At 38.9% G+C, this 60,948-nt stretch overlaps 2 protein-coding genes across 3 annotated transcripts; both read left to right on the top strand.

The window, feature by feature from the left end:
- The first annotated feature begins 1,532 nt into the window (after nt 1-1,532).
- LOC139733952 (mesenchyme-specific cell surface glycoprotein-like) lies at nt 1,533-38,140 on the top strand. 2 transcript variants are annotated; one of them, XM_071644763.1, is made up of 12 exons: nt 1,533-1,696; nt 24,307-24,559; nt 25,675-25,893; nt 27,727-27,931; nt 29,225-29,366; nt 29,817-29,931; nt 32,395-32,568; nt 34,266-34,328; nt 35,130-35,383; nt 36,019-36,236; nt 37,077-37,186; nt 38,008-38,140. In XM_071644763.1, the coding sequence occupies exons 2-12, from the start codon at nt 24,355-24,357 to the stop codon at nt 38,109-38,111; spliced, it is 1,809 nt and encodes a 602-aa protein (XP_071500864.1). In that variant the 5' UTR covers nt 1,533-1,696; nt 24,307-24,354; the 3' UTR covers nt 38,112-38,140. The 2 variants fall into 2 exon arrangements, with proteins under 2 accessions (XP_071500864.1, XP_071500865.1); XM_071644764.1 differs by lacking the exon at nt 1,533-1,696 and adding an exon at nt 16,452-16,663.
- An 8,786-nt stretch (nt 38,141-46,926) lies between these two features.
- LOC139734033 (phospholipid scramblase 1-like) lies at nt 46,927-58,356 on the top strand. Its single transcript, XM_071644840.1, has 9 exons — nt 46,927-47,092; nt 50,337-50,613; nt 51,114-51,191; nt 52,278-52,354; nt 53,051-53,181; nt 53,698-53,818; nt 55,326-55,428; nt 56,580-56,638; nt 57,257-58,356. Exons 1-9 carry the CDS (start codon nt 47,036-47,038, stop codon nt 57,302-57,304), a joined length of 951 nt encoding a protein of 316 aa, XP_071500941.1. The 5' UTR covers nt 46,927-47,035; the 3' UTR covers nt 57,305-58,356.
- Nucleotides 58,357-60,948: the final 2,592 nt, after the last annotated feature.

Genomic DNA, 60,948 nt, shown 5'->3' with positions numbered 1-60,948 from the left:
CTTCGAATTCCTTTTCTGAGTTGTCAGCCCCCACGCACCTGGCACGCAGGTCACACAGAATACCCGCAAATAAAACTTACGTAGAACGTGTCCAGCAAGTAAGACACATGCAAAACTCGCCCAAATCCTTGTCCGCCCTCTGAAATTGTCCGGGGTGCTGGAAAATCCCCACAGGCAACAAGCCCGCGTAGCTTGCCCGGAAAGGTGTGACAGGGCCTAAACATGGTTGCGGGTAAAAATGATTTGCGTGTGCACCTCCGGGTGACTACGGATGAGATACGTGCTAGGTACTGTCATGTACGTGTGCGTGTGTGTGTGTGTGTGTGTGTGTGTGTGTGTGTGTGTATGTGTGTGTGTGAGCGCGCGTTAACATATTTTCTCTTTCGCGGGGGAAGAAATTGACCGTATAAACTCGAAGTTCATATCAAAAGAGTCAAAAGAGTGAGTGTAGGCCTACTGATTTCTAAAGATAAAAGTGAAATCGAGGGAATTGGACAATTTAATGCAGATTACAAAAGACTTACTCCTCTAGAAAAGATGCTTAGAGGATCAGAATTGTACCAGAAAGATTGCCAGGGTGGGATATCATGCCTATATACGTATAACGATCAGTCTGTATGACAAGCACTTGAACTTTTTTTTTTCACGTGGTAAAATGAAGGGCTCAGTTTGAAAAAAAAAAAGAATATCATGTGTATTCCGAAAATTAATGGAGACATACCAGCATGTAAAAGATCAAAATAACAAACAGTCAAACAAACAAACAAACAAAAGAAGTATTGGCACTCCAATAGCTGCCAAGGTAAACAATTGTTTCCCTGAAAACACGTTTGATCGTTAATGACTTGAAGAGTTTGTTTGCAAAAACCGATAAGTCCATTTTTGAAGATTTTGAAGTACGGTCTTTGTCATAAAGTACAAAATAATACCTTTTAAATGATAAATTGGTCACTACATATAAAGGTACATTTTTGAAGTTATGGTCAAAAGAAGCACAAATTTTCTTATTATTCTCTTTATTTTTCTTGACCTTTAATCGCAAATATCTCCATTTGGCAAATATGGACTTATCGGTTTTTGCAAACAAACTCTTCACTTACACCTCTACTTTGAAACACAATGTATGTTCTTATGTACACGTAATTTCAATTATTCAAGTAAGTCCTATCTATATACTCTCCTTTGTATTATGATAAGAATATTGTAGTCGATTAACCATAATGATTTTATTTCTTCAAATCAAGATCAAAACAAGGTGATGAAACCGAAACTGAAACGAAAGAATTCGGATATTCTTAAGTGGTGTTTTTCTCTACTTGAATACTTCAAGGCGTTAGTGTGATTCATCAATAAATTACTGTTATGATAAGTAGATTAAAATGGTCGGATTTATCTTATTTTTAACCAAACGACTTGATACGAGACAAACCTGGTGGAGGCAGGTGGAAAAAAACAATCATTGCCTTAGGATACAGAGATGTGATGTAAAAGTAGACGTTCGTTTTCATGGGAACGGCTCGAGTGTTGGCATTGGACTTGTTTGCATTTCGTCAGAGTTAAAAGTGGATATCGAGCAGGGTGAAGGGTAAACGTATATAACGCGCATTTTTTTGCACTTTTTCGAAGTATTACTGTTTCTACCATTCGTGTTGAAGATCAGGACTTGATAACGTTCATCTACTGTGGCTCTCAGAAGGTAAGTCTTGCTAATTGCTAACAGAGAGGGTTGGGAGAGACGACAAAAAGTATCTGGTTCTGTCTTGAAATGATTATGTTACTGTACTGAAATGATTACCGAACTGCTGCTTTATTCTTTTATAAAAATGATAATTTTGATGATATTGTTATAATACTATACTGCCACCGATAGTGATACTTACACTTAAGTAATGGTAATACAGGGGCGAATCCAGGAATTCTGTAAAGGGGGGGGGGGGGCGCAAATAATATCTCTGGTGCCGCTTCCGGGTTTCATTTCATTTTTTTCTTTTTATTTCTTTTGTTTTTGGCGAAAAATAAAGGGGTGGGGCGTGCGCCGGATGCGTCCCCCTCTGGATCCGCCACTGTAATAGAAACATTATTGTTACATCTCATTTTCTATTGCAGTTCCAGTAGTGCTATAGCATCAATCATTCATTATCATGATTACCCATGACTACAATATTATGAGGTTCCACTCTCAGCACTGAAGTCAAATGAGGACGTAGGTGGGGTATAGCATCCTTTAACCCCCTCCCAAAAATGAGCAAAAGGATGCACCGATATAGGCCTATATTTGACTTCGAGAATTTCTCGTTCAAGTGTACATAGACATTAATGATACTGGATTGCAGTGTGTGATGAAAAAATGACATAGGCTTCATCCATTTAATCATATCCTTATAACCATGTGAACGTATTTTATGATATCTTTGTTCGTACATGTTGACGTAATGTCGTCATCATGCTGACTGTCCTTGTTACTCTTCTAAGTCCAAACAGAGATAAAGTAGTGTACCATTAAGATATTTTTCTATACCCGCAAAGTATTTTGATGTAAGATTGACGCACAGAGAGTATGCTGTGGGTTAAAATATGATTTCGTTTATTATTTGCTTAAAAGGAAAATTGAGGAAAATCTTTTATCATTCCTGCAAATATAAAAAGAATTGCACGAGTAAATATCATTTGAATTTTTCCACACGTGTAACTCAATTATATAATAATTTTATGAATGTTCAATAGCATATAAATATCAAACAACACCGCCAACAATTCGTCATATTACATTGCTCGACGCAACATACACACACACATACATAATAATAATAATAATAATAATATATATATATATATATATATATATATATATATATATATATAATTTACTCTAAACACGAAAAGAAGCTAATTTACTATTGTGTTTAAATTTTCAATGGTTTTTTTTTTCTCTAAGGATATCATATAAGCAATTCGGCCACGAGTACATACTCGATGCCTTTCGATACTGTTAGTGCACTTTGCATGCAATAGTCATTACCAAATAAATATCTATTTTGTTAGGCATATTGCCCTGCCTTAAATACGAGTTGCCAATTTGATGATTCGTTCTGACGCGCCACCTGTCATATCAAAAGTCGTCTCGGCTCATCCACTGTGGGCTGTCACTTCCTTCCTCTGTATCATCGTGAAATTACCTTAGCTCGGTTTCTATTGACTTGTCTTTATTACGTCACGGTCATCAGTGAAATCTCTCACTTAATAGGGTCTATCATAATATATAAGCGGTGCATGATCTCTATGATGCACTATACTGGATTGCATTGCACTCCCACTAAAGCCCACGTGCAGGTTTTTTTTTTTTTTTTTTTTTTTTTTTTTTTTCACCGAGGTCTTAGGGTGAGTCAGGACTATAACGAAGGGAGTTTTAGCTCTAGAATGGCCAATGGCGGCGCTCTTACGTAGTAGCGAATAAAGTTCATTTACGCCATTGACTACCCATGAAAGTAGGCCTATTCGTGGCTATAATGCACGGACGTGTGATAAAACAAAAATAACAGAATAAAACAAAACAAAAAAGTAAATATCACTTGATGATAATCCATCCAATCATGAGATACGAAGTATATTATGTACATCGTCATCAATGCATGCACTACTCACTCTACAAAAATATTGGGCTTTTCACTTTCATTTGATGTAACAGTTCTCCTCAGTGAATGACACTTGTGCTTCCCACCCCCACCCCCCCCCCAAAAAAAAAAAGATAAAGAAAAAAAAAAGAAATCCTGACGATTCGGATATGACACCTTATGTGCTCACTTTTTATGGATGTGAGTGTAAAAAGGTAAGACTGAATGAACTTAAATCAAATCAAAGATATCATGTCACATAATACGAAAAAGGAGATCCGGTTACCCTGAGAGTAGAGACACGTCAGAATGACGTCTATTTCACGTCAGCGCTGTCGTCAGAAAGACGTCGTAAACTGTCGACAGAAATACGTTACTTTGCTCAAATGGAAGACGTATAAAAGTCATATTTAGACGTCAGAAAGGTGTCGTAATATGTCGTCTTAACGACGTAAATGAATACAGATAATGGACGTCATTTAAAAGTCTTAGACTGACATCAAAATGTCTTGTCTTTGCTCAAATGGAAGACGTAAAAAAGACGTCTAGGTGGTCGTACAAAGACGCCTTAATCATGTTAATGATGTTTAGGTTACTACTTGAAAGACAAAATATCATGTTAGAATAATGTCATAAACATGTCGTTTACTTGTCAATTTACGACCTTTTTTCCTGTATTGAGAAAAAAGACGTCATAAAGACGTGATTTTGACTGAAACAAACAAAGAAAAAAGACGTCAGTTTCACGTCGTTTTTTAGAGCCCAGATACATTAATCACTATGTTAAGTACAAGATTTAACAAAGGTGTGGGCATCTTCAGATACAATCCTACGAATCTAACCGTCTACTCCTAAAATCCTAAATCCTATTCCTATGCCTATTTGCCTACCACCTATTCTTATAGTTTGAACTGAACATGGTTCTCGGGATTACGTAATGGTATCAAGGTACACGGCGTGAAGTTAGCATCGCTCTTCCCACCTCCCCGCCTGTCTAGACTTACAGATCTATGGTATTTGGTTAATGGCTTTTTCCTCGGTGACACAATCAAAGGTTTACAGCATTTATCTTCGTGTTCAATCCCACAAATAGTGCGCTAACTGATTAACGTTGTGGGGCAGGATAAATATACATAATTAACATAAATTGTTATGCGCAGTTTTCTACACATAACATCCGTGCGTGATTTTTTTGCGTTACATTAAAAGCATAACGATCATGTTTGATGATTATAACTATACACCATGCATGTGAAATCACCTCTTCTAATGTAACAGTGAAAAACAACATGCTTACTTCTGCAAATATCATGTCATATATAAGTTTGTTCGTAGAAACAATAAAATAGCCAAACCGATTAATATTGATATGCAATGATTTATTATCTACACTTTATTAGTATTTTCTCCAAATATTGACCATGTTCTTTTAAACAGTCTTTTGCAATGTTTGCTTTCCCCAGAAAGCAATTAACGCGTTGCAGAATAATGAGAACGAGGACCTCAAGCAAATGATAGCACACCTGACGAATTATTTTTGAATGCTAATTTAAACGAGTGTGCCACATTGTAGGTCCCTATGTGTGTGTGTGTGTGTGTGTGTGTGTGTGTGTGTGTGTGTGTTTAACCCACGCCGATGAAAATCGGCAGGGGGTTATGTAAAGAGTTCCGTATGTTTGTTTGTTTGTGTTTGTTTGTTTGTTTGTGTACAAGATGACAAGAGAACGGGTGAACGGATTTGCATCAAATGTTCACGGAATTTTTGGATAGTGAAGGAAAGAGTCGAATAGATTTTGGTGGTAATCGGTTGACCTCTCCAATTCTGTGTGACCGTGTAGTTTTGACCCCATAGTATAGTATGATGGGGTGACCACTCCGAACATTTTCCAGTTTCTAACTTTGCACATTTACCGCTACCATACGAAAACAGAACTCCCAGACAACGGACTTCGCTGCTCAATCCCTTACAAAAAGTCCTGTGTACTTCTGTGGTAATTACCACAGGACAGTACCAAAGGACAAAAGAACCACAGGACAGTACCACAAGAGAGTACCACAGGACAGTACCACAGGAATTGTCCTGTGGTATTTTGGGACGTACCACAGGGCAGTACCACAGGGCAGTACTACAGGAGAGTACCACAGGACAGTACCACAGGACAGTGCCACAGGAGAGTACCACAGGAGAGTACCACAGGACCAGTACCACAGAACAGTACCACAGGAACTGTCCTGTGGTATTTTGGGACATTAATGTATTAAGGCATGGTTACTATCAAACTTGATAATACTTTATTATCAAGATATGAGATTACACTTTCATAACAATATTTATGATGTTGGGAATAACGTAACATTATTAGACAATCTTTAATAAAGTTCAAAGTAAGTCCCATCATTAATACTTTAAAATCTAGATTGCTTTTTATGAATATTCATGAGCTATGTAAAAATTTGTACCACAGGAGTACCACAGAAGTACCACAGAAGTACCACATGAAGTATCATATGCTTTACATAAGCACTTTCACTTAATAGGTAATACTGTAGGAGTATAGGACAGGTTAAGTAATGATGGAAAATCAATTGCTATAATTCACAGCATAACTCATCTATCAATCAATTGAGGAATATGTGGTGCTTTTGTTTTTTGTTTTTGTTTTTTGTTATTTCCGTTGGTTCTGCCTTAAGATTTTTCTGTCTGGTACTCCTGTGTGGTACTGCTGTGTGATATCTCCTGATGTGATAGTCTTGTGGTATAAAATGTCAAGAAAAAAAAAAACCTACCAAGAATATCCTGTGGTATTTTTCTGTGGTACTTTCTATTGTAGGCCTATAACATCGAGTGTGCTTTAGCCTCGTGGTATTGTTGTGTGGTATTGCTATGTGGTGCTACTGTGTGATACTATGCTGTGTGGTACTTCTGTGTGGAACAGTACCATAGGATCTTCCTGTGGTATTTTGGGACATATACCATCGGACTACCACAGGAAATATCACACAGCAGTTACTGCTGTGGTAATAACTGCTGTGGTAATGTCCTGTGGTTCTGTCCTGTGGTAATGCTGTGTGGTACGTGTTATACTTTCCTATGATAACGTGTGGTACTACCCTGTGGTAGTAGTGTGTGGTAATGATCTGTGGTACTGTCCCAAATTACCACAGGACAGTTCCTGTGGTACTGTCCTGTGGTACTGGTCCTGTGGTACTGTCCTGTGGTAATGCTGTGTGGTACTGCCCTTTGGTAATGGTATGTGCATGGTACTGTCCTGTGATAATGTCCTGTGGTACTGGTCCTGTCGTAGTGTCCCAAAATACCACAGGACAGTTCCTGTGGTACTGTCCTGTGTTAATGCTGTGTGGTACTGCCCTGTGGTATCGGTATGTGGTACTGTCCTGTGGTACTGGTCCTGTGGTAATGTTCCGGAATACCACAGGACAGTTCCTATGGTACTGTCCTGTGGTACTGGACCTGTGGTACTGTCCTGTGGTAAAGTCTTGTGGTACTGTCCTGTGGTACTGTCCTGTGGTAATGTCCTTTGGTACTGTCATGTGGAAATGTCCCAAAATACCATAGGACAGTTCCTGTGATACTGTCCTATGGTACTGTCCTGTGGTACGTCCTAAAATACCACAGGACAATACCTGTTGTACTGTCCTGTGGTACTGTCCTGTACCACACATCAACGCCTGTGCTGACATATGTTTGTGTTGTTCATGTGTGGTACTGACATTTACGTCTGCTGAGAATGAGAAGGGCTTTAAGTCTTCTCGAACACTATATGTTTTGTGGTCACTTAACGCCCTTATCATTCTCAACCGACGCAGTAACACATGCAGGGAGTACCACACGAGCCTGTGACACAGTACTTGGATATTCACAGTTCCTGTGGTAACATATATTTGTGTGGTACATTGTGTGATACCGACAAGTACCACAGGGAGTACCACACGAGCCTGTAATACAGTGCCACACAGTTCCTGTGGTAACATTGATTTTGTGTGGTGCATTGTGTGGTACTGACAAGTACCACAGGGAGTACCACAGGACATTTTTGTTAGGGAATTACGAACATTGAATGTTCGTAAGAATTCCGAAATTTACGTTTATTTGAGGGACTAGTCCTTCTGAATCTCAGTTTTCACTGTGTTAAATACTTCAAAGAATTCCACAAAATCCCAAAATATATCACCTTGAAAATTCCCCAGAATACGGTCACCGCGATCTGAATTCGGTCAGGGGGGCGTTTCATCAACGAGTTCGTCGGAGGTTTTCACCGACAAATTTGCTATCAGCCAATCAGATGCAAGGATTTACACTGACAACTGTTAAAAGCTAATGAAATCCTTGCGTCTGATTGGCTGATAGCAAATTTGTCGGTGAAAACTCCGACGAACTCGTTGATGAAATGCCCCCCAGGTGACATGCGCGTTCAAAGTCAGTGCGTGTTCATCAAGGCCGCTGAAAAATGCGTCACGCACTACCTTGTTGGCGCAAAATTGCACCGGGAACGTTGCGGCGCTCGTTGGTGACCGAATACTGGTGCAGTCGACACTTGCATTCAACCCTTGTACATTGAATCACTGCATTGGCACGTACGGAAATTTTGTTTTTCTTCAGCGTTTTTGCGGATACCATCACACTCTGACCTAGCGATAAGCAAAAAAAAAAAAAAAAAAAAAAAAACGCAAGAAAACGCCATATTTCTCAATTTTTAGCGCTTTTTCGGCGACCCGTACTCTTAAAATAATGGGCTTAATTCTCGCGCGCTTTGGAAAAGTCGCGCCGATTCGGCACTTTTGACGGTGGAATTTGGGTTTTTCGATGGATTTTGGGAGGGGATTAAAGGACTTTCCTGTTGCGAATGAGTATGCCAGTATGTGAAATGGTGTAATTTGTGTGTGTTGTTACAGCAGAACTAACTGGCTGGTGATAAGTGATTAAGTTACCGAATTCCGGTAGGTGACCGAATACTGGTAGGCTTATACCCTATGTCAAGATCACCGCTTCGCACTCTTTTTCATTACCCACGCAAATTCTATGTGACCTTGTAGTTTTGACCCCATAGTAAAGTATTGCAATTACATTCTGTAGAGCCACTAAAGGGCTTTTTACACTTGTGTTTCTTAACCCCGGACTTTCTCTGACCCAGGACTATCGTTAGTCCCGTACCAATTTTTTTCAGCTTTTTACACTCGCCAATTAGTCCCGTACTATCTCTTGTCCGGGGCTAAGGAGAAAACTGACCTTTTTACACTCGTATTTCTTAGCCCCGGACTTTCCAAACCACATGAATATTCATAATTACGCTGTGTACTGTACACGTACACGCACGCACCGGCAGCACTTGATTACCTCGTTTCTGATTGGTCAGTGAGGGTCGGACTTCGTCTCCGTCGCTTAGCCCAGGATCATTTTTTCGTTCTGTTTACACTCACTTGCTTGGCACCGCAATTGCGGTGCTAACCCCTGCTATTTTGCAGGGCCAGATAGTACCGTACTATCGGTGGGGCTAGCCCACTTTGGCAAAAACGAGTGTAAACAGAAAGTGGGCTAAGGATAGTCCCGTACCAACGGTGGGGCTAAGGCCCCCCCCCCCCCCTTAGCCCCACCGTTGGTCCGGGGCTAAGCAAAATTTTACAAGTGTAAAAAGCCCTTAAGGCGTGGGTCTGCCACCTTTGACGGCCCCTCTAGTTTCTTTTTTTTTTATGGGGGAGGGGGAGGTAATATTTTAATGGAGCTATGGCAAAATTCAATGATGTCAAAGATGTAACGTTAAGAGTGAATATTTTTGAGAATGATCCCACACCTCACTGCACACAATATTCTTCAAATGCACTGAAAGGGAAAAAACAAGAACTAATGAAAATGAAAGGAGCTCTATTCAGTTTGCGGGCATCTCCTGAAGTCTACTCTTTTTCGCTTTGTCTGTTTTAAAGAATAGAATAAAAAAGACATTCCCATTCAAAAATGCTAAATTCAGAGAGGCATGACCTGGGCTGCATTCAAGGGACGAAAAACTGGTGCTCGTGCAGCTTACGTGATATACAGGTGTTTGTGCCGTGAAAATCACACCGCCACGAATCAAATTAGGTAGACTGCGTACTATGTAATGTCAATGTTTGATCAAGGGATTGTGAAAAGGAGGGTGGTAAAAAGAGGGGGGGGGGGCAATTTTATGCCCCTAAACTCCCGTTGATGGTGTCTTTTTGGTTGCGGTGGTCATTATTACTATCCCATTTTTGTTTCACTCAGTAGATTGTGCGCTGTGGGTTTTCAAATTATAGGCATTTTACCGAAGTATAACCGTGTTTGCATGCCTGATAAGGTAACTAAACTTCGAAGGAAACCCGACGTTTATGAATGTGCATGAACTATAACGTCGTAATCCGTTCATGTTAGTTCATTATCGGCACGAATTTTGTAAAGTGTCCACACTACCATTCACATCATTTTGGGGACATTACCACAGGACAGTACCACAGGTCATTACCACACAGCATTACCACAGGGCAGTACCACACAGCAGTACCATGGTACCACAGGAGAGTACCACACAGGATGGATCGAAAAAAAAATCTGGGAGAATCAATAGCCACATATCCAGGAATACTTGTGATAGGCGAGTGATGGATTTCAGGACAAACATGGCCCTACTTAATAACCTGTCCTACTCCTAACCAGGGAGGTGGAAGAAAGTTCTTCCACCTCCCTGTCCTAACATAACCTCAAACAACAGTCTCATGATATATGGCCTAGTGTCATTCTAGTCCTATGTAGATCTATATAGTCATCCTATTCCTAGTAAGTCATCGGTCGTATCAGTACATATGCCCATCTATCCGTAATGCATTAAGGCATGGTTACTAACTCGGTAATATTTCATTATCAAGATATGAAATTACACTTTCATAACAATATCTATGATGTGGGGAATAACGTAACATTATCAAACAATCTTTAATAAAGTTCAAAGTAAGTCCCATCATTAATACTTTGACTTTTTAAGTCTTTTACGTATTTACTAAAATCTAGATTGCTTTTTATGAATATTCATGAGCTATGTAAAAATTTGTACCACAGGAGTACCACAGGAGTACCACAGAAGTACCACATGTAGTATCACATGCTTTACATCAGCACTTTCACTTAATAGGTGATACTGTAGGAGTATAGGACAGGTTAAGTAATGATGGAAAGTCAATTGCTATAATTCACAGCATAATTCATCTATCAATTAATTGAGGAATATGTGGGTTTTTTTTTGTTATTTCAGTTGGTTCTGCCTTAAGATTTTGCTCTGTGGTACTCCTGTGTGGTACTGCTGTGTGATATTCTCCTGATGTGATAGTCCTGTGGTATAAAATGTCAAGAAAAAAAAACAACCCAAGAATATCCTGTGGTATTTTTCTGTGGTACTTTCTATTGTATATGTGTGCTTTTGCCTCGTAGTATTGTTGCGTGGTATTGCTATGTGGTACTAATGTGTGATAGTAGCACTGTATGGTACTTCTTTGTGTAACGGTACCATAATATGATCTTCCTGTGGTATTTTGGGACATATACCACCGGACTACCACAGGACAATATCACACAGCAGTTACTGCTGTGTGATATTGTCCTATGGTAGTCCGGTGGTATATGTCCCAAAATACCACAGGAAGATCCTATGGTATTTTCCTGTGGTATACTTTCTGTTGTATTTTCATAAGTTTTGCTGTGTGGTACTTCTGTGTGGTACTTCTGTGTGGTACTGGTGTGCGATACTGTGTGGTACTCCTGTGTGGTACTGCTGTGTGGTACTGTCCTGTGGTAAATGTCCCAAAATACCACAGGAATTATATCCTGTGGTATTTTCCTGTGGTACTTTCTGTTGTATTTTCTTATGTTTTGCTGTGTGGTACTTCTGTGTGGTACTTCCGAGTGGTACTGGTGTGCGATACTGTGTGGTACTAGTGTGTGGTACTGCTGTGTGGTACTGTCCTGTGGTAAATGCCCCAAAATACCACAGGAATTATATCCTGTGGTATTTTCCTGTGGTACTTTCTGTTGTATTTTCTTAGGTTTTGTTGTGTGGTACTTCTGTGTGGTACTGCTGTGTGGTACTGGTGTGCGATACTGCAGGGTTTTGCTGTGTGGTACTCCTGTGTGGTACTGCTGTGTGGTACTGTCCTGTGGTAAATGTCCCAAAATACCACAGGAATTATATCTTGTGGCATTTTCCTGTGGTAGTTTCTGTTGTATTTTCTCAGCGTTTGCTGTGTGGTACTTCTGTGTGGTACTGCTGTGTGGTATTGTCCTGTGGTAAATGTCGTAAAATACCACAGGACAGTTCCTGCGGTATTGTCCTGTGGTAATGTCCTGTGGTACTGTCCTGTGGTAATGTCCTGTGGTTCTGTCCTGTGGTAATGTCCCAAAATATCACAGGACAGTTCCTGTGGTACTGTCCTGTGGTAATGCTGTGTGGTACTTTCCTATGATAACGTGTGGTACTACCCTGTGGTAGTAGTGATGTGGTAATGACCTGTGGTACTGTCCCAAGTTGCCACAGGACAGTTCCTGTGGTACTGTCCTGTGGTACTGGTCCTGTCGTAGTGTCCCAAAATACCACAGGACAGTTCCTGTGGTACTGTCCTGTGTTAATGCTGTTTGGTACTGCCCTGTGGTATCGGTATGTGGTACTGTCCTGTGGTACTGGTCCTGTGGTAATGTTCCAAAATACCACAGGACAGTTCCTATGGTACTGTCCTGTGGTACTGGACCTGTGGTACTGTCCTGTGGTAAAGTCTTGTGGTACTGTCCTGTGGTACTTTCCTGTGGTAATGTCCTCTGGTACTGTCATGTGGTAATGTCCCAAAATACCACAGGACAGTTCCTGTGGTACTGTCCTATGGTACTGTCCTGTGGTACGTCCTAAAATACCACAGGACAATACCTGTTGTACTGTCCTGTGGTACTGTCCTGTACCACACATCAATGCCTGTGCTGACATATGTTTGTGTTGTACATGGTGTGTGGTACTGACAAATACCACAGGGAGTACCACACGAGCCTGTGACACAGTACTTCACAGTTCCTGTGGTAACATATATTTGTGTGGTACATTGTGTGATACCGACAAGTACCACAGGGAGTACCACACGAGCCTGTAATATAGTGCCACACAGTAACATGTGGTAACATTGGTTTTTATGTGGTACATTGTGTGGTACCGACAAGTACCACAGGGAGTTCCACAGGACATTTTTGTTAGGGAATTACGAACATTGAATGTTCGTAAGAATTCCGAAATCTACGTTTATTTGAGGGACTAGTCCTTCTGAATTTCTATAATCTCAGTTTCATTTTGTTGAATATTTCACAGAATTTCACAAAATCCCAAAAATATATCACCTTGAAAATTCCCCAGAATACGGTCACAACGATCAGAATTCGGTCAGGTGATATGCGCGTTCAAAGACAGTCAGTGCGCGTTCATCAAGGCCGCTGAAAAAATGCGCCGTGCACTGGTACTGTCATGTGGTAATGTCCCAAAATACCACAGGACAGTTCCTATGGTAATGTCCTGTGGTACTGTCCTATGGTACTGTCCTATGGTACTGTCCTGTGGTATGTACTGAAATACCACAGGACAATACCTGTTGTACTATCCTGTGGTACTGTCCTGTACCACACATCAATGCCTGTGCTGACATATGTTTGTGTTGTACATGTGTGGTACTGACAAGTACCACAGGGAGTACCACACGAGCCTGTAATACAGTACCACACAGTTCCTGTGGTAACATATATTTGTGTGGTACATTGTGTGATACCGACAAGTACCACAGGGAGTACCACATGAGCCTGTAATACAGTGCCACACAGTTCCTGTGGTAACATTGATTTTGTGTGGTACATTGTGTGGTACTGACAAGTACTACAGGGAGTACCCTACAAGCCTGTGGTACAGTACCACACAGTTCCTGTGGTAACATTACAAGTGTGTGGTACATTGTGTGGTACCGACAAGTACCACAGGGAGTACCACAGGAAATTTTTGTTAGGGAATTACGAACATTAAATGTTCGTAAGAATTCCGAAATTTACGTTTATTTGAGGGACTAGTCCTTCTGAATTTCTTTAATCTAATTTTTTGTTTTGTTAAATATTTTAGAGAATTTCACAAAATCCCAAAATATATCACTTTGAAAATTCCCCAGAATACGGTCACCGCGATCAGAATTCGGTCAGGTGACATGCGCGTTCAAAGTCAGTGCGTGTTCATCAAGGCCGCTGAAAAATGCGCCGCGCACTACCTTGTTGGCGCAAAATTGCACCGGGGACGTTACGGCGCTCGTTGGTGACCGAATACTGGTGCAGTCGACACTTGCATTCAACCCTTGTACATTGAATCACTGCATCGGCACGTACGGAAATTTTGTTTTTCTTTAGCGTTTTTGCGGATACCACCACACGATAAGCAAAAAAAGAAAAAAAAAAACGGAAGAAAACGCCATATTTCTCAATTTTTAGCGCTTTTTCGGCGACCCGTACTCTTAAAATAATGGGCTTAATTCTCGCGCGCTTTGGAAAAGTCGCGCCGATTCTACACTTTTGACGGTGGAATTCGGGTATTTCGATGGATTTTTGGAGGGGAACAAGGGACTTTCCTGTTGTGAATGAGTGTGCCAGTGTGTGAAATGGTGTAATTTGCGTGTGTTATACAGTAGAACTCACTGGCTGGTGATTAGTGATTAAGTTACCGAATTCCGGTAGGTGACCGAATACTGGTAGGCTTACCCTATGTCAACATCACCGCTTCGCACTCTTTTTCATTACCCACGCAATTTCTATGTGATCTTGTAATTTTAACCCCATAGTAAAGTATTGCGATACATTCTGTAGAGCCACTAAGGCGTGGATCTGCCACCTTTGACGGCCTCTCTAGTTTTTTGTTTTGTTTGTGGGGGGGGGGGGTGGGTAATATTTTGATAGAGCTATGGCAAAATTCAATGATGTCAAAGATGTAATGTTAAGAGTGAATATTTTTGAGAATGATCCCTCACCTCACTGCACACAATATTCTTCAAATGCACTGAAAGGGAAAAAACAAGAACTACTGAAAATGAAAGGAGCTCTATCAGTTTGCGGGCATCTCCTGAAGTGTACTCTTTTTCACTTTGTCTGTTTTAAAGAATAAAATATAAAGACATTCCCATTCAAAAATGCTAAATTCAGAGAGGCATGACCTGGGCTGCATTCAAGGGACGAAAAACTGGTGCTCGTGCAGCTCACGTGACATACAGGTGTTTGTGCCGTGAAAATCACCCCGCCACGAATCAAAATAGGTAGACTGCGTACTATGTAATGTCAATGTTTGATCAAGGGATTGTGAGAAGGAGGGTGGTAAAAAGGGGGAAATTTTATGCCCCTAAACTCCCGTTGATGGTATCTTTTTGGTTGCGGTGGTCATTATTACTACCCCATTTTTGTTTCACTCAGTAGATTGTGCGCTGTGGGTTTTCAAATTATAGACATTTTACCGAAGTATATCCGTGTTTGCACGCCTGATAAGGTAACTAAACTTCGAAGGAAACCCGACGTTTATGAATGTGCATGAACTAGAACGTCGTAATCCGTTCATGTTAGTTCATTATCGGCACGAATTTTGTAAAGTGTCCACACTACCATTCACATCATAATGGTAATTTTGTAATATTGGTGGTCCTACGCGTTTGAAATTCAAAGTTTAACATATATACTCTTGTCTTTCAATAAAAAAGAAACGAAACTCGTAATTTCTAAAACACGATATTGACGAAGATAATTTTATCTATAATTTGGCCTAAAACAACAACCAAAATCCTCGGCATTCTACGGCTGATAACAACAACAACAACAACAACAACAACAACAGTAAACTGTTGCTTGGTAGAAATGATATACCACTTATAGGTTGCACAAAGCTCCCCTCCCCTCCACTGACAGTACAAACATTAAGACAAACAGACAGACAAGAAGAAATCTCACACAATTTCAGTGACCAATATTAGCCACGATTTGATGAAGCCCAATGGGCATAGAGGAATATAATTGGAAGACAAACAAGCAAACAAACAAACAAATAGCAAATGACATTCTATACGTGTACCATGTCCATGTTGTAAAACGCTTCTAATGTAGATATAATGGTAGCGTGTCATTCGCCAGAGGGACTTCTTTCGAATACTAAGAAGCAGGTTTACATTAATTGACTACTCAATCGATTTTGATTTGGCAATTTTTTTTTTCATGCAACAAATGTCATATACAGTCAACTGAACAAAGTTATGTCTCTCAATGTTTGAATCTATATTACAGCCGTTTGAATCTAACGGACATCTAATTCTTGGTCAATTGATTATATGTCACAAAATGACCCTGCAAATTTCATGACACAAAATTGTAATGTGGTTTCTCAAGAGTTTACTTGTGATTTAGCATGGATTGTTCAACGTATAAGTTATTTGATCTCCCCTAAATCAACTCCCCCGGCCCCCCCCCCATCCCCACCCTATCCCCCTGCGTATATATAAAAAAACAAACAAACAAACAAACAAAAAAAAGCTTGGCCCAGTTGCATAAAAGTTACTATTGTGGTAACTTTGCCATCCAATGGTAACTGCCATGGAAACAATACTCAACAGCCAATCAAAATCAAGAATTCCATGGAAGTTAACATTGGATGGCAAAGTTACCACAATTGTAATTTTTATGCAACGGGGCCTTTGTCTCGCCACGTCCTTCGCGTCAGTGTATGTGCTCCCGTGTGTAAATCGCATGCGAGCATTTCAAAGTAGCAAAGAGCCCAGCGCAGTCTGGAGTACAACTGCAAGCTTTCCCAATCTGTCCGTGGCTGGATGTCGACTGCGCAACAGGCGTCTCCGTTGTTCTCAATCACATAAACCACTCTACACAATTAGGTAACTGGGCAAACGGCCCTTTCCTGGCCTGAATCACCATTTCTGTCTTTAGTTGGATTTTGCAACGGCTTTGCTTTGTCCAAGTTCTCGTGCGATAGTTATTGCAGGTAAGACCGACAGTGCTCGTACGTGTTTGTTTTCATTTATATGCCACAAATTAATGATCACACACAGAGAGTAAAATGTTACAGACCAAAGTAGATAAACAGATAATGTTAAAAAAAAATACACGAAGACCTCTGTTTGCTGTCAATAACATGAGTAAACGCGCTTTCACGGATCTAGCAATCCATTCGTTTTGAGGAGTATCCATATCATGATTAGTCCACCTCAAAATTGAAGATTATAATACCCGGCGCTCAAGAACCCGAGTTGAGAGACACTTTCCATAAAATGCGTAGATCATTTGGCTAAGTGTTACCGCTGGGTGCAAAGGCCGGGGTAACTGTAATGCAGTAGTTTGAACAGCGATGGGCCATATAAGTATACCTAATGTACTCAGTGTATGACTTTAAATGAAAAACAACAGGCTGTCTGTCTGCCTTCATTGTATCATTGAATCACCTGGTCTGAACTTCTATCCGTTCTCCGTTTCTCTTTCACAATCATTTACTGGGGGTCTTACAGCAAAACGTGCTTGCTTTCATGTAGGTCCCGTCATACTTCTTTTAGTACAGTCCGATTTCGAGTTCATTATTACCCACGCCGATGAAAATCGGCAGGGGGTTATGTAAAGGGTTCCGTATGTTTGTTTGTTTGTTTGTTTGTTTGTTTGTTTGTTTTTTTGTTTTTTGTTTGTTTGTTTGTTTGTTTGTTTGTTTGTTTGTATGTTTGTTTGTTTGTTTGTTTGTTTGTTTGTTTGTTTGTGTACAAGATAACAAGAGAACGGGTAAACGGATTTGCACGAAATGTTCAGGGAATGTTTGGATATTGACAGGAAAGAATCGATTAGATTTTGGTGATAATCGGTTGACCCTTGCAAATTCTGTGTGACCTTGAAGTTTTGACCCCATGGTATAGTGACCATTCCGAAAATTTCCCGTTTCTCACTTTGCGATTTTCCGCTACCATACGAAGACATAAACTCCCCAACGATCCGACTTCGCTGCTCAAATGTTCGTAAGAATTCCGAAATTTACGTTTAGGCCTATTTGAGGGACTATGTCCTTCTAGATTTATGAAAGTTCGTTCTCCGTCATCACAAACTGGCCCGTATTTTGATGATTTTTCAAATTAACATTGATTGTTTTTTTCGTTGGAGGAGCATTTTGCTCGGTCGCAGTCACACTGCACGATATGCGCGCTCAATGTCAATGCGTGTGCAAGGCCGCTGAAAATGCATCGCGCTCTACACTGTTGGTGCAAAATTGCACCGGGGACGTTGCGGCGCTCGTTGGTGGCCGAATACTGGTGCAGTAGACATTTGCATTCAACCCTTGCATTGAATAATTCCCGTAGACACTAATCATAGGGGTAATTGCCTAGGGGGTACGTAAATTTTGTTTTTCTTTTTTGCTTTTGTGGATACCATCAAAGATCGTACACTCATACGACCTTTGATATTTGATGATTTTTCAAATTAACATTGATTGTTTTTTTCGTTGGAGGAGCATTTTGCTCGGTCGCAGTCACACTGCACGATATGCGTGCTCAATGTCAATGCGTGTGCAAGGCCGCTGAAAATGCATCGCGCTCTACACTGTTGGTGCAAAATTGCACCGGGGACGTTGCGGCGCTCGTTGGTGGCCGAATACTGGTGCAGTAGACATTTGCATTCAACCCTTGCATTGAATAATTCCCGTAGACACTAATCATAGGGGTAATTGCCTAGGGGGTACGTAAATTTTGTTTTTCTTTTTTGCTTTTGTGGATACCATCAAAGATCGTACACTCATACGACCTTTGATATTTGATGATTTTTCAAATTAACATTGATTGTTTTTTTCGTTGGAGGAGCATTTTGCTCGGTCGCAGTCACACTGCACGATATGCGTGCTCAATGTCAATGCGTGTGCAAGGCCGCTGAAAATGCATCGCGCTCTACACTGTTGGTGCAAAATTGCACCGGGGACGTTGCGGCGCTCGTTGGTGGCCGAATACTGGTGCAGTAGACATTTGCATTCAACCCTTGCATTGAATAATTCCCGTAGACACTAATCATAGGGGTAATTGCCTAGGGGGTACGTAAATTTTGTTTTTCTTTTTTGCTTTTGTGGATACCATCAAAGATCGTACACTCATACGACCTTTGATATCATCACACTCTCGGCTTGCTATAATCAAAATATCCCGCAAGAAAACGGCGTATTTCTCGATTTTTAGCGCTTTTTCCGCGACCCGTCGCGTAGACAATACTCTTAAAACTGGACTTAATTCGCGCGCGCTTGGAAAAGTTCCGATTCTGCACTTTTGACGGTGGAATTTGGGATTTTCGATGGATTTTTGGAGGAGACTTAAGGACTTTCCTGTACGTGAATGAGTGTTAATACCGTATGTGTAATGATGTGATTTGCGTGTGATGTGACTGTAGAACCAAAGATCGTACACTTCAGTGTACGATCTTTGGTAGAACTCACTGGCTGGTGATAAAGCACACTGGCAATTAAGTGGCCGAATTCTGGTAGATGACCGAATGCACATTATGTTTACCCCGACTTTGTACTTAGGCGTGGGTCTGCCGCCTTTGACGGCCCCTCTCTAGTTTTCTGTTTGTTTGTATGACCAGGCACAAGAACGTGTGCTGTTACTTTGATGTAGTATTGATGGGGTCATCCCATGAAACTGACACCCACGATTCATACAGCCCGGGAGTTCGACATTGAAAAAAGGTCCATGATCGAGTCATACTAACAGTCCACGAGACATTAAATACAACCCATGAGTTCGACACTAGGCAAATATTAAAGTCCAATGAGTTTGACACAAGACAAAAACAGGTCACGACTTCGACAGATGCAACACGGGGCCCTATGTGTCGGCTCCGTGGGCCTTATTTTCTTAATGTCGGACTCATGGGCTTTATGACAGTGGGATGTATGGCTTGTGGGTGTCGTCATATTTACATGATTTATATATATTGAGAACTCATGTTTCTGATGTGAATATGTTTGAAATTGTCATACTTATTTTTGTTTTACAAGTGGAGAAATAAAATTAACTTACTCAAACTGGAACTGCATAAAACTGTGAGAGTCTCTTTGCTTATTGACGTGGACTTGAGCACCCAGAGCTAGTTTATACACTATCCTACATCCATGATTAGCAGTTCGTCATGAAATCATAACTAGGTTGAAAACGCTTGCAAAAATACTCGCATCATGTTCAAAATTCGCAAAAGCGAACCTGGATTGACGTAACGCGATTTTCCTGGTGATTTATGCCTGCTGATTCCAAACTCTTGTGCTATAAAAATGATAAAAAGACGACAGTAAAACGGTTGCTGTAGTCAGTTCGAAAATGTTGCTGGTAATATGAACGGCAAATATATAAAAAAACATTTGATGGGACCATATGGTAAAGAGTGCAAATAATCATATTGCTATCATTGCTTGTATGTTTGTATTTTTGTATTATTTTGGATTGAATCTTAATTTTCCCGTAAACCGTGCGCCTTCAAATATCCGTATGAAGCACCAAATGAATGTATGATAATGATGATGATAATAATAATAATGATAATAATAATAATGATAATGATAACAATAATAATAATAATAATAATAATAATAATACGAATAATAATGATAATAATTGTTATCATTATTATCATTATTATCATCATCATCATAATTATATATATTAATACAAGTGTCTTCTTTATTCAGGGTAGCTTTGCAGTATTGCCACAGCTCTAACACAAAGCCCTGTTATTATCTTTACCTTTAATACTGCGTTACCAGGTACCCATTCACACGCCTTGGTTGAGAGGGATGATGGTTAAAAGCGTCTTGTCAAAGTAGGCTACTTATAGGCACTTGACTGCCTTCGAACCGGGGACCTCTGACTGAAAATTGAGAGTGTTTATATCTACTATGTCATTGAGTGTCTCCTAGAATCTCCAGTTTCAGCATACATGTGTGATAGACCTAGCAGACGAGCTACCTGTTGTTCTTCTTATTACCCACGCCGATGAAAATCGGCAGGGGGTTATGTAAAGGGTTCCGTATGTTTGTTTGTTTGTTTGTTTGTTTGTGTGTTTGTTTGTTTGTTTGTTTGTTTGTTTGTGTGTTTGTTTGTTTGTTTGTTTGTTTGTTTGTTTGTTTGTTTGTTTGTTTGTGTACAAGATAACAAGAGAACGGGTAAACGGATTTGCACGAAATGTTCAGGGGATGTCTGGATAATGACAGGAAAGAATCGATTAGATTTTGGTGATAATCGGTTGACCCTTGCAAATTCTGTGCGACCTTTAAGTTTTGACCCCATGGTATAGTGACCACTCCGAAAATTTCCCGTTTCTCACTTTGCGATTTTCCGCTACCATACGAAAACATAAACTCCAAACGATCGGACTTCGCTGCTCAAATGTTCGTAAGAATTCCGAAATTTACGTTTAGGCCTATTTGAAGGACTATGTCCTTCTGGATTTATGAAAGTTCGTTCTCCGTCGTCACAAACTGGCCCGTATTTTGATGATTTTTCAAATTAAAATTGATTGTTTTTTTCGTTGGAGGAGCATTTGCTCGGTCGCAGTCACACTGCACGATATGCGCGCTCAATGTCAATGCGTGTGCAAGGCCGCTGAAAATGCATCGCGCTCTACCCTGTTGGTGCAAAATAGCATCGGGGACGTTGCGGCGCTCGTTGGTGACCGAATACTGGTGAAGTAGACATTTGCATTTAACCCTTGCATTGAATAATTCCCGTAGACACTAATCATAGGGGTAATTGCCTAGGGGGTACGTAAATTTTGTTTTTCTTTTGCGCTTTTGTGGATACCATCAAAGATCGTACACTCATACGACCTTTGATATCAACACACTCTCGGCTTGCTATAAGCAAAATATCCCGCAAGAAAACGGCGTATTTCTCGATTTTTAGCGCTTTTTCGGCGACCCGTCGCGTAGACAATACTCTTAAAACTGGACTTAATTCGCGCGCGCTTGGAAAAGTTCCGAATCTGCACTTTTGACGGTGGAATTTGGGATTTTCGATGGATTTTTGGAGGAGACTAAAGGACTTTCCAGTGGTGAATGAGTGTTACCGTATGTGAAATGATGTGATTTGCGTGTGATGTGACTGTAGAACCAAAGATCGTACACTTCAGTGTACGATCTTTGGTAGAACGCACTGGCTGGTGATAAAGGACACTGGCAATTAAGTGACCGAATTCTGGTAGATGACCGAATGCACAGTATGTTTACCCCGACTTTGTACAAGGCGTGGGTCTGCCGCCTTTGACGGCCCCTCTCTAGTTACCCACGCCGATGAAAATCGGCAGGGGGTTATGTAAAGGGTTCCGTATGTTTGTTTGTTTGTTTGTTTGTTTGTTTGTTTGTTTGTTTTTTTGTTTTTGTTTGTTTGTTTGTTTGTATGTTTGTTTGTTTGTTTGTTTGTTTGTTTGTGTACAAGATAACAAGAGAACGGGTAAACGGATTTGCACGAAATGTTCAGGGAATGTTTGGATAATGACAGGAAAGAATCGATTAGATTTTGGTGATAATCGGTTGACCCTTGCAAATTCTGTGTGACCTTGAAGTTTTGACCCCATGGTATAGTGACCATTCCGAAAATTTCCCGTTTCTCACTTTGCGATTTTCCGCTACCATACGAAAACATAAACTCCCCAACGATCCGACTTCGCTGCTCAAATGTTCGTAAGAATTCCGAAATTTACGTTTAGGCCTATTTGAGGGACTATGTCCTTCTAGATTTATGAAAGTTCGTTCTCCGTCATCACAAACTGGCCCGTATTTTGATGATTTTTCAAATTAACATTGATTGTTTTTTTCGTTGGAGGAGCATTTTGCTCGGTCGCAGTCACACTGCACGATATGCGTGCTAAATGTCAATGCGTGTGCAAGGCCGCTGAAAATGCATCGCGCTCTACACTGTTGGTGCAAAATTGCACCGGGGACGTTGCGGCGCTCGTTGGTGGCCGAATACTGGTGCAGTAGACATTTGCATTCAACCCTTGCATTGAATAATTCCCGTAGACACTAATCATAGGGGTAATTGCCTAGGGGGTACGTAAATTTTGTTTTTCTTTTTTGCTTTTGTGGATACCATCAAAGATCGTACACTCATACGACCTTTGATATCATCACACTCTCGGCTTGCTATAATCAAAATATCCCGCAAGAAAACGGCGTATTTCTCGATTTTTAGCGCTTTTTCCGCGACCCGTCGCGTAGACAATACTCTTAAAACTGGACTTAATTCGCGCGCGCTTGGAAAAGTTCCGATTCTGCACTTTTGACGGTGGAATTTGGGATTTTCGATGGATTTTTGGAGGAGACTTAAGGACTTTCCTGTACGTGAATGAGTGTTAATACCGTATGTGTAATGATGTGATTTGCGTGTGATGTGACTGTAGAACCAAAGATCGTACACTTCAGTGTACGATCTTTGGTAGAACTCACTGGCTGGTGATAAAGCACACTGGCAATTAAGTGGCCGAATTCTGGTAGATGACCGAATGCACATTATGTTTACCCCGACTTTGTACTTAGGCGTGGGTCTGCCGCCTTTGACGGCCCCTCTCTAGTTATTTTTGTCTTCAGATAGAATATACCTGCCATCACAAGATAATTATATATACAGTATGAAGAAACTGGGGATTGCCCGTTCAGCCAATTTTGCAAAAATAAGACGGTTTTATTTTATTTCAACAGGGTACCACACTTACAATACTTAAAGGGGATGGCTAGTATCTGATCAGTGGGAATCAGTGGGAATGCTGTGGGATGATTGTTCCAATCCTTGTGGGATTCATTTAAGAGTACATTATGTATCTATTGTTGTGTGAAAATTATTTGCTTTAGAATGGTCTCATATTCAAGTAATGTGCAGTCTAATGTTTCCAGGTTAGCATGCCTGTACAGTGACGGGGTGATTAAACGGCATATTACCTGAATATGAGACCATTCTGAAGCAAATAATTTTCACACAACAATAGATATATAATGTACTCTTAAATGAATCCCACATGGATTGGAACAATCATCCCCCAGCATTCCCACTGATTCAAACTGATCAGTTACTAGCCATCCCCTTTAACCCTTTCTTTAGTTACTTGCCGCCAATTGGCAAAGAGAACTCAGTAGCATTGTACACACTCTCCAAAGTCCTTGACACAACAAAGGTTAGCATGCGCTTATGGAAAATCAATTCTAAATGGCAGTTTGCTATCAGATCGAAGACAACGGTTTAAACGCAGACTACATGTAAGCACAACAACTTATTGACATCTATACAGCATTAAACAGGAAAAATCTCTCTCGACGGTTTGCTGCTGTTTCAGTCACATTTCAACGATTTTTTTTTTTCTTAATCCATCCTTTATCAAACAATCCTGGACGGAATTATGCAGTGTTCATCAAGGAACAAACCAATGACATGATAACTCCCTCTCCCTGCATTTGTTATTATTAATTGGTCAATAGTCCCACATATTAATTATCTATTTCCTTTACAACACCAACAGTTGATACGTCATATTGCACCTTCCGACTTCCTCTCGTATACCGCCCACGTTTTCATGGCGTGTAGTGACATTTCTTCTAATTGCCTTCTGATTTCGATTATACTGTAGGTACTTTGATATTCATCAGGATTTATTCGTGTGAATACAAGCGCAACAATGCTTCCCCGACCAGCTGTATTACTTCCATACCTTCTGCTAGCCTTTTTGCCCGCTGTTTTCTCCGCTCTGACTCTGCGGCCGGTCTCTACGATCTACCTTCCGTACGCCTACGACAACGATGACAATGGCGTGTACGGGATCGACGAGGCAGCTGTCGAACAGACTGGCTACGACACTAGCAACAAACTCGCGTACTCTGCCGGTGAGCTCTCAAAAATGCCCTCCTAACTTGATATCATTTTAATATCGCATCTTGATGCATTGAATGACAAACCGACAACTCAAATATTACAATAGATTACAATACTGCTTACCTGACAATTCTAGAATGCGTCAAGCGCAATGGAAGAGACTTCTAGAAGTGGCAATGTTTGAGCAAATTCAGTTTTCTTTCACCCTTTTGTAAAAATCGAGACTGGTGCAACATATTTCTCGACACCTACACCACCTATTTAGTTGGACTTAACAACTGAAAAACGTGAACCATTACTTCCTGGTTTTGTTTTGAAGTGAAAGCGAACACGATTGCAAGTGTTGCAGGCTGAATATGATATTCACACGTGAAGCAATAGGATATTAAATCCTTAAGTTGTTACACGAGGAAGGAAAAGTATGATATCGCTTGTGATCTTCTTTGCATTCCCACGATGACCTTTTTCCACACAATTCATAATGATGATTATGGCGTCCGTAATACTTCTATTACCACATTTGTTAGGGAACAAACTCCTTAGTGGGCGTTTTTAAGTAATTTGAAGAAAACAGTAAAATAAAGTTATGATAATGACATATAATAGAACGCATTTGGATATTCATTTCACCATATGAGTGGCAGATGTTGATGGTTTAATGAATAGAAAAGTCAACATGAATTATTAAACATATCATGTTTAATTTCATATAAGCCTGCTTGAACAGGATAGGGCATATAAGCAGTGTTTATATCAATTGATCTCTTGTTAAGAATGCTGTATAGTGTATAGTACTATCATATAACAACATAGACAGTGCGTCTTTTCTGTGTTATTATTTAACATTCAAGCATGCAGTAAATTTCAGTTGATTAACGCTTAAAATGTTACTTTTCTGTATTGTATTATCGAAATGTGTATGAATATTATGTATATCCTTATACATGTATGTATCTGTATTGTCCAACCATGTAAAAACTGAATGTCCTTATTGGACAATAAATCAAGTGAATTTGCACCGCACATGTCTTTTAACGTCGAGTTTCTGCTGCTGCGGAGAATAACTCGACAATAGGGACTGGTGAGATGATAAATCACATCAATCTCCTTTGATTCTCGTTGCCAGGCAACAACTTCATCCACATCACTGATTGGTCAGACGCGACTGCGCCCTCAGTCGTCTATCGCACGGAAACAAATAATACGTGCAATGACATCGAGACATGCGGAGACTTTGTGGCCTTCGTGCTCGAGGGAGAAACAACCACGGACATAGGCACCTTGCAAGTTTACGCCCTCTACGACAAGAACGAGGACACGTGGACAAAGTTGTTCGATGTGTCAGGTGAGAAATCCAGGCTTTATTGTATATACTAGCAAAGTGCAGCTGGCGCAGGCTTCATTCAAAAACATCTCCTGCTTTCACCGTGTCATTGTGTTTACAGCTACCTTGCTCTGCCACTCGAATCTTAACAAATGGGACGTATAAGTATAATCTTTCTATTTCCAGCACAATATGCCTCCAAGAAAATAATGTTGCAATATCTGATTAGGCCCTACATCATGATAATGTATTTCACTACGTACTCCCATAGGAAGGTGGAAAGAGTTCCACCTTCCTGGTACTCCAAAGGATTAAAAGATCCATAGAACGCGAAAGAGATAATCGTAACTAAGGATATCAGTTTCCGAATAGCTAAGTCACTATATTTTTCCCATCAAAATCTCCTTAAATTAAGTTTTCCAGTTGTTCTTATACTTACACATGTATAATTTATTTACGTTCAATTGAGCCGTTGAACACGATGGAGGAAATTATATTATTATACATAGTCTGAGTAGGCCTACTAAAATCAAAATTTTGGCCAAACCTTGTTTTACCGTTCACTCAATGTGTTCTTTTTTTTTCGATTGCTGTTTAACCCTAAAAAGACTGGGGGGGGGGGGCCTAAAAGGCCCCCCTTCGACATTTCGCGCGATTACTCTGCAACACGCAATGCTCTCGCCGCGATGCTCTATGACTTTTTTCTTTCGAGTTTCCCGCACATTTTGGCACCAAATTTGTGACGCCCGGGGGTACGGTTCTGAAGTTACATAACTTTTTGTACGTGCACGTGAGGCCGAAAATGGCTCAAAAATGTGATTTTGTGTACAAAGTCAATGCAAATTGAGTTTTTTTTTCTCACATGGTTGATATAAATATGCTTATTTTTACTCTCAATGGCTAAAATTAATTTGGTTTAGGAGTATTATGCTTCAAAAAGTGTCTACCACAATTTTTTTTAAAAAACAAAACAAAAACAGAAGGTCGAAAAACAAAGAAAAACATAAGAAATTCACAAAACAATAAAATAAATAAGAAATTAATTTCTATACCGATTTTTTTTCAAGTACATTTGCTAAGAATGCCACAAAGAATAATTAAACTAAAAATGAGCACTTTTGGAACTTTATTTACCGATTTAGATCAAAGAGGCTGATTTCTCGCATAAATTAGCAAAATTAATCAAAATATAATAAAAGAAGACTATTTTGTAAAGTTTAAATATACGATCTTGTAGATTACATCGCACACTACCATTGTGCAAATTTCTGCGGCGATCGCGAGATCCACGGCCGAGATCTTAAGGGGGGGGGGGGCCTAAAGGCCCCCCCAGTCTTTCGAGCTACCAAAATAGCCCAGTCTTTTTAGGGTTAATTGTTTCGCTCTGTCTCGAGGACGTCGAAACCAAATGTGGGCGACGTGCCTCTTCCATCCTTGGAGGTTATGAGATATTCAAGATGGCCGCCAAAATGGCTGCCACAATACAAAACTTCTGTATTATTTCGTTGTAGTTGGTGAGAGAATGTGCTCTAAAGTGATCACGGGGATGATTCATTGTGGAAGCCAACAATTCATGTTTTTATTGATTTTTCACATTTCAGTCGAGCAAAATTGTAAAATCAGCCAATGTGGCAATTCAAAGTTTGCCGCCACGATGGTACTGTGTCAACCCTTCATATTACCATCCAGGAACACAAGACTCAATAAGAAGAGCAACAGAGAGCAAACATCCTAATTATAGGATTGTGGAACTCTTTTTATTACATCATCTTATCATCAAACTGAGCCTCAGTGTGATACAGATATACTGGTAGTAAATATACTTTTCTTCCTCGTTGTCCGAAATTGTCGTAGTGGGCAGCAAACCAGACATGCTCCACTTCTCTCACGACTGTCAGACCATTGTGGTTGCCAACGAAGGCGAGGCTGCGCAGAACGCAGATGAAACGGAATTTATAAATCCCGAAGGTTCGGTGTCAATCGTGCGGCTAATTAATTCGTCTGCTGCTGATATCGTGTACTCTGTAACACACCTCAACTTCAGTGAATTCAATGAGAGGTTAGTTGGAAAACCAACTCAGTATCTTACGTTTTAAAAGTATAACAAGTAAATCATTTGGCAATTTTATCTCTGTATAGTTACAAGCAAGGTATTAATTGATTTTAAAGATATCATAATGATAGCAGAAGGCTTCAGAAAAATCAACAAAACATTGATGCACACAAAGACGGATAATTACGGAGTTTTGGCAAGTGTGAAGATGAGTCCAGAGTATACTCGGGCAGGTGTCTATGGGAATGCGTGTTATTATAGCAAAATCAGCCCGTCCTCAACGAGTTAAAGGTCTTGTTTACCTTTGGGAGCAGTGATTTCAAAAATTTTCAAGATATCACATTTGATGCATAATTTTATGTGCAGGTCAGTTGTATCACAAAACATCCTGCCATATGAAATTTTTTGCAGTAAAGTCCAAAATACAAGGAGATATCACTATATTTCTCATTAAACCATTTACTGAGATGGTTTAGTCTTGAAACATTTTTATTATAACTATTGTTCACATTTTGTATATTTAACAATGCAGCAATACAATCGATTATACTGGTTCAAATTTTCACTTTGGTTGTTTCTATCCCTGACTCACATTTTAGAACTATTTTGAAGCACTAAAGCTGTTTTTCGTTTCATCTGCAAATGGTGTATTGTGCCAGCAAAAATAGGCATCATGCGTCATGAAAAGGGCGACAATTAAAGAGAGTGTCTTGTTGCTTCCTACTCTTCCTACACCTTGCACGAAGCAATTGAAGAATGATATATTATTTTATGTGCATGACGGGCTGAACGGATAAGTGTCACAAGTTCTGTCATTCAACCTAAGCATAGTAAACATAATTTCTCGAAGATTTGATTAGTATAATTCGCTCCTTTTGATAATCCTGACCAGGATTGGTTAGTCATTGATACATCTTCCTTGAAAAAAAAAAGAAGATATACTCACCAAACGAATCATCATCGTTCTATTAAACATAAAAATATCTTTTTAACTAATCCTGCATTCAAATGACACAGCAGGTTGATCTCCGCAACATTAGTTACCGATGGGACACTGCATGACTTAACATAAAACATGTTGTTCTTTTGTTGTTTATTCCCAACCAAGTCCTACAAAGCCGCGATCAACCGCGATTTAAGTAACACCATCACACTTGAGAGCTGACTATCTAGACCTAGCCTGGCGTAATGGAAATGTTTTGGGTTTATTTATATTCGTTTTTATCCTTGCCTCTCTTTTCACGTCGTGTTTCCACGGTTACCGGTATTTCCTTCCCATCATTATCTAATAACCGACAGAGCCGACGAGTTTGTTGAGAGAGGCGTTCGCTATCCGTACCGCGGACAGCTCAACAATGGTTCCGACACGTTTGCTCAAAATCTCGAACCAGAATACATCACGTTTAACTCAAACGACACAATGGCATATATTGGACTGCAGGTAAGTCATGTGTGTGATGATATGTGTGTGTGTGTGTGTGAAAATTTGCGCTGAATAGGGAGATTGCTACACTTGATGACGTCATTTTGGCAACTATATCAGCAGAATGATACAGAAAATTCTACTCGTTTTCACTTTTTCTGGCATGATGAATTAGCTCTTGACATATCTCCTTGATGAATAATGAAATTTGTAAAATTTCGACATATTTTCTTTATATTGTTGTCCAAAATGACGTCACATGAACTGTTACGCAATAGCCTTCCTATCCAGCAATGACTGCATCGAACCTGAAAAATTCATGTCTGTTTAATCGATTTTTCCTCAATATGGCACTGAAGTGTGTTATCATATAATGCATATAATGTATATATCACTCAATCCATGTTGACCTTTTGGTTCTTCTTCGTTCTCAATCTCTTTCAATTGTCTTTGTCTTTACCGTCGAAGGAAAACAATGCTGTCGCAGTCATAGACTTGGTGAACGACAACATGGTCGACATTTTTCCACTCGGTGAGAAGAGTTGGTTGACCCTCGAGCTGGACGCGAGTGACAGAGATGATGGTACGACGCATGACTGATCATGCAAAGAGCTATTTAATTCATTTTGTGTGATAATGATAATAATGAAAATAATGATGATAATGATAATGATAATAATAATAATAATAATAATAATAATAATAACAGCAACAACAATAAAAAAAAAAATAAGGTCTTATTTATCCAGGGTAGCCTCTTCAAGTGTTGCCACTGGCAAGCACTGGGAGGGAACGAACTCTGGTCCTCCGATTGCGAGTCGGGACTCTTTGTCTCTATCCACTATGCCACAGCACGCCCACCACATTTTTTTTTTTTTTTTTTAAAGCAATCATACCTGTCATATCTCGCTATCAGGTGATCGTTGTTTTTGTCATAATTATTGTTATTGTGAATATCATCAAAATTAGTACAATTCTTCTGCTTGTTTACGAATAATCAAAATATCCGCAATATTGAAAGCAAGAGAATATTAAGCAGAGGGGTGAAGTTTGAGGTGTGAATATTCTTCAATTTGTCTCCCTCAATATCCGGAATACTATCTGGTAGTAATGACAGTCACGCTAAAATCTGTACGGTATGTTGATTTGCTTTCTACAGAATAGGTTTTAAAATACAATTCCCCGCCATTTTTCGGCTGACTTTAATGAGCAGATGATGACAGGAGAACAGTTAATGTTATCAAAACCCAATCCTTTACTAAATTTACCCTTTTTGTCTCGCCCACCGGAGGTGAAGGCGAGACTAAGGGATCCAAATGGCGTCCGTCCGTCGTCCGTCCGTCGTCCGTCCGTCGTCCGTCACAAATGTTAAAGTTTACCTGCAAGACTCTCTTATGATGCATAACTTGGCAACTGTTACAGCAATGGCTGCCACACTTGGGTGATAGAAGCACTAGGGGTATCTTCATGTTATGGTGTTGTCAGAGGTCATGTGATGATGTCAAAGGTCATTTGAGGTCATATATTAAAGAGTATGTGCAAGACTCTCTATGTTAAAGTTTACCTGCAAGACTCTCTTTTGACAAATAACTTCACATAAGTTGCTTGGATTACAACCTAACTTGGGTCATAGATGCACTGGGGGTACCTTCATGTTATGGTGCCGTTGGAGGTCACAGGATAAGGTCAAAGGTCATTTGAGGTCATACGTTAAAGTTTACTTGCAAGACTCTCTTATCACATGTAACTCGACACATGTTGCTACAATGGCAATCAAACTTGGTTGATGGATGCACTGGGGGTACCTTCATGTTATGGTGCCGTAAGAGGTCACATGATAAGGTCAAAGGTCATTTGAGGTCATACGTTAAAGTTTACTTGCAAGACTCTCTTATCACACGTAACTCAGCACATGTTGCTACAATGGCAATCAGACTTGGGTGATGGTAGATGTCTCTTGGGAAGTTGAAGGTAACCACAAGGTCAAAGGTTACAGACAGGGGTCAACGAACTTTTAGGGCCCAATGTTAAGTTTTTAGGGCACATTTCGTTTATGGCTCATAACTTTTGATCCCTTTGTCCGTTTGTGACCAAACTTGGATGGAAGAGGTCCCTTGGGGAGGTGAAGGTCGTCACAAGGTCAAAGGTCACAGACAGGGGTCAACAAACTTTAAGGGCCCAATGTTATGTTTTTAGGGCGCATTTTGATTGTGGCTCATAACTTGATCCCTATGTCCGTTTGTGACCAAACTTGGACGGTAGATGTCCCTTGGGGAGTTAAAGGTCATCACAAGGTCAAAGGTCACAGAAAGGGGTCAACAAATTTTTAGGGCCCAATGTTAAGTTTTTATGGCGCGTTTCGATTATGGCTCATTACTTTTGATCCCTTTGTCCGTTTGTGACCAAACTTGGATGGTAAATGTCCCTTAGGGTGTTGAAGGTCACCACACGGTCAAAGGTCATAAGCAGGTCGATTAACTTCTGGGAGTTATAAAAAATATTAATTCCTTGTACGCGAATGGGCGAGACACAATTTGGCGATTGCCTTGTTTTGACATGAAATCATTATGCTAATATCCTTCTCACCAATTCGTCGGTGTGCTAGTAAACCTACTTGGAAGCTAAACAACTTTGATGTATGGAATTATGGTTGTATACTTTCCAAAACTATCAATTAGACCTATTAGGAGAGTTAATGGCGGTTCTTATATCATGTCTTGTAGAGAATAGCAAGCGTTTTCAGATGCGAGTAACCAAACGCTCTATTTGGTGAATTTCATGACCGACTTCTTTTTTTTTTTAATTTCCATCATTTTAGTCATCTGAGATATTCCTTGTCAATTTCCGCTTGAACATTATTTGAAATGACACACTATGAAAGGGCATCATGGGTGGAGACAAAACCAACAAAGCGCTCGATATGTTTTCTTTCTTGGAAGATGTGGACGATGTGATCATACTTAAAACACTCTCAGTTTAATTGTGAGTTGCCCGGATTCATGATTTAATGTTCACGGCACCGCTTGTTTTCTCGATTCTGTTCCAGGCATACTTTTCCGGCACAGCGATATTTTCAGCTTCTACCAACCGGATGGGATCAAGTATTTTGAAGAAAAGGGTGTTGGATATATCATTACGGCAAATGAGGGAGATAGTTTCGAGTACGAGCTCGGTTCTGAAGACTGGGCGGAGAGCCAACGGGGAAACGACTTTTCAGCAGGTAGGCCTACAGGGCAGAAATTTTCTATTGAGGTATAGTTATGAGGAAATGCAAAACATCTGTGTGAAATTTACGGAGGTATTAAAGGTAGAGATAAAGGGACCATGAATACAAAAAGATTATGATTACAAAATGTTGATTTGTTTATATTTTGTTATTGATATGATATGATAGTATATGAAACATTGTATCATATTATATTATGTTATATTATGTCATATGATATCACAGTATGTTATAGTCTATCATGCATGTATTACATTATATAATATGATATCATATGATATCATATTGTATTATTTTACATTATATGATATCATTGTATGCGGATGTCCGTGGGTTGATATCATAACATCCTTACCAACAAACACACTAACGCTTTATGAAAGTTTCAACTTGCGAGTTCTAATATTAGATGATAAGTTACATGAAATTGTGATAATAAGTTTCACTTATAGTTTAATATGACGTCTTGTTTTGCATTGATATACAAATGATGCACAGGATAGAAACCACTAACGCCACGAAATAATCCTGTGCATCATTTGTTTTATAAAATGGGTCGAAAATTCGAAAACTAACAGCATTTTCCAGCGTTTTTCACGTACCTTTGTGGGTCAAGACGTCCGAAGATGTTCGTCCCATACATTTACGCACGTCGCACTCGGAAATCCCGCACATACAGTATCTAGATGGGGGGTTGGGTTTCCGGACACTTAAGTTCCCGCATGAAAACTTACTTATTTTACATAGAATATGCACCCTTTACCTTAAAGACTTGATATAAACTCCTCATATAGGCCTACTAGACAACATACTCTGAAAACGGCGTGAGAATAAACCTGCTAAATCGTTGGATTTGCCCTTCAAAGTGACTCCATGTACGCGCCCGGTCCCACAACGCTTGGTCTACTGTACTGTACGTATAATATAAGAGTATACGTACGCCACACATGTTATGCACAAGGGAAGAAAGGCCGGCCGGCCGGCAGCCCGAACTAGAAGTTGTTTACAGGATTGACAGCGCGTATGCATGCAATTCAAAGGAGTCGCCGCGCGCACAGACGATCGGCAATAGGATTTAACACGCAGTGCGATGGGACTAGAATAACCAAAGCACACGTGACTCATTTCAGCGCTTCCTATTGGCTACATTCTTGAACCCATTTTATAACATGAAATAACAATTCACAATATAACACTCTTCCGTAACGTAAAGGTTTCTTGACAGTCTCAGCTATACCCGAAATGCGCATTTGATAAACTGGATAATGAACCCAACCACAGGGGAGAATATAAGGATCTGATGCGAGTAAAGAGAAAACGGTGAAAAAAGATAGATAGATAGATAGATAGATAGATAGATGATAGATAGATAGATATAGAGAGGGAGAGAGAGAAAGACAGAGAGAGGGAGAGAGGGACAGGGGTAATCGAAATGACAATAGAGAAAAGGAACAAATGTCGAAAATGTCAAGATTTATAAATCGTTCGACATTTGGAAGATGATGTGCGCTAAATAATCTAATATATTTCATCTTAATTATCACAATGTAAAGTAAGCCATGACCTGAACAGGTACAGAAGCACATAGAACATCCATTATAACATTTAATGATCTCAGACGTCAAATCAAACGTTTCTGTTATCCGTATGAAAGTTGTCATTTTTGCTTATATTTTTCTTTTCATTTCCAGACGATTACGCTGCAGGCGTCGGAGCTGATCTCATTGCTAATGTCAGTGACAACAATATTCTTGGTAAGGGCAGTTGCAGAGTTGTCAAGTGATTGTTTTAGAAAAAGACAACTAGTGTGACACGATGAACCTGTATTAAATTTTCATGTAAAATTTTGCTGGAATGATCAAAGTAAGTAAGACATTTGTTTTTGAAGGTTCGAGTGTGAACAAAACTCTCAGGATTATTACCATCGTCACAATCACTTCGAACAATTGTCAGCGTTGATGAATTGGCGTTACGTTGAGTTTGGATATGCAATGGGTCCCATCGACATGATCGATGCAAGCCATGCTTCACAGGGGTCCATGACCTTTCAATGTCTTTTTAGGTACATATTCTGATAAAATTGCATGCATATTCTTGTATTCTTGTTTGCATGTATGTTGTTACAGAATTGTTGCATAAAACTAAATTGAATTGAATTGAATTGAATTGAATTGAATTGATTAACTTGACCAACTGTAAAGGTAAACTAAGGCCTGTTTGATGATGATTATGATGATGAAAATGATGAGAAGGATTGTTATTTGCCTCTGTCGTCAACATCACCCCTTCAGCCAGTCAGGGGGATGGGAGAAGATTAACGCGGACCACTTGACCGAACGACGGTGATTAGTCCTCCGCCCGTCAGAACAGAAGAGGCTACGATCGTCCTCTCCCGTTGTCTTCTTTGTTAACCCATTCCACACTGAATTCTGAAATCCCCATACACTTAATACACAGACCACCAGGTTCCCCTTACGGAATGGGTTAATCAAGTTGAGAAGTTGACAAAGTTGACAAAATTCTTACTCCATGACTTGTGTGTGTGCTTCTTCTAGGCCGCCTGGAATTCAGCACCGTCGATGGACTCAGTGAAAGCGAGCCTACCAAGTACGAGAAGCTCTACTTCTTCGGCGCTCGAGGCTTCTCGATCTTCCGCGCCGACAACCTGAGTCTCGTCTACGATAGCGGTGACGAGGTCGAGCGAACGATCGCCCAGTATTACCCCGACGTCTTCAACACGAACACTAAGCCAGATGACGCGGATGTAGACACCCCCGCCTCCCTCTTCGACAAGCGGTCGGACAATCTGGTAATCCACAATTCTCTAAAGTCTTTACCCCAGCATTTTCCCACCCCACTTCTCTCCTGTATACGTCCTGAGCGGACCCACAGGACACAAGAACTAAACACCTGTTTTGAACTGAACACCCCTTCAAACCCTATGAATATGATTCGGTAGTCGTACCTGTAAACGTGTTCAATAACGATTCCAAATTTCATTTATCCTGTCAACCATTCCCGTTCAGCTTGTCAATTCGCTGATACTAGTAGTTTGCAGCTATTATATAATTGAACTTTTGACATTTTTACTCTTACTGCTATATAATATTGAAAAAGAAAGTATTGAATTTCATTAATGTAAATAATGATATCAGAATATCCCTACTGTAATGATAATGATAATTATTGTTATACAATATCATTACAATCATTATCATATTTATACTTTAATTGCAAAAAAAAAAAGAATCTTTGTTGTAGTTGTATGGATTGACTTAATTATTGAAATGTAGTTTTACTTCTTTATGCAGTTATTTTGTTTGCAGTATTGTTTATTGTGCGAGTAGTATTTATATTTCTTTTTGTGTGTGTGCATGCAGAATAGAGAATAACTCCCAATTCGTATCAACCTGACTAACATTCCCACATTCTTCTCTCCTGTAGGGACCCGAATGCGAGTCTGTTGAGCTCGGCGAGATCGACGGCCGTCGCGTCCTTTTCATTGGCGTCGATCGCACGGCTGCCATTTTGATCTACAGCTTTCCCACCGGCGAAGTCCAACCGGAATTCGAAAGTGTGTACCGCGCCGGCGGTCGGACAGAGACGTTCCAGGAACTTCTCGACGCCAGAAACCTCGGCGATCTTGACCCGGAAGATCTCAAGTGAGTGACAACGCGGCCTATGTGGCTATATGTGATGCGACGTGGTCTAGGGTGCAGTGCGACGCTGGCATGCGACAAATACAATGGATAAAGCATTTGAAAGAAGAAATCCACTCCAATATTTTACTCAATTATTTCGTAAGAAAGAAGAAAGGAATCCCTGCAGAACGGTGCACAAATGATCAAAATCGGTTAAGAAATAAGGAAGTTATGACATTCTGAAATTTCGGTCTGTTTTTCCGGAAAACCTTCTTGACCAGTCGTTATTCAAATCCAAAAGTTGATGATGTCATGCTCTCACAATTTTTATTCATTTCATATACGGACATGACAAAAATCTTATATTTCAGCTGTATAGGTGTAAAAATTGCCTTAAAACCACCCAAAATAAAAAAGAACAAAATGTTAAGACTGATATATTTGGTATCTGAATAATGCTTTTACTTGTACAAACTATTCTTTTTAATTCATGTATAACATACATGAAAACTTGTAAGGGCGTGACTTCATCAACTCCCTTATTCAAATATTCATAAGAACTGGTCAAGAATTATTATTTTTTTTTAAATGTGAGATTTCAAAATGTCATAGTATATCTTATTTTTTCCGTTTTTTGTTTTTGTTTTTTTTCATTTTGGCAACGTTCTGTAGGGAATTCTTTTCTGTTCCTTTTGGAGTTTGTTTATTTTTGGGTGGATTTCCTCTAAAGGATTAGATATCGTAGAATAATCTGTCCTCCTCTAAAGGTCTTCTGGTTTAATAACGGTATTTTCTTCCTCGTGTGCGAATACAAACGATGAGCTAGCCCTTTCATCAGTTTCTTTCTTAAATCTTGTCCAGATTCATTTCGGCTTCGGAAAGTGCCACCGGGAGACCGATGCTAATGGTTACGAGCACGGTCAGCGGCACCCTGTCCCTCTACGAGGTCTATGACGACGAAGTTACGACAGGTGAGAGCGAGAACATGTGAATTACGGAATATGAACTAATTACATGTAATACCATTTCCATCATTCATCTACATAGCGTTGATATTAATTCTAACCTGGGAGGAAGTGGGGAATGGGGAGGGCATCCATTTCATCAAAATGTAGGTGCCCATAACATCACAGTATTGGCATTCGGACAGCCAGTGCCACTACGATTACAGTTCGTTATTCTGAAGGATCCTCATTCCCAGGGTTTGTTCATCCAAAAAGAAATAAGGTTAGAGAATTCCGAAGGTTCGTTCGGAATAACAAACCTTATCTAATTTTCGGACTAACGTACATTGGGAATAACTAACCAACGGAATAACGCCACAAATGTTCGGATTAACGATCCCTATTCCATGTTTTGTCAAACGAACAGCTATAGGAACACAGAATTCGATCGTGTGTTTCAGAATGCCGAACCTCTGGGATAACAAACCTTCGGAATCTCGAATATTACCCTGCACTGCAGCAGCAGTTATATATATATTTGTATTCATTCATATTTATTTGTATCTGAAACTTGTAGGAGTTGACTGAGAAATATGGGGTAGATGCAAGAATTAAGCCGCAAACTCATGATATATATTTCATAGATTATGTTTCACTTTGTGTGTGTGAGTGTGTGTGTATGTGTGTATGTGTGTATGTGTGTATGTGTGTGTGTGTGTGTGTGTGTGTGTCTTAAAAATGATGAATAATGAAGAATACCTGAAGGACAACCAGGTTCGAGTAAAACCTTTTGATACACATCTCACATTGATAGTGATTCCCCCACGTCTGTTTCATCCCATACACAGCGCCACCACCGGAAGTGACGACAGACAGCGAGGCACCAATCACAGTGGCTTCTTGCCTGGTCCTAATGCTGAGTCTCCTTGCAAGCCTACTTGTTCAAACGTAGAGTGCGCATGCGCGTCGCCGCTACCTCTCGTTCCGAAAAAGGAAAAAAAAAAAGAAGAAGAAAGAACCAAAACCCGGCACGCTGTGATATGATAAAGATAATAAGGATAATTGAATAAGTTGAGAGAAGACATGAAGAGTACGTGCTCAGGTCATGCCAAGCAGACCTGTACAAAACAAGAAAACAAATCATACCTTAATAACACATCATAATATATGTGAGAGGAATTTCCTGCGTAACTGTCCATAATTATTATCTATTCGACGTCGTTGTGATTATAATTATGATCTCGATTAATCAACAATCGTGGACAGTTACGCAGGGAATTATTTTCTCTCTCATGTACCCGGCAGATTGCATGCGCAATACATATGTGTTATTTAATCCTTTCTTATGATAAGAATCAAATTAATGTGCTTTTTGAAATTAATGAAATTCTTCCATCGAGACGTTTTATCGCAAATGATTGACATTAATCATACTACATCGAGGATAAGGATTAGAACCAGCAATTGCTGTCGGGCGGAAGCTCGGTGGTCTAGTGGAGATGACGCCTGTCCGGAGATCAGGAGGTCGTATAGGGTTCGAATCGTGCTGAAGTAACGATGTGCGCCCATGATTTCTTTTATCATGGCTACTGCTAAAACACTGATCAATGCAGCAGCAGTGCTTATATTTACGTCGATGTAGGGCAATTTGTCAATCAGTTGCAGTAAATGTGCTTGTATTGTAATTCAAATTGTATAATTTAGAGTTCAGAATCATATCGTACTAGTTGTATCTATACACGTATGGATATATGTATATATATATATATATATATATATATTTTTTTTTTTTTTTTTTTTTGCGAAAGATGTGGATTTGTCATCAATGATATTGTCATCTGAGTAATGACAGCAATGAGTTTTAAGGCTGGATTCCAGGATAATGGAAGACAAAGTGATTTTTGATTTTTTTTTCTTGATGCAGCTGTGAACAACTTTGATGACTGGTAATGATAATGATAATAGTTATGATAGTAATGATAATTTAGTAAAGATCGAGCTTTGTTTATCAGAATGATTCGTCTCATCGTTATTATATAAGTTACATTTCTGAAGATGGAGTAAATTGGAAATCAGATTTTTAAAGATCATGCTAATGCCAGCATTAATGACAATAAAAAGACTTGTGCAAATTGTTCATTTTAACAACTCGATATTATGAGCTTATTTATTAAATAGAACCTACTGGTCTTGGAGCTATATGTTAACCATGTAATGATGATTTGCGTTGACTTTTTATTTGGGAGAACTGGAGAGGTTTTTTTTTCTTTTTTATACATTATGAAAACAAGAGTGTTTGGTGGCAAAATGGCAACGCCAACTTTGACGTGTTTTAAATGTCCTAGTATGTTTACTGTTCCAACCCTACTAGAACGGACTGATGTGGGGGACGAACGATTATGACGTAAGCTGCATTATTTGATATGCTTGCTGAATAAAGGCCTTTTGGGCAATCTTATTACATATAATGTTGACGGTATCAGTGTGTCGTTATTGCTAAATCTTTCACCTGTTTTGTGCAACTTTCATATAGACCTACACCCTTCTTTTCCATAATCGTCAACTTTTATTCATCTTATTTGATTAGTGCTGAGAGTCTTAATATTGACAAAATGGCAAGATATGAAGAGTTTGTTCGCAAAAACCGATAAGTCCATTTTTGAAAATTTTGAAGTACGGTCTCTCTCATAAAGTACAAAATAATACCTTTTAAATGATATATTGGTCACTACATATAAAGGTACATTGACTTATAGTTATGGTCAAAAGAAGCAAAAATTTTCTTATTATTCTCTTTATTTTTCTTTACCTTTAATCGCAAATATCTCCATTTTGGCAAATATGGACTTATCGGTTTTTGCGAACAAACTCTTCATATAATCTATACGAAAGAGCAAAAGACATTTTTAAAGTGTTCTGTGATTTTTAAGACGCTTGATAACAATCAACACATAATAATGATGGATGCAGCACAAATACATTAACTAATAGCAAATTCCTGTTTAATCAAGAATATTTCATCTATATAATTTTAAAGCCCTTTTACATTTCACGAATTGCTTCACATATCACGACGGATCGTCTTCTCGACCCTTACATGCACGGACATCCCCGAAATGTTGACAGGTGACTTTTGCCTGTGCTTGTAGGCGCTTACTTGATAATGCATCTTTCTCGGGTGGCATGCCTTCAGTATGGCAAGCACACCAGAAAATCTACCTCACATAATCCTTCTGCTTGTCGACATCATAAAGATGAAACTCTTTTGTGACAGAATCTCTCATTTTCACTCTCAAAGCTTGGCTTCTCGGGCCATCACTTTACGTACAGTATGAGAAGTTAAAGGGTGAACTCTGATGGGGAAAGTGTAAGCAAATTTAAAGAACTTTATGAGTTTGTATTGGTGTAAGTACCGGGTATTTCAGTCCCGGATGGAGCCGGTGCTAATACCGACGTCCCAATGTCTTCAAGGAATGTTCTGGAATAAATATGGAGGCAACAGGGAGTAGACAGTGCCAACAAGGAAGAGTACGGACTGTCTTAGTTTTTAGTTAAGAGCAGATTATAAAAAGCAATAAAGAGCAGACTTTAAGTTTTAAAATGATGTATAACTCGACTAAATTGGATTCTCCTAACCTATTCTATTAATGGAAAGAAAGCCAGCACTCTGGAAAGTGTGAACTGAAAAAAGAGGCTCTGAAGTATACAGGGTCTATTCAAGCGCTTGATCATTACCAAGCCGTGCTAGCAGTGCGATAACTGAAAAAGGATGTAAACCACTGTCACTGACTGTAGCAACGATCTAGGAATTGGACGTGCTTTATTGACACATTCTGTCCATGATTACTGCCAACTTTCAAAGTACATAGTAGCATTGCCTTTTCTAAAGTAATTAGAGTTGAAAGTTAAGGGTGTGCATGGGGATTTTAAGAAATGAAAAGGGGACTCTTTATAGACACACCTTACCCTATTACTCTACAAAAAAAGTGCTCTAGAAAAGCTGCTAAAAACGCAATTTTCTGTTTGTTTTATGATCCCAAACTTTAGCACAAAAATAAGAAGATTTTCTCTTGCTTTCAATGAATATGGAACACTCAAAATCGGCTAGGTTGACCCGTTTCACCTATTTTTAGTCCTCACATAAAAACATTGCGTACGACTTTTCGTTGGTTTTGTGATGTGCGGTCACAATTAAGAAAACTTAATTATTTTTTTTTTTCCACGGACATCCTAGAAGACCAAGGATTATGCCGTTTTGTATGCCGTATAGTACGAATGAACCCGGAATGACGATCCGTAATGATCGGTGGTGAGATCCGTGAAAGTGTAAATCTTACACTTATGAGTTTACACTTTCACAGATATGAGAGTCCACTTATTATTCAAAGTGCAGAGGTTTCCAGTTTCCAAAATAAATCGTGTATCATATTAATATAAGTAGACAAAAGTTCTTACACCATATGGATTTTTTTGGTGTGTGTGTGGTTACATTGCTTTCTACCTCATATTAAGATGGTAGGACTAGGAGATGAGAATTAGGCTTTTAACTTTTTGCGAGATACCAAGAGACCACTTATGAAATAATACAGAGCATACCATTCTACGAGGAATTCAAAGTTTATTTAATGAAAATCGGTTTTATTATGGCTGAAACATCCAAAAACAATGTAAATCAAAGTGATTGTAATAAAAGGCCTGTCTCACCTTTTATTCGAATCGCTCTTCCGTATTTTCGATATCTCAGCCATTTCAAAGCCAAATCCAAACCATATCAAATAAACGTTGTGTTCCTCTTGGAATAACATGCTCTTTCATATTTCATAATAGGTTTCTTATCTATCACACATACACACACACACACAAAATAAAATGTTAGAAACATGTAGGTCTCAACCAAAAGCGTACGATCCTTTGAAATCATCTTACATTCAGATCTTCATTTCATAATCTTATGTGGATGACACAATTTATTGTTCGCCCGCATTTTTCTTTGACATGTCGATTGTTCAAACGCTAAACATTACATTATGACGCCATAATAGCAGTATATGTTCGAATCCCGTTGTGCCCTGGACCATTACAGACTCAAAGAAACCTCATCCCTCTCGTTGGTCTTGACACTTTAAGGATGGATTTGCTATGGCAAAAAAAAAAAAAAAGAGCAAACAAACTTCTAAAAGCCTGATGTTTGGTATATAGATTGAAAATTATAGGAATAATAGCATTTGGTCAATCCATGTGAGCATGTCTGTATTTGGGTGTGAGCTTACTGGAGTGTGTGTGTGTGTGTGTGTGTGTGTGTGTGACAACAAAACATTATTCATAAAATGCAACGCAAGAGGCCACTCACCAGGGGCGGATTCAGGAACTCCGTAAAGGGGGGAGGGGGGGGGGGGACTAGGAGAGGGCGCAAAAAAATTATGGGTTTCATTTCCCGGTTTAATCAGCTGGTGCCACTACTATCGAAAATTAAAGGGCGCAAGCGCTCACTTTCATTTTTTTCCATTTTTTATATTTTGTTAAAAAAACAAAAACAAAAACAAAGGGGAACTGCTAACTGCATCCAACGTTTATAAGAAGGAATTTCAAAGAAGGTGGGACCCAGGGATGGGAGAGACTATAGTCGAGAAAAAAAGAATCAGTGCATGGCCCTAATGTAGGAAATTATTATCAGGAGTTCATTCTTCTAAGTACATCGATATTTTCACGGACAAAATATTCGTTTTCAGCGTCGAATCATGAGTTTACAACTTTTTTTTTATCTATTCATTATCTTAATTCTTTTGCGCACTGGTGATTGGTTTCAATTTTTCATACATATGTGTAGGTCTAACGAGCAATGGGTAGGTGCTTGAAAAAAGTTTATAGTGTGATTAAAACTAACAATCGACATTTCTTAAACAGATATGTGACCCGGCAGTAATCTGCCTTATTGGCTGAGAACTATAATGGTTATTGTTGTTGTCATCGTACTCTCTAAAAAAAAAAAATCGATTGAAAATATTCACTCTTAAAAGAGTGAATACGAAAAAGAGTGAATTTAGAGTGAAATTGGAGTGTCGAATTATGAGTGGAAATGTTCATTTTCACTCATTTTGGAATGACCTCAAGGATCACTCGAAGATTTGGGAGTGATCCCTGAGGTCACTCCAAAAAGAGTGAAAACGATTATTTTCACTCAAAATTCACTCCAATTTCACTTTAAAATCACTCTTTTATGTATTCACTCTTTTAAGAGTGAATATTTTCACACGATTTTTTTTTTTAGAGAGTAATATTGTGCCTTGATCAAACTGTGATTCAAACACTTGCTCTCAAAATGTGGCTCTACTAGGACATTCGATTCCACCCAGGAAAGACGTACAGCTCTGTTTACAGGGGGTGTAATATTTTTTTTTTCCAGCCCCAGCTTCCTCTTTTCACAAAGCAGACACACAATCAGGTACGTCCTTTTAATACAGCTTGTGTCATTTCTCGAAATTCCCTATGACGTAATGCCATCGCCCGCACAATGAAAGTGCTGCTGCACGATGAGAGCTGCTGCTATTATGACGTACACGTGTACAGTCAAACTCGGATACCTCGAATTCGTCGGGACTGAAGAAAATGGTTCGACGTACGCGAATTTCGAGGTACGCGTACGTCGAATTTTCTTCGACTTATCCGATGTTTATCGATGTTCGACGTTTATCGATGTTCAACATGGTGTCTGTTATTGTGCCTACTGATTGTTTGCATACTTGTCAATTTGAATTGAATCAACTTTTTAATATGAATGAATTGAGTGAAAATCGGAAATGAAATCAAAATTTCAGTAATAAAGATTTTGGTGGCCCGATCGCGCCACCAAAAAAAAAAAGAAAAAAAGTCGGATGTTTGCCTTTACTTTTGAAAATGAACAGCGGTAACAATCGGCTACGCAAGATGCTAAAATAAATGTCAGAGGTTTGCGTTTAATTGTGGAAATGAATGACGGTAATATTCGACTCGGTATGATACTAAAATAAATGTCGGATGTTTGCTCATACTTTCGGAAATGAATAACGATAAGACTCAGCTCCGTATGGTGCTAAAACTAATGTTAGATATTTGATTTTGCGTTCGGAAATGAATAAGGATAACATTCGGCTCCGGAAGACGCTGAAATAAATGTCGAATTTTTGCTACGACGTTCGGAAATGAAAAACAATAATATTCAACTCCGTACGATGGTTAAATAAATGTTGGATGTTTCCTTATACTTTCGAAAGTAAATAACAATCGCATTCGGCTCCGGAAGATGCTAAAATAGATGTCAGATGATCGTTTTTATGTTCGGAAGAAAATAGAAGTAATATTCTGCTCCATCATGTCCATATGATGCTAAAATAACTGTCTGATATTGCTTTTAAATTTCGAAATGAATAACAGTAACATTCAGCTGCGTTTAATGGTAAAATTAATGTTTGATGTTTGCTTTGACGTACGGAAGAGAGTAACAACAATATTCAACTCCTGACAATGATGAAATAAATGCTGGATGTTTGCTTTTACGTTCGAAAGTAAATTGCAATAACATTTAGCTCCGGAAGATGCTAAAATAAATGTCGAATGTTTGCTTTGATGTTCTGAAGTGAATAACAATAATATTCAACTCCGTACGCTGATAAAATAAATGCCGGATGTGTGCTTTTACGTTCGAAAGTAAATGTCAATAGCATTCAGCTCCGGAAGATGCTAAAATACATGTCGAATGATTGCTTTTACGTTTGGCATGTTTGGAAGTGAACAGCAGTAACATTCTGCCCCATACGATGATAAAAAAATATTGGATATTTGCTACGGTACATTTCGAAATAAACATCAGTAACATTCAGCTATACGTTTCATGGTCCAAAATGTCTGATGTCTGCCTTGACGTTCAAAAATGAAAAACAGTAACATTCGGCTCCGTTCGATAATGAAATAAATGTCGGATGTTTGAAATGAATAACGGTAATATTCAGTTCCGTACAATGCAAAAATAAATAACAGATTGTTGCTTTAACATTTGGAAATGATTAATGGTATTAATCCGCTCAGTTAGATGCTAAAACAAATAGCGGATGTTTGCTTTCACGTTTGGAAATGGATTAGGATAGTATTCAGCTCCGTAAGATTCTAAAATGAATGTCGGTTGTTTGCTTTTACATTTAAAAATGAATAACGGTAACTTTCGGCTTTTTACAATGCTAAAGCAAATGTCAGCAAATGCTCCCATTTTCTCATTTCAAACGTAAGTTTTGACCTCAATATATGGGCATCAATTTTTATAATAATCTCTACGCCTATTTGTCAAATCTTTAAACACAGAGTAAGATGATTGAATTTTCTATTCATTTGTTTTAGACATGGGCATCTGTATCATTTCAATAATGCTTAATATTAATTTGTCTATGTTTAGTAGGACCGATTTAGTTTTTCTAATGTTTTTCCTGATTTTTTTTTTTTTTTTGGTCACCAGATTTTACTTTCGACACCAGAAAATAAAAATCAATGATATTGGTGGCCCGATAAAACTTAGTGCGGAGCCCTGTGTATTCTATTCTTCATTGTGATCGGCCTATACTTCCAGATTTTCATAATCGCATTGCTGGAAAAAAAAAAGTTTCAGTGCTTGCGTTCTCGGGGAAGTAAACTTCGTGAAAGGCAAAAAAAAAAAATAGTTTTAAAAAAGGCACTACGAGGGAGATTGATGGGTTGACAGTGGAGCGTGATTAATGGCAAAGATAAAACTGTCAATGTAAGCAGGAGCGCCCCGACGGTTGAGAAATCTACGCGCACGGTATGACTGTCTGGATCAAAAATCAAAATACAGTGGTTAAAGAAAAGCAAATGATGGGGCAGCGCGTAGTGCTATCGTGAAGCACTCCATTGGCACGGGTGCTATGTGCATACCATGTACGTGTGCTGGTAGGTGTTGGGGATTTTCCTTGTCAGCTGTGTATCGGGTATTTCTTCTTGGGCGCGCGATTGTTCTGGGCTCAGAATATTTACAATCGAGTGTGAAAACATTTGTGACATGTCTTCGCCGTCCACGCGCGCTTAATCGGAGATGCTGAGTGATGTTTGCAATTTCGATTCGAGCAACATGCTGGGAAAAACAATAAGTTAATTAAGATCGGGACATTGATTTCCCTTCGAGGTAACCGAACTTCGAGTTATCTTTTTCGAGCTACGCGAATTTTAATACACGGAAACTCCATAGGAACAATCGGGACTTTCATTTTGCCCCCGAGGTAAGTGATATTCGGCTTATCCGACGTCGAGGTATCCGAGTTTGACTGTATATCACAAAGAGTATTGCACAGTCCGACTAATGTTAGCCTCTGCTAAAGTCACTTGGTTGTGGAAGCTAGCGCCCAAGATCACTGTAATGAATTAAGCCAACTAACAGCTATTCAAGCTCTTTGCACCCGTGTGGTCAATTGAGACAGACTCCCGTTTGCTACGCTGATTTTACTCTCTCACACATATCACTACTACAACGTCTTATTAAAGAGAATACAGAGCTGTAAAAGATTATTATCAATTAAGTATAAAAAGTAATTTTTTTTAAAAGCCTTGTAAACAGGCTAGATTTATTACGGAGGCAACAGCAACCTTTGGACTTGTCATGCTTGTCGTATTCTCGCACACTATGTATGCCAGGGAGGTGGAACCGTGCAATCCACTCACCAATCTGCAAAGAACACAGAACACGTTATAGCTAACACGCCGAAGAACATCATTGCGCCCTTCATTGATACCTACCTGCAGATAATTAAATACAGTCAGACTCGTGTACAGACTCGCCGAGACTGCCTATACCAATCTACTTAGCTCACAAGCTGGTTTAAAGAAAAACAAAAAGCAACTATGGCTTCTCCTGCGTACGAAGTCATGAAAAACGAAGATGACACGTCCCAGAAAACGGTGAGTTTGCGAAAGTCTTCTGGACTCCCTTTCCCGATCAAATTAACATATGTCAATGTCGACATGTCATCTAACTTCGACTGGATTTCGCGAACCTTGATCCTCCGCTCGAAGTGTCGCCATAATCAGATGTCACATGTCATTATATTGTTCCCGTAGTCTCTGATAATTGTGTGTTTTTTCTTTTCTCCGTTTTTCTCCGTTTTCTTGTTTTGTGTATATCGCCGCAAGAGGGAAGTTCTCGGAATGTGTAGCTCGATCACAGGAGCGCTTAGACAAAATAAAAATTACATTTATGGTTGCGCGAATGTCATAGCATTAACTTCGACTGCAGTTATCTTGTAGATATTAGTCCTGTAGATCATAATATGCTATAACATGGGTCTTCGTAAAGTGAGTAACTTTTTCATTCAGTGATAGTATATGAATGTAAACATATAGGCCCACATATCTGACGATATCAATTATCTCGCTCATAACCGATCTACTTATATGCAATCCAGTGTGCATCAATGGTGATTCATTTTATATTGGTAAAAGTCCTCTCAGCCGGCTGAGGGTTGCTCATCACAATATACCAATATCCATGTGCCATTTTCGTTGCATGAAATCTTGAAATATCCAAAGTGTCAGGTGGTACAGGGGCGTGTCCAGGAATTCCGTAAAGGGGAGGCGCTTTGACGAATTTAAAGCGGGCAGCACGCCACATATTTTTCTTTTTATTTCTTTTGTTTTATCAAAAATAAAGTGGGGGGGGGGGGGCCGGTGCGCCCCACTCTGGATCCTCCACTGTAGTATAATGAATGCCTGGGAATAATTATTGCTCTTAAAATTGCGCTCTTTTTCCGTAAGGTTCAGATAAGTCAACCGACACTCTTATAACGCACAGCGGCATAATAATAGTAGCCCTATATAGGCCTACACAGTTATCTCTGCTTCGCCTTCAATGGCCCCATGCAGTCCTTTATAGCGTACGCACATCATTTTATTAGCTCAAGGTTCGTGTGTATAATAATCTCATTACATATATCCTAACACTGCATCGATGTCCTTCATACGATATACATATGGGTTTCGTCGATACATTATTTATATAGATATAATACTGGTCTCTTATCTCATATTTTCCTGCGCTCTCAGACAATTTATGAATAGACAAATATTTACACTAGTTCATTGCCAATTCTCAACGTTTATATTATCTTTATAGAGTGGTCGATTGATGCTTACATTGAACAGCGAGGTTATGGGTGAACTGCGGTGGGGGGGGGGGGTCGAGGTTGATAGAGTTATTCTCTTTGAGTTTTACTTTTGTGAAAGTGAAAGTGAAATAATTTAAGAGAAGAAAAGAGGAGCAGAAAGGTGAAATGTACAAGTATTTGGAAAGAGATAGAGACAGACATGTATACATACAGAAAGAGAGAGAGAGAGAGAGAGAGAGAGTTTAAAACACGACTTGTAAGTTGATAAAATTTTCTTGTAGTGGATGGACCTTCGCGAGTAATCTTCATGTGGCCACAATGCTTATCACTGTTACACATCAAAAACTCGAGAAAGAAATCTTCACGTGCTTATCTAAGTGAGTCCAAAAGGTCCAAATGCCTGACAAGGTCGTCATGTATCTCTTGACTAGTTCAGAGAACTTTTTAGGATTGTGATCTACCACGTCAATAGGTATGCGATTAGATTGCAGCGGTAAAAACTAAAATAGATATCATTGGAGAAGAAGGCAATGTTACATATTATTATTCATTTTCCTTCATTTACCTATTGACCTCCTTATCGAGAAATGAAAGTAAATAAATTCTTTAACAGTACGTCTTACATGCCCCCAGAATCAGCTATCTCAATATAACACAGTTACAAACAATATAATGATACATGATTACACAAAAATATTGTACTGAATTCAAATACAAGTAAATACAAATGTAAAATGTATAAGTATAAATGCAAATGAAATAGATACAAATGAGGTTACTTGAACTATCACTGAATGAGAATCGTTTTCTTACTGTTGAAAAGTAATAGTTATTCAACGTAAACTAGGTTTAGCACAATAAAAAAATTATAATCTTTTGAGAGTAAAATAAAAGTAAGAGGGGAAAAGTATCCAGAGACTAGAAGAACAAAATATATAATTGTTGAAGAAAAAAGAAAAAATTGATAGAGGATAGAGGTTTTGTCATCATGTATGGCCTTCAGGGAGTGTTCCCTCAACCATTATTCCTCTGAGTTACCGTTTCAGAATAGGTATAAGGTTGAAGAAAGGTTGATTTCTATTGGAGATCATTCCTATTACAGCTGTTCGGTCTATGTAAACATATATTGCTTTCTTGGCGAAGATGGATATGCAGAAGGTAAAATACGTCATTGCATATCGAGTAGGATAAGAATATGGATAAGACTATCTCATCTGTAATATATATCACAAGCAACTTATCTGAAACATCTCTGACATTCGGAATATTAGGTAAATGAAGTCGTATATGCTCGTCTTAATTTATTTCTAGCTCTTTCTTTCTCTCTCTCTCTATCTCTCTCTCTCTCTCTTTATAAGCTACAATGTATATGAAGTTTATGTACTACTTGTATTCATAAGAGGTCACAAAAATGTTTGCATACTATTTTTTAAGTATCAAGGTCATCATCAAAATATATTCTCATGGCTAATTTCATCTTCCATTATTGTATATGAAACGCATTCGACCTCACGAGTCGTAAAGTATTTACAAGCATTGCTTTTAGTTGGTTCCATCATATTTCACACTTTTATTTGTAACGAATTAAAGCTTTGACCTCGTCATTTACTCACAGATAGTCTTGTGTTATCGACTCGCCTGATATCATTGCATTTAGCTTTGTAGCAATACGTTTTTCCTTCTATGTTTTGGATTGTAATCTGATGATTTTGATATTTTTTTTTGTCCAGGGATATGTATTGTATTTGGTTTTGTTATGAAATATTATAAAAACAAATCCTACTCAATTCGATTCAATTCAAATATAGAAAAAAAAATAAATCTTACCAATACATTGTATAACTGCATTCATTTCATAACAAACAATTTTGGAAATGCAATGTGATATTATCATTATCACCACAGAATAGTTCGAACGTTCACTTTATTTTCAGCGGGTCCATCTCATATAATATCTCAAATTGATGAAAATGTATATTGTATTCAAGCCCTTCGTATCACAGTCTTATGCTGTCCATTGCACTTTCCAACAATGACCACAGGACGCTACCACATCACCCGCAAACCCCAACGTGCAGGTTGCAGGTTCGATACCACCTGTTGCGTATGCGGGTCAAGGACAGCCAATGATGGTTCCGGGCCAATATCCGCAGCCGGGAGCAGCAGGTGTCCAGTCGCCTATGGTAGTCGGTCAGCAGCCGGGTGTACCCGTTCAAGTGATGCCACGCCCTCCACCTGTACCGGGCTGCCCCCCTGGACTGGAGTACCTTTTGCAGCTAGACCAAGTCCTCATTCATCAGCAGATAGAACTCGCGGAAGGTAAAAAGGTCGATAGGCCTGAATGTATTATTTGTACGCACTATAAATAGTTCATACTTTTTTCCCCTTTTTCTCAAGAGATCTCGACGGCGGCGCCTGATGATCAATGCTCAGTAATTGTGCATTGTACATTCAGCCGTCGAATGGAGTACAACCACGTACCATGTATAAGATTATTGGTTTTCATGGAACAGTCGACTTCCGTTATAACGAAGTCCTCGTGACTGGCTCTTTTCTTTCGTTATATCGAAATTTCGTTATAACCGAATAAATAAACAATAAAGAATAAACAGCGGACAATGTTGGGGCATGATTTTTTGTTAGTTCGTTGTAACCGGAATTTCGTTATAACCATGATCGTTATAACAGGAGTGCACTGAATTAGAACTACGATTAATGTATACTTTTTCACAGCTTAGACAACCTTAGGAATGTATATTGCATCATCGTCGTGATCAGTATCAATATCGAACAAATATGAGCAATTTTCTTCTTTGCAGTGTTCCTGAACATCGACTTTGCAAACAAGTACATCATCAAAAACAGCTTTGGCCAACAAGTGTTCTTTGCCGCTGAAGGTAAGAAACATTCTTTTTCTAACCAACTATGAAGTTGGTATCTATATGTTTGAAGTTTTGCATGGTGAAGTAAATGAGGAAGAGAGGTTTGCAGTAACACCCATGGCCGGCGCCACGTTTTCAAAAGTGGGTGGGGGGGGGGGGGGGAGGGGAGTCCACTTCAGACTTTTGGTGCCACTTCCGGGTTTCATCGGCTAAGAAGCAAAAAGAAAAAAAAAAGGAAAAAAAAAGTCTTCAGCGCAACTTCTTCCCTAGGGTGCCACTTCCGAGTTTCTTCAGCTGACAAGCCAGAGAAAAAGAGGTCTTCAGCCTCCCCCCCCCCCAAAAAAAAAGCCTTACCGCGCTCACACTTCATGGTTTCTATCTATTTCTTTCTAGTGCCACTTACGCACTTCCTGGGTAAAAAAAAAAAGGGGGGGGGACCCCCGGCCAATCCCATTTCCGCCGGCCCTGACACCATGTGTAGGCCTAGTAAGTCCTTATCTGGACCGTTGCTTGGCACAAGAAGATTCCAGATCGAAAGGAGAGAGTTGAGGAGGGAAGCGGAATACGAAGAATACAAGTTGCGCTATCATAATGAAGACAGGAAAATAAAGGGACAGAGAGAGAGAGAGAGAGAGAGCGAGAGAGAGTTGTAAAGGAGAATAGAGTGAAAATCCGGTAAAAGGTTCGGAAATGGTTGTGAAAAGAAAGGCGAAACAGAAAGGAGGAGGAAGAGAGGAAGGTTGGAAGATTGGAAAATCATGGAGATAAGAGTTTGAGTTCAATGCTACAAATGCTTTGCATATTTATTATATTTCGATTATAGAACACGTTGATGTTGATGATTTTATGCACATGTATTAATTCATTTACCGTAAGAAATTAGTATCTATGTTTCTTTTGGAGGCTAAAATGAATGAATGAAAAGAAATGAAAAATCTGCAGTTAAGGACAAACGTATTAATGATAATTTAAATCATGATGATGATTTATAATTGTTATTATTCATACTTGATTATTATTATTATCATTATTATTATCATTATTGTTAATGTTATTTTTAATCATCATCATATACTGTATGTTCTCCTGAATTATCTACAGAGTCAGACGCATGCCATCGCATTTGTTGTGGTTCGGCCCGTGGCTTTGTCTTTCACATCACAGACAACATGGGCCAGGTAGGTGAATGTGATATGTGTGGGAAGGGGTCATTATACTTTGTGGTGATCTTGAAAGAAAGAGCTGATAGATGTGAAGTGGATATGGTTTCTGAACATCAATTCCTGAGGACGGGCTGATTTTGCTGGAGCACGCATTTCCCACAGACATGCATCTGCCCGAGTATACTGCAGACTTATTTTCAACGGGTTGAAGATTATTAAGTTCAAAATTTTGGCTAGCAATTACATAGTACATAAACAGGGGTTTTGTTTTCTTTGGGTTTTTATTTTTATTTTTTTTTGCCTACAATGCCCTTCTCAAGTAACTTTTTGGTTATCTGACAGTTTTGTGGACGGTTACAGTTCGTCATTTCGAAGGTTCGTTATTTCTAATGCTTGTTACTCAGAAGGTTTGTAATTTCGAAAATAGATATTTATCTTTTTAAATCAAAAAATGAAAAAAAAAGGTTCGTTACTAGTATACGGAAGGGTGCATTAACCCAATATGAAATAAGGTTCGTTATCCTCAAGGTTTGTCATTCCGAATGTTCGTTTTATTTTCGGACTAACAAACCTTTGGAATAACGAATAACGCCAGTTCTATAGCTCGCCTTATAGAATATTGCAACTTTTTCAATGATTTTGAAAAAAAAAGTATCAATTTTGAAAAATGGGAAAAAAAAGGTCAAAACAAAACTTGAATTCCTAATACAGGAAGTGATGAGAGTGGTGCGTGAATTCAAGTGCTGCGCTGGATGCTGCTGGTGCGCCGACAACGACCACTGCTCCTTTTTCATCGCCGTAGAGAGCCCGCCGGGAAGCGTCATCGGCTACGTCAAACAGACGTGAGGTTTCTTCCATTCAATTCAATTCTCAATTCAATTCAATTCAATTCCATTCCATTCCATTCCATTCCATTCCATTCAATTCAATTCAACTCAGTTCAATTCAGTTCAGTTCAATCCAATTCAATTCAATTCAATTGAGTTCAATTAAATCAGTTCAGTTTAATTCAATACAAGTCATTCAATTCAATTCAATTCAATTCAATTCAATTCAATTCAATTAAATTCATTTCATTTTAATTCAATTCAAGTCATTCCATTCAATTCAATCCATTTCTTTATTTCCTCAACATAACTTTTCATTACATAAAAAGATACAAAATGATCTCGCGTATTCGATGTTTGACTACAAATGATGAAAATTAGAAATCAACAAACTGAAAACATATTATTCATATAATCATAGTTTCAACTCAAATTACGTATTACATTATCTATCATATGTTCTTGGAAAGCAAAATGAGGAGTCCACTAAAAATGAGTTTAGTACATTTTTACTCTTTTTTTCCCGGACAGGCAAAGCTTCATGTCTCCTCATTTTGACGTCCTGAATTCTGAGCGCGACTGCGTCCTCAAGATCCGTGGTCATTGGTGTCGATGTCAGACGGTGTGCTGTACAGACGATATCGACTTCAAGGTATCGATAACGTTGTGGCCTTTGAAATGAAATGAAATGAAATTTTTTACCATTTACCAAACAAACATTGTCATCATCGTCAAAAGTACAGTTTTGGAAAAAAAAAAAGAACCGGCAATGGCGTGCAGGCTATAGTTGAGCCCAGTCCTTTCATTGATATAGATTAGTACATAACGTACTTGCAATATTCACAGAAGCAATGTTATGTGTACGTATTTCCAGCCTTTTCTTTTGCGCCATACAGTCTTTGTTGGCGTCTCTTATGGTATATCTAATATTCTTGTTTGATACCTGTAAGATTTATTATTATTTTTATTTATGTCAGTATTGTCTTGGGCAAATCATTATTATTGTTATTATTATTATTATTATCATTTTTGCATAGGGCCCCATTTTTTCTCTTTCTCTTCTTTCTTTAAAACACAACAACTCTTAACGGTTATGAAAAACGCAAAACACACCTCCTTACAGCCCGAGCATACTACAGTCACTGTACGTGGGTTCAAGTGTACCAAGATGTAGTCCTGATAATTTTGGCAATCTAAAACAAAAGAAAAGAAAAAAGGAAAATAAATGCGCGGACAAACTCGTATTCGCATGAAAGCACACAGATATTAACTATTACTTTTGCTTTGCTATTGACTTTCAAAAAGAAGAACGGAAATCAGGAAATCATTTTTTAATTTTTTTTTTTTTTGAGGGGAGGGGGATCCACCGTAGCGATCTTCTTAATCTGCCCGCAATTGTATGCACTCGTATCCTAACTGTTCATGTGAGTATAGGCGCTATTGAACTTACCAACATAAACATATTCGATTACAGTGGGTAGTGCCTTGAATCCCGGATGTAGATTGTGTGTTTTCTTCACGTACATTTTGTCGTAATGATGTGTCTAGTCATAATTTTACGATGGAAGGCTATGGATTACAGAGCTTACTCTGTGAAGTAATATCGCAATTAATATGCAAGGAATACAAACATGAATTTAAATGTCATAAGATCATCAATATCTAGTTTGAGTTTTGTGATTCAATATCAGTCTTTGTTAATGAAAGATTTACATTCATACATAAAACCGTAAATTCTTAGAAATACACAAATTCCCATGATGACCGATTATCATACCCAACAGAAACATAGACGTTACTGTCAGAATGCATCATGCAGTAAACTGTTTATTAACCCGTTGAGGACGGACTGATTTTGCTACAGCACGCATTTCCCATAGACACCTTCCCGAGTGCACTCGGGACTTGTCCTCAACGGGTTAAAGTGAATATGATCAGTGAATAGTATCTGTTCATAGATCTCTTAATAGTCTCAGCATTCAAAACGCATATCATAATGCTTGTTCGGGCATTTGAACGTGATCATTATGAAGGGCAATCAGCAATAGTAATTCAATTTCTGAAAATGAGTCGCCCAAGTAAAAATTCTAGGTGTGAAAGAAGTGTATTGATTGTTTATGTAGTGCACTGTAGCTCTGTCATGTTGTCGCCCTCTGCAGATCCTTACAAACGATCTGGAGACTCAAATTGGCAAGGTTTCGAAGCAGTGGGGTGGCTGGGTGCGAGAGTCCTTCACCAAGGCAGATAACTTCGGCGCACAGTGTAAGTCTGTCTGTAAAAGAGGTATATAAGAGTACCACACACGATACCTCCTTGGTCTGCGATAAGCAAGCTTTATAGATCTGCAACGAGAACGCTGAAGACGACGCTATTCATAGGCAAAATTGGTATTCTGGACATGCAATACAGTTATTTCCTGGAGAGGAGGCGTCGTCTTAGCGTTCGCGTCGCAGATCTTAAGTTCCCTGGTAACATGCCATACTGTGGGATTTTTGTCTCCACTCTATCAGTCAGTCAGTCTTCTAACTTTCAGACACTGTTGTGCAAGCGGAAACTGCATTTGTGATTTTATATACGTGCAACAGAAGAGAAGATGTAAACAAATTGAAGACCTGAATATAAGAACGACCCAAGTCCAATTTTTAGCCAAATTCAGTTTGACATGGGAAATTGTAGCTTATGCATGGACTCATCTTGTGTGCGTAAATCCTAATTACCCCTTGCAGCGCCTGAAATGAATGATTTAAATCTTATATGAATGTAAGAATGAAGAACTTGGGTCATTTTTACATTCATATTATAGCGCCCTCTCTCATCCTTCTCTCACCTCCATAGCAGAATATCATGTATATAATATATAATGATTCAAAGAACGACCCAAGTCCATCACACAAAATGGCCTCTCCATAATCAATGTAAATGTTAATTGTCATAATGATATATGTTTTAATTTGTATATACAATGTTGCCTTCCCATCACAGTTAAATAGAATATTATTGGACAAATAAAAAAGATAAGAAGTTTTTTTTTTTTAAAGTTTACTCGAAATGGTCTAACATGGACTTGGGTCGTTCTTATATTCAGATACTCAATTAGATGTTCTCATGAGGTAATCAGCTCCCAGCTCTCAAACCGACATATAAACAACAACATCTATGAGGCAATGTTTTTAGCCTGCAAACTGTGTAAATCTAATATGTGCTCGTTTGTGTTTTGTGTCGATGCCTGTTGTCACAAGAATCAATCAGGATATTACAAATGCACTTCTCTGCAGGCTAAACACAGGCTAAACAAAGACGTTCTCGGATATAGACTAACTTGTTCTCACTATGTACGTGGCGTAAGCGTACAAAATGAAAACCTACCTCATATTGATATCTTTCGACATTTTCCCCTATTTTTCATATCACAGTTCCCGTGGACTTGGACGTGAAAACGAAGGCAACAATTGTGGCAGCCACCTTTTTGATCGTAAGTTTTACCATGCTCATCCCCATTGAAAAGCTATTTCAAAAAAGAATTAATTACCCGCGCTGCGGACATTGCATTTAATAGTTGTTAAGCAAAACGTGTCAGTCATTCGTGTTGAACACTTTCCCAGTATTTTCTAGGAAATAATCACTTTTCTCGTCGCTCGTGCTTGACGTGCTCAATCTGGTACCGATATCAAATTAAAGCGTGAATGAAAGAGAGAGAGAGAGAGAGAGAGAGAGGGGGGGGGGGGGAGCTGGCAAGAGAGAGTCCGGAAATATTATTTTGATAATAGGGAATACTTTTTCGTACAAGGATCCTTTGCTCATTTACTTAGAAAAACCCCATACAAACAAACATACAACAGCAACAACAACAACAACAACAACAACACCCAAATCCCTCGAATCGTGCAGCTAGTAAGGACGACATTTAATGTAAAATGTCGTACATGTACATGTTTTCCAAACGTGAGTGTAACAGACTGTGCGGTCCGCTTGATATAGGCGAATATAATCATTTTTGATTATAGGTATAATTTTAGGATTTATTACGTAATCAAGTTCTTTGTTATAAATTTGAATTTGTTTATCTAATCTAATTTCCATTTTCCTGCAGGACTTCATGTTTTTCGAGCACCAGAAGAAGAACAAACAGAGATATTAGAGGGGGAGTTCCAGTCTCGATATACTGCTCAACGATGAGCGACTTGAAAGAGTGATTGCTGTTCAACAAGAATTAATTCGCGAAATCCGAAAGAAGAAATAGAAGAAGAAGAATGCGTTGTATCGATACGCAATCCGCACTTCAAACACTCCACAGCGGTACATCAAAGTGGTCAACTGGATATTAAACAAGCTGCTGCTCTGTAACGACTCTCAAGAGAACTACGACAACATAATACCGCCAAAAATAAAACATTGCCATTTTATTGCCTTGATAAATCAAGTGGAGAGTTTTCTTGAACGTAAAATATCTGCTTGTATCTTGGTTAGTTAGACATAATGAATCCATGTTTTATATTCATGTGCATGTCGCCTGTCACTGATATGCAAATTAAATGAGATGCTAACATAGTGCGATTGAGTTTCTCCCGTTCGCTTCCATACATTTGCCTTCTCTTACCTTTTTTTTTTCAATATCAATTTGAAAAATCGAAGCAACATCCTTAAGAGCCAAAAATGTTTGTAGGGTTGCGACGATTTGTAGCAATGGCTTTTCACAGAAAAGAGGATTTGGTTGATATAAACTTCTGACTGAAATAACTTTTTGACGATAATAATTTTATTTACGTAACGTTTTTACCTTTGTAGGATTTTTGTCTATCTATCTGTCAAAGTCAGTTTGATTATGGGGTAGAATTTCACCTTAAAGTATCATCGTTGAGGGAATGCTGTCGTGGGCATGGTTTGGATGCCTTGTGATTAGATTCAAAATTCCAATTCAATTAGATATTCAAAACTGCATCTTTTAGTACCGTGATGTGCCGTAGAGTGTGTGTACACGTACTACTGTAGTAGCCCATGTCAAACTGTAACCTGTCCATTAAGTATGCAGCTTATTTGTAGGATTTTTCAAATTTTGACTCTGTCTGTATTCAATGTTTCCAAAACGGAGCCAGTGTTCTCTTAAGTAAGAGACAATGTAAATACATAGTTAGCATATTGTGTACTGAAACGAGTAGTAGACGTCCTAAAATATTGCTTAACCGTAGACAAGAAATATATATGACATATATCATGTATGGATTTATCTCACTCCATCTCTCTCCCCGCCCCCCCCCCCCCCCCTCTCTCTCTCCCTTTGATATATAAGGTGTGTGTAATGTACAGTCCATCAGTATCAACGAGTTAAAATATATATTATTTTGCATACACATACAGAAACATACAATGGTCGCTGACGTTACGCTTTCTGGCTCAGATTAAGTTACGTACTGAAATCAAGAGATTATTAATGCAGAGGGGTGAAAATGTGTTATGAAATATTGTAATCACTTGTCTTCCTCTGTACAAAAGTATTTGTAAAATCGCAACTGCTGGTTGATACTTCAACAAACAGAGTCTGGGTATTCGTTCCAAGTTCGTCGTGTCACTACCGGCAACGCAGGCATAGCCTGATAGTGTAGTGTCGCTGCCCAGAAAGCAGCAGATGACAGGTTCGAGTCCTACTGTTTCCTTTTCCTGACTTCTTTGTTAAAATAATAGATCAGCAGCTGCGACCTTGCAAATACATTTGTACAGAGGGAGACAACATATTGATTAAAGTCTTTCATAGCACATAAGCTACATATTGTTTCTAAAGATATTCAATTCTTTTCATGTTTTATGTTGTTGTTTTTTTCTGAGGAAATACTGATTATTAACTTGCTTGATAAGATTGGACGATTGGCTATTGTAACAATAACAATAATGACGATGATGAGATGTGTTTTCTGTTCTGCTGAAGAAGAAAAGAGAAAAAAGCAGTGTTCCTGGATTCGTATAGTGAAGGCATCATTGTCATTATAGCGCCCAAAGGATTTTTTAAACTCAATTCAGAGTAAATTCAATTGGCTACCTTGTTTTTCCTGGTCCTCTAACACCTCATTAGTGATGATAATTTCGCCTGTCCATACCATGTACATTTGTATAAGGCGTTCACAATCATAGTTAGGGATTGAGGTTTTAACAGCTGTGCTTTCATGTTCATACAATTATCACTGTGTTTTCACACTTAGCCAAGACATTATCATCGACCTAAATATCAGGTAACTAACTGGTCAGTGGGCAGTTGAATTGTAGATAATAGAAGTGTGAGTGCATATGTGTAGTTGTGTGTGTGTGTGTGTGTGTGTGTGTGTATGGTAAATCCTCCGTCATTGTTCAGATGCTTAATGTACTTGATATTCATTTGGTACGATCTTGCATGTGCTTATAATAGTCTATTATTGCCAGGTAGTTTATGATACTTTTGCTGCAGTGCAAGTTACGTAACAGTACATACTCTTTATTCTAATGGTTTATCTCCTGTCTGCCTGTCAAAAGGATCAGAACATTGCATTTGTTTTGTATATACATGTACTGCTCTTGCATAGCTTTGTTGATAACTTTGCTTGACCGGATATAATCACAGAAAGACTTCAAGATAAATAGGATACAACCGATGGGCCGCGATGTCGGCCAAATGTAGAATAAAGAAAGATTATTTTCAGATCCAACTATGGTCGAAGGTTGAGAAGCACGGATATAGAATGTTTCCTGGAGATAGTGAGCCATATAAAACTGAGTGTATGGTCTGTGATGTATTCTGAACAGGAAAAGTGAAAGTAAACATTAAAATGTGATGCTGAAGACATAATTTTCATTATAAATTAATTATACACATACTGATAAAAGGTGACGACAAAGAGACAAACCACGTGTACGGCTATAATGCTCCCTTTTAGAGACAAAATCATCTTGTATGGCGTAATGGGAACCAGATGAAATTCCGACAAAATGATTTTCACCAGCATTGACAAGAAATAAGAACGTTATAGATTCTATTGAGGAAAAAATAATCTTAGTTTTGTGAGCTATTATGGGATCTTTGATAGTTGTCAAGTCAAATACGCGAATTGAAGGAACCATAATGTTAACAACACTGAGAAGTCTCAAATTGATTAGTGCTAAAAAGATAACCACAATGATGACACGACATTTGCTCCTGCGACAATTGCTCCGGTCTTATATTCTCCAAAGACTTAGGGTTAGGGTTAGAGTTGTGATAGGGTTTTAAGTTTAGTTTGACGTGAGGATTAGGATTATGGACAGGGTTATGTCTGTGGCTACAATTTATGTTTGGCTTAGTGTACAAATATTTCATGGGAGCAATTGTCGCAGGAGCAAATGTCATGGAACCGTTCACAATAGACTGGAATCGACATCAAAGGGGTGACCCGGGACCACCAAATATCGATGTCTGGCCGCCGATATCCATATTAGAGGCTATAATGATGGCCCGATCGGGCACTAACTATTCACAATGGAGTGTTTGTTTCCGTTTATATCGGACCACTATTTCTTTCTTTTTTTTTTCACAACAAAAATTTTAGTTTAAAACATTTTGAATGGCTCAAGCGAAACACAGTGTCCAGCTCTGGTACAGATATCCGTTTTGAGAACAGACGAGCTTGTTTGCTGTGTATATTATGAAATGATTGAATAGTACATTGTAATAGTGTTATAACAACAACAACAACATTTAACACGTTGTTTAAGATCGCTCTCTTTTGTGTGAAAGGGAATTGCAGCTGATGATTTATCGACTATACATCGTATTTGATATCA

The sequence above is a fragment of the Diadema antillarum genome, unplaced genomic scaffold, assembly GCF_040938485.1.
Source record: "Diadema antillarum isolate AM-2024a unplaced genomic scaffold, OU_Dant_1.0 seq00000507_RagTag, whole genome shotgun sequence".
NCBI lineage: Eukaryota > Metazoa > Echinodermata > Echinoidea > Diadematoida > Diadematidae > Diadema > Diadema antillarum.
This window is presented reverse-complemented; position numbering and strand designations above follow the sequence as displayed.

Bases quoted from the DNA above. Each gene is read 5' to 3' on its own strand.
- LOC139733952 (XM_071644763.1), top strand. From the start codon at position 24,355: ATGCTTCCCCGACCAGCTGTATTACTTCCATACCTTCTGCTAGCCTTT. The intron at 32,569-34,265 runs GTAGGCCTACAG...TTTCATTTCCAG, and splicing joins GGGAAACGACTTTTCAGCAG to ACGATTACGCTGCAGGCGTC. The intron at 35,384-36,018 runs GTAATCCACAAT...TCTCTCCTGTAG, and splicing joins ACAAGCGGTCGGACAATCTG to GGACCCGAATGCGAGTCTGT.
- LOC139734033 (XM_071644840.1), top strand. From the start codon at position 47,036: ATGGCTTCTCCTGCGTACGAAGTCATGAAAAACGAAGATGACACGTCC. The intron at 47,093-50,336 runs GTGAGTTTGCGA...CAATGACCACAG, and splicing joins ATGACACGTCCCAGAAAACG to GACGCTACCACATCACCCGC. The intron at 53,819-55,325 runs GTATCGATAACG...CGCCCTCTGCAG, and splicing joins CAGACGATATCGACTTCAAG to ATCCTTACAAACGATCTGGA.